Source organism: Pseudorasbora parva, chromosome 11, assembly GCF_024679245.1.
Source record: "Pseudorasbora parva isolate DD20220531a chromosome 11, ASM2467924v1, whole genome shotgun sequence".
Classification (NCBI taxonomy): domain Eukaryota; kingdom Metazoa; phylum Chordata; class Actinopteri; order Cypriniformes; family Gobionidae; genus Pseudorasbora; species Pseudorasbora parva.
Window position 1 is genome coordinate 2,792,116 of NC_090182.1, and position 72,089 is coordinate 2,864,204.

The 72,089-nt window shown below is 43.5% G+C and overlaps 3 protein-coding genes and 1 non-coding gene across 4 annotated transcripts in view; all 4 read right to left on the reverse strand.

Moving 5' to 3' along the window:
• Window positions 1-5,592: 5,592 nt before the first annotated feature.
• On the reverse strand, window positions 5,593-16,654 carry LOC137092154 (nuclear factor 7, brain-like). The gene is made up of 6 exons (XM_067456415.1): window positions 16,259-16,654; window positions 14,505-14,600; window positions 14,162-14,392; window positions 14,029-14,051; window positions 13,828-13,946; window positions 5,593-6,134 (listed from the first exon to the last, which is right to left on the reverse strand). Exons 1-6 carry the CDS (start codon window positions 16,652-16,654, stop codon window positions 5,593-5,595), a joined length of 1,407 nt encoding a protein of 468 aa, XP_067312516.1.
• A 13,905-nt stretch (window positions 16,655-30,559) lies between these two features.
• On the reverse strand, window positions 30,560-36,481 carry LOC137092155 (nuclear factor 7, ovary-like). The gene is made up of 6 exons (XM_067456416.1): window positions 36,086-36,481; window positions 32,621-32,716; window positions 32,280-32,510; window positions 32,147-32,169; window positions 31,946-32,064; window positions 30,560-31,104 (listed from the first exon to the last, which is right to left on the reverse strand). The coding sequence occupies exons 1-6, from the start codon at window positions 36,479-36,481 to the stop codon at window positions 30,560-30,562; spliced, it is 1,410 nt and encodes a 469-aa protein (XP_067312517.1).
• Window positions 36,482-55,754: 19,273 nt separating this feature from the next.
• On the reverse strand, window positions 55,755-55,948 carry LOC137093332 (small nucleolar RNA SNORA74). The gene has a single exon (XR_010908431.1). It is a non-coding gene; the product is annotated as a small nucleolar RNA SNORA74 (small nucleolar RNA).
• An 11,917-nt stretch (window positions 55,949-67,865) lies between these two features.
• Window positions 67,866-72,089, reverse strand: part of LOC137092156 (E3 ubiquitin-protein ligase TRIM35-like) — a 13,419-nt gene continuing 9,195 nt past the window's right edge. The window contains exon 6 of the mRNA XM_067456417.1: window positions 67,866-68,410. Within this exon, the coding sequence (XP_067312518.1) occupies window positions 67,866-68,410 (545 nt within the window). The remainder of the gene's footprint in view (window positions 68,411-72,089) is intronic.

Sequence of the window (72,089 nt, forward strand, 5' to 3'; positions counted from 1 at the left end):
TCTCGGTACGCTTGTTTGGTCCGCTTTTGGTGCGCACCCGAGTGCGATCGCTGCTTTCACACCTGACCAAACGAACCGCACCAAAGAGGGAAACGAACTCTAGTACGATTCAGCCGAACTAAAGGAGGCAGGTGTGGAAGCTCCATTAGAAGCTCGATAAATACGGGCCCTGGACTAGTCCTTGGTTCACTAATTGTGCTCATCTGATCCTCATGTGATCTGGTTCATTTATATTGTGCTACCTTCCCTTGTGTCCTTGCTTTATAACCATTATAACATCTATAAAGACACCCTTCATGAATAAAACTTGCCTTGCTGGTTCATTGCTTTTGTGTGTGTTTTTGTGATGTTTGAAATCCTCGAGCTCCCTGTCAGTCAGCGCTAGATTTAGTTTTCCTTGTCTGAGAATTTCCTTTTTGATTTATTCTTATTTTTCTTTGTTCCTGCATTTTTACCCTTGCCTCGTTCTAGTCTTTATTTTGTGTTCTCCCTAACCTTACACTGTATTCCCCAACAGAACTTTTTAACCCAATAAAATTGAAGAGCTGTACTCAAAGCTGCAATATTGTTCAGGCACCCTAAAAGTTTTAAGTTCACTCAAGTAGTTTCCCAGTTATTGATTATTTACACAAGATTAGCTCTGAGTTTATGAGTAGAACTGACCCCCTAACTCATTTCGTTCAAGAGTGGATTGAAATTACGTCTGACGTAATAATGACGAGCAACTTCATTGGAGGTTCATATCAACATGGCAAATTCAAATAACCTAATAACCTACACAAACCAACATAAAAAAAGAGACATTCCAATGAATGGTGAATGAACTAGTATATGATCGATTGTGGCGGATGTAAATACACTTTGACATTGTACGACTAGTTGTTTGCAAGGACTGCTGCGCGCACCCGGATGTAGGCAGGCAACAACATCAAGGAGATCCACCATCAACAACATCAGCCTGCATGCAAACCGTAGAGCCTGCACACAAAGGTAAGAACAGGCCCTAATGTACTTAGTTTATTCATTTGTTTGCCGTCGTCCAGGCAGACCACAGCTGAAGTGTAGGCTTTGTGAGAGAGGCCTTTTGCGGCTAGCTGTATGTTTTAACGAGTTAGCTAAAGTTTATTGTCTCAGCTGTCAGCCTGTTGTTGGACTACGTTACTTTAGTGCAGCGTTTCCCATCCCATTCATCTCACACCTGATGACGCATATTTAATATGGGTTGTAACTTGAAAATAATGCTTTATGTATCTGTCGATGGACACACGTGCTGACTCCTCAGTGATACAACAGCAATAATAAAAGAAAAAAACGTGGGCAAAACGGTCTCTCTTTATAAACTGTGTTCAATGCATGCGAGTGCTGCCGTATGGCCAGTCATTTTACCGTCATAACCCCTACATTCGCCAGAAGACGCGAATGAGGACTCGCGCGCGCGCTGTGAGAACATTTCTCAAATATAGCGCGCAAATATTCAGTTCTTTTTCAAGTCTTGCGCTTGAACGGACAAACTCACACAAGAATAGTGGTGGAAATTTTGATTCTTTTAAGAGAGTCGTTCATTTTCAGTTCGTTCACCAAAATGATTCGTTCAGATTCGTTCATTGATTCGTTCAGTAACATTTTTTTTTAAAATATTGACCGCAGGTGACGAAAAAGAGTGTTTTATGTGTAATGTCTTAAGTCAACGAACGTATTTACTTACAAAAAAACTGATTTGGCTTTATTAAAATGTGCATAATCTACTCATTAAATAAAATAAGTCTAAATAAGTGGTTCAGATGACCAAAGCATGTTTTATTGCATGATTAACATTTAACTGTTTGGTCAGACATTTAGACATTCATATATCTGGGATTATGGTAAACATGGGGTTCTAAACATGAGGTTTGTCTATAACTGTCTGTGCTTTGCATCCGCTTTCTGCTGATTGCCGAACGAGACACGCATGCTAAATGACCGAGGTAGCCTAGTTCGTTCACGAACTAGATCTCTCTCTCTCTCTCTCTCTCTCTCTCTCTCTCTCTCTCTCTCTCTCTCTCTCTCTCTCTCTCTCAGAGCTGGTTCATTTCGTTCACGAACGAGAAGTACCAGTTCGTTCACGAACGAGATCTCTCTCTCGTTCAGACTCAAGACAGCAACTCAGTCAGTGAAGTTCGTTCAGTAGCTCAGAATGCTATTTACTGACGTGACACACAAGATCTTTTAAACCATAGGCTACTGTCACATTTTTTATTTGTTTTACAGTTTTTAGAGAAGTGCATGACATGACTCAAACGTAATGAAGAAAACGGTTCAAACATAAAATAAAATACAAACACATTTTACTTTACTCTGTAGTAATCATTTAACCATCAACCTGCATTATTAAACTGTTTTCATTACAGTGGTAAAGTGTAACGTTACATTTCTTTCTTTGCTGCAAATATGCCACCTACACGAGCCGAGCTGTTCGCAGTATCCTTCAACAACTGGTTCATTTCGTTCACGAACGAACGACATGTAGCCTACCAATTCGTTCACGAACGACATTTCTCGTTCAGAGTCAGACTCAAAGCCTCTCGCTCAGTAAAGGGCGTATTCGTTCACTGAATTCAACAAATCACATGCTCCGTCACATCTCATACTCGAACGCTATTGGCTTGAGGTTTTATCATTCTTTGACAGCATGAAACAGTCGACAGAGCTGCGCATGCGCTCGCTGCTAATAGCGCCACGCTGCGGTGGAGGGAGGAATTTCAGTGAACGAGAAACATGAGTCAATAGACTACGTGAACGAGAATGATTCGTTTACCTAAAAGATTCATTCAAAAAGAACGATTCGCACTTCACATCACGCACTGCGCGTAGGGCACCAAGTGCTTGGGGGGCACCAAAAAATCTGGGTCGTGAAAAAATCATCACAATAGGCTACTAGTATAAATAACAAATATTTCTAAAAGCATGTTAATATACAAAAGCAATACAAAAGTAATATAGGCCTAGACCAAATTAGTCGAGAAAAAGGTGAATCTCTGTGCCAGTCTCCCTCTGGTGCGTGGTCCAACGGGGTCCGGGGAAATTGTGAAACTTGGGCTGTTAAAGATGCAGTTTGTTTGAGTAGGAAAGGAAGGCCAATCGTTGGGGTCCTCATCGTCATATCTGAATGACAAATAAAGCTAATTTTCCCCGTACGTTACAGATGTGCCGTGTGCATATAGCTATTAGTGCAGAACGTTCCCTATTGTAATTTCTTCGCTTCAATACAATGACTATCTGCCTCAGTCTGAACTTTAGAAAAACTCTGCACCTGAACGTGATGTGATTTTGCCAAATTAGACCGCACGGGATTAGTATTATCTAGGGACCTCTGTGATTTAGAAATAACTCCCCCACATCTGAGTTTTGCGCGGCGCATTCGCACGGGATAAGCAAAGCCTGTGATTTTACTCGAATTTACTGACTTCTCCTTGATTTACTGACTTCTTCTTGATATGATGTCAAGACTTCGTTATAGATATAGCTGTATGAAATCATAAACAGGCATCGATATCGTTTTGATTATTTTACAGTAGCCTAATAAATAAACATAATTTCGTTCAGTTAGCGAACAGACGTCATGAACTGAGCTCAGACCGGCGGCAGGAGTCAGATTTCATTCATCACGAGTGAGAAGTTGACAATATACGGCGGAAGATTCAGTTTCAAAACTAAATGTAAAAGCGCCTATTTAAACAAGCTTGTCATTGTACTGTACTGTACTGTTCTGTTTTTCATTAATAACAGTATTGATGTTAATATTAAACACACCATTCAATCAGATTAATCCCAAATTGATGCTCATTCTAAAGTGAAAGTGTAATCCCTGCGGCTGCACGGGAATTCATACCGGTGCGCATTATGAATGCAGACTTTATTCTTCATGAAAGATAAAGATAGAAATTCTCACAGGAAGAAAAAAAAGCTTGCAAAAATGATATACGATCCGCCTAATCCTGGCCAAATCACAGAGATGTCGATTCGCACGGGACTACTATTATCACAGGACCTCGGTGTTCGGCGAAATATGGTTGGTAATTTGCGGGGGGAATTTTTACTTTACAAATTACAGACTTGGCCGATTCGCACGGGATTAAGATCACCGACATTCTCTGCAATTATTACAAATCACCAGAGGTCCCCAGATAATACTAGTCCCGTGCGAATGGGGGCTTTAGATAAATATTTTTCGTTGTTGTACTATAGCACGCAGTCATTTTCAAGAGGTTCGGCCAAGGGCGACATCTGTTGGTGAAACTGCAAATAGAAAAAAAAAAACCACAATCTCAGTGTTTGTATATTTTCATATTCACAGAGATGTCAAATTATTAGGGCTGGGAAAAGATTAATCTCGATTAATCGCATCCAAAATAAAAGTGTGTGTCTACATGATATATGTGTGTGTACTGTGTATAATTATCATTAGGGCACCCACATGGCTAGCGCCGGCCCTGACAAGAAGTGTCATCATGTCCATCTTGATGAGTATCCAAGCAGACATAGTCTAAATATGGCTTAAGAGAACTGTATACAGTCGAGAAAGACGACACATATCCCTGTATTAGGTCTTAAAGGGGCAGTAGCCGTTACTGCTGTCTGTTTAATGTCAAACAAAAGATAAGGAATCACTCACTGCTCTTGATTGAATAGCTTTTGTAAGTTTAATAAGGATTAATGTTTAATTTAAACAGTTGTATATGCAGTTATCTTACATTTGATTCTTTATTCAATTTCTCAACCTAAAACTAATGTTAGACCCACCTGAAAAGCATTGTTTAGTTTATTAGTATCTTTGCTCAATAGTATTTATTTGTGCTGCTGCTTATATTTAAGTTATTTGTGTTTGTGTGAATGACACCTGTTCATTAATGTTGTCCTCAAAGCTTTGATTCGTCATGTGACTCATCTCCACTGTGATTGGCTGTTAGTGTATATCAAAGGTACATCACAGATATTAGCATTTCAATAGGTTGGTAATTTAACATTATTTAAGTCAATGAAATACAGTTATTTACTGTAAATTTAACTTAAATCTACAGTAGTTCTGGCGACCACAGCTACCGTTTGTTTTACCGTAAATGTTATGGGGATTTTTTTACAGTGAACTCTTAGGTCGACCTCTTGTATTAAGCCGTTGATTCAGGGAACAGTGATTATTTAACACACACTCCACTCCAAACGCCGTCTTCATTTCAAAAATACATTTAGTTTATTAAACACAGCCAAGCATTTCTAAATTCAGTTCATATTTCAAGAAATTAAAATCCAAGACAAAATAACAAAGTGCTCAAAAAACTGTACTCACCCTGCCCTAGATTATATATATATATATAATTATTTTTTTATTTTTTTTAAAATAAAAGTTGTAGTTTTCTGACCCATGCTTGAGACGGTTACACCACGGCTTAAAAATATAAAGAATCAAAAGACAAAGCAGTTTTTATAAAAACAGGTCCATAAGACAAATAAATGTATAACCATTCACTGCATTTTCTGCATTTTAAATTATGACAAATTATTTAAATTTTTATCTTGTCGCATCAATAACCCATTGATCTGGAAGCAGAATCAGATTTAACTGTGATTTTCTGCTGTAATAATCAGTTTAACTGGTAAGATCCTCAGAGGAGTTCTGCATTCATTACATAAGAATGGAAAGACAGTCTCAGTGAAGGACGTCCTGAATGTGAGTAAATGTGTGTTAGTTACAGGATCAGAGAATGACACTGTTCCTCTGTCAAAGTCCAGCTGAACTCTCACACGCTGAGGATTCACTTTAACAGGAAAGACAGTGAAGGGTTGATCTGGGGATTTAGAGCTGTATTTGCTGTTCCCGTACCACACACACCAGACATTAGACTTAATGAAATCCAGTCCCTTCCTCTGGTTTGATGCTGTGGTTATTCCAAAACTCCAGTCCGTATTGTCACCGACCTCCACATCCCAGCAGTGTGTTCCTGAGTTAAAGCCCTCAGATCCCAGGACACATGCATACCTGTCAAACCTCTCTGGATTATCAGGAAGTGTTTTATCTACACGACTGAGCGACACACTGGTCAGATCAGACGAGAGTGTGAGATGAGGATTTGCTGTGTTTGGATCAAGAGTCAACGGAGCTGTAAAGAGAAGAACATCAGATTACAGGATGAAATATGATCAGAAATGTAAATATAAAACACATATAAAGACTTTCTATAAATCCTGCTATCATGACAATGGTCTGTCAGTTTCTGTCAGAATGGATTGAGGCTTCAGGTTTAATATCATATTCAATAAACACTATTGTATCCTAACACATGTTGGGTATAACGGGGCTAAAGGCTCTTTGATTTTAGTTTTCCTCTAAACCATTAGATGACACAAAAACTTGCCTCAGCACTTTCCAAAACATGCGCTTTTCGAGATGCTCGTGGAGATTCGTCTGATCTTTGAGGCGATCTCAGGCAGCAGCGCAAAGTTGATCCTGCGCTCATTTGATCTAATATTTGATGATTTTAAAAAGATTTAAGTAGCAAATACAAGGCGCTATAATTATTATAATTTAATATTATTATTATTGTTAATGTTGTCAGTTTTGTTCAAGGTAATTAAAGCATCAGTTTTTCAGTAATGGTGGAATATGTAAAAGTATGGTATTTGGGGTAAAGGCACCAGATTTAACATGATAATAAACAGCTGCTGACTTTTCCATTTGTTGACATGACGGTTAGATTCAGATGATAATTTTCATATATAAAGCTGTGTGTCCACCTTAGAGATAATCACCATATTTATAATGAAACCATCATATTTAAAAACCATCATATTATAATGAAATATAAGTTCCCATTCAGTCGGTCACTCTCGACGCCACGTCGGAGTACCGACGAATAGGAATCTCGCTTGCGAGAGCCAATCTACTTCGAGTCTAACTAAACGAGCCAATGCACATTGGCATGCAATGATTGCACCAGGTGCTCATGCCCCGCCACGCGGGTATAAATGAGACACAGGTGATTGCATCAAATTATCCTTTTGCTTCGGAGCCGAGTGGTATGCCAGATATCACTCCTCACTTCGCAGTTCGACTGAGAAAGAGCCTACCTTTTGGAAGAGATCTCTTCGGTCGGTGTTGGTGTGACAACACAGCAGCGGGTCGTGTGTTCTTCGGATCTTCTCTCTTCGTTGTCCATAAGAGCAACCACAAGGGCTGTTTTCACAGCTGGTACGGTGCGCTAGGTGGAGAGCGCTAAAAAGCCGTTCTCACGGCTGTTGAAAGCGTCCTGTGAGAGAGAGCGCGCACGACAGGCTGCACTATATTCCTGTCTGTGTCGCCGCGGCCCCACCCCCTGCGTGTTTCAGCACCAAGGAGAGCATCATTCTAAAAGAGCAACACAGAGAGAGCTTGCGTCTTTTTAAAGATGACATTCTATCTGTGTGTTTCTGGGTGCGGTGGGTTCATTTCACCGCGGGATGGTCATCAGCGCTGTATCTCGTGTTTGGGCGTGCAGCACGCTGAGGCAGCGCTGATGGATGACTCATGTTCTTGCTGCGGGAACATGACCATCTCGGAGTTGCGGTCGCGGCTCCGTCTTGCAAAAGGCGGAGCCCCCGTGCCTCTGCCGCGATCTAACCCTCCACAGAGGGTTACTTCCGGTAGTAGCGCGGCTGATTTGAGGGTGACGGTGAGCGCGCTTCCTCCAGGGAACCAACCCGCGGGGAATCCTCACTCCTCCCGCGCTCCGCAGCCAGTAGAGCTGCCGTTGGAACGAGGTGGGCCGTCCTCGAGATGCGCACCACCCGTATCCTTCGGGGGTCTCCGCGATGACGAAATGTCCATCGCTGCATCGGAGGGAGGGTCAGAGTTGTCTGGAGATGACGTGTCGGCGCAGGGGGCTCCTTCGGGAAGACCCGCTGTGCCCGATACCGATCCGGAGATGATGGCCATGCTTTCCCGGGCCGCCGAGAGGGTCGGGCTCGTGTGGAACCCTCCACCATGTCCCGAGCCGTCGAGGTTGGACGATTGGTTTCTCGGGGTGGCCCGTGCTGGTTCTCAGCGCCCCACCCCGGTTCCTTTCTTCCCGGAGGTGCACGAGGAGCTCACTAGGTCGTGGACGGCACCTTTTACTGCCCGAAACCGGCCCAGTGGGTCCTCCTCCCTCACCACCCTTGATGGCGGACCTGCAAAGGGTTACACGCAGGTTCCTCCCGTGGAACGGGCCGTTGCTATGCAACTGTGCCCTAACTCCACATCAAGGGGGAACCCGTGTCTCCCCTCCCGGGCCTGTAGGTACTCCTCCGATCTGATCGGGAAGGCCTACCAGGCTTGTGGAGAGGCAGGTTCCGCCCTACACGCTATGGCGTTGTTGCAGGTTCATCAGGCCCAGGCACTGAAGGACCTGCACGAGGGTGGTCACGATCCCGCGGTTCTACAAGAGCTGAGGGCGGCGACGGACCTTGCGCTTCGTGCGACGAAGGTTACGGCGCGTGCCGTGGGACGTGCGATGTCCACTATGGTGGTCCAGGAGCGCCATCTCTGGCTGTGTCTGGCGGACATGAGGGATACCGACAAGATCAGGTTCCTTAATGCCCCCGTGTCCCAGACTGGCCTCTTCGGCGACGCGGTGCAGAACTTCGCCCAGCAGTTCTCGGCCGCACAGAAGCAGACTGAGGCCATCAGTCACATCATGCCGCGGCGGTCAGCTGCTGCCTCCACCCCGCCGCCGGCAGCGCCTCAGCCAGCTCGTCGCCGAGGGCGGCCGTCTGCGTCTGCCTCCGCTCCCGCGTCGCAGCAGCAGCCTCCACCATCGTGGAGCCGGGCGCAAGCCGGCCGTCCCGCCCGTCCAGGCAGCCCCGAAGAGGGGCAAAGGCAAGGGGAAGCGGTCCTGAGACGGGCGACCCGGAGATGAGGAGGACTGCTCTCCAGGAGACGGTGACTGCACCGCTCCTTCCCCCGGAGGAGGGCCGGGTGGAGAATCTTGTGTTCCGTTTTGTTTCTGTTCCGCCGCTGGGCTCAGCCCCAGCGGTACCCAAATTTTCAATAAAAGAGCAGTTTCCTTCATCTCCGGGTCCCCAGGGGGCTCGGAGAGTTGTGGCCGGTCAAACGCCGGACCACTCTCATACTCCTCATGTGTCGCCAGTGGGCAGCAGCGGACGACGCACGGACACCCCACAAACTCTGTGCGGACCCTCTGCCCAGCCGTGGAATCAGGTAGGTGTCGCACGGCACACTCACACCTCTCTGCGGGCCGCCTCCACGAGACAGGTGCCTGTATTCCACCTCGCTGCCCCTCGGTGGGTACGCCGGTGGTCCCGATGATCCCGCTTGTTCGGTCTCTGCGAGCCTGGTTAGAGCTTCCCAGTCCGTCTCGCTGGCTCATTCGGACCATCAGGCTCGGCTATGCGATTCAGTTCGCCCGGCGTCCCCCCAGGTTCACGGGCGTCCGCTTCACTTCGGTGAAAGCTGCAGACGTCCGTGTCCTGCGTGCGGAAATCGCAGTCCTACTGGCGAAGGACGCGATAGAGCCGGTCCCTCCAGCCGATATGAGGACAGGCTTCTACAGCCCATACTTCATTGTACCCAAGAAAACCGGTGGGTTACGGCCAATCTTGGACCTGCGAGTACTGAACCGGAGCCTTCACAAGCTACCGTTCAAGATGCTCACGCAGAAACGCATTTTCGAGTGCATCCGTCCCCAATATTGGTTTGCAGCGATCGACCTGAAGGACGCGTACTTTCATGTCTCGATTCTCCCCCGACACAGGCCGTTCCTGCACTTTGCGTTCGAGGGGCGAGCATATCAGTACAAAGTCCTACCCTTCGGGCTGGCCCTGTCCCCCCGTGTCTTTACGAAAGTCACGGAGGGGGCCCTTGTGCCCATGAGAGAACAGGGCGTTCGCATCCTAAACTATCTCGCATCCTAAACTATCTCGAGCAGTTGTGCGAACACAGGGACTTGGTGCTCAGACACCTCAGCCAGTTGGGTCTTCAGGTCAACTGGGAAAAGAGCAAACTCGCCCCCGTGCAGAGGATCTCTTTTCTCGGTATGGAGTTGGATTCGGTCAAGCGGACTGCGCGTCTCACGAAGGAGCGCGTCCAGTCGATGCTGAACTGCCTGAACACGTTTCAGGGCAGGATGGCGGTTCCACTGAAACATTTTCAGAGGCTCCTGGGGCATATGGCGGCTGCGGCGGCAGTAACACCGCTCGGCCTGCTTCATATGAGACCGCTTCAGCATTGGCTTCACGGCCGAGTCCCAAGATGGGCGTGGACACGCGGCACGTATCGGGTGAGCATCACTCCGTCCTGCCGCAAAACCTTCAGCCCGTGGTCAGATCCCGGGTTCCTTCGGGCCGGAGTGCCGTTGGAACAGGTATCCAGGCATGCTGTGGTCTTCACGGATGCCTCGTCCATGGGCTGGGGTGCCACGTACAACGGGCATGCAGTGTCAGGGGTTTGGACGGGCCCGCACCTGCAGTGGCATATCAATTGCCTCGAGTTGCTAGCAGTACATCGTGCACTGAGCCGACTCAAGGGCCGGTTACGGGGCAAAGATGTACTGGTCCGTACGGACAACACGGCGACCGTTGCGTACATCAACCGTCAAGGTGGTCTACGCTCACGTCGCATGTCGCAACTCGCCCGCCATCTCCTCCTCTGGAGTCAGAAGTGTCTGAGGTCGCTTCGGGCCATTCATGTCCCTGGGGTGCGCAACCGGGCGGCCGACGAGCTGTCACGAGCTGCGCTTCCGGGAGAATGGCGGCTCCACCCCCAGGTGGTCCGGCTGATCTGGGTTCAGTTCGGGGTTGCACAGGTCGACCTGTTCGCCTCCCCAGAAACGTCCCACTGCCAGTGGTTTTATTCGCTGACCGAGGGCACACTCGACACGGATGCACTTGCGCACAGCTGGCCCCAGGGCCTACGCAAATATGCGTTTCCCCCAGTGAGCCTACTTGCACAGACACTGTGCAAGGTCAGGGAGGACAAGGAGCAGGTCCTGTTGGTGGCCCCGTATTGGCCCCACCGGACTTGGTTCCCAGAACTCATGCTCCTCGCGACAGCCCCTCCTTGGCCGATTCCTCTGAGGAAGGATCTTCTAACTCAGAGACGGGGCACCCTCTGGCACCCGCGTCCAGACCTCTGGAAACTTCATGTCTGGTCCCTGGACGGGACGCGGAGGTTCTAGGTGACTTACCTCAAGAGGTAGTTAACACCATCACTTCAGCTAGAGCACCGTCTACGAGACGGGCCTATGCCTTGAAGTGGAACCTGTTCGTCGATTGGTGTTCTCTCCGCCGGGAGGACCCCCGAAGATGTTCGATCGCGTCAGTGCTTTCCTTCCTGCAGCAGGGGTTGGAGCGGAGGCTGTCGCCCTCCACCCTCAAGGTTTACGTTGCTGCTATTTCTGCCCATCATGACCATGTAGAGGGTAAGTCGGTGGGGAAGCACGACCTGGTCGGCAGGTTCCTTAGGGGGGCGAGACAGTTAAATCCTCCTCGTCCTCCCTCCATACCCTCTTGGGATCTTGCTCTGGTGCTCCGAGCACTGCAGAATGCCCCATTTGAGCCTTTGCAGTCAGCAGAGCTGAAGATTCTGTCCATGAAAACTTTGCTGTTGGCTGCATTGGCCTCCATCAAGAGGGTAGGGGACCTGCAGGCATTTTCGGTCGACGAATCGTGCCTGGAGTTCGGGCCGGGTGACACCCACGTGGTACTGAGACCCCGGCCTGGCTACGTGCCCAAGGTTCCCACCACTCCCTTCAGGGACCAGGTGGTGAACCTGCAAGCGCTGCCCCTGGAGGAGGCAGACCCAGCCCTAGCTTTGCTCTGTCCCGTCCGCGCTCTGCGGATCTACGTGGACAGAACCCAAAGCTTCAGGACCTCAGATCAGCTCTTTGTCTGTCACGGAGGCCAGCAGAAGGGAAAGGCTGTCTCCAAGCAGAGGATGGCCCACTGGATAGTGGATGCCATCACCTTGGCTTATCAGGCACAAGGCGTGCCCTGCCCGCTCAGGCTGCGAGCACACTCTACTAGAAGTGTTGCATCCTCCTGGGCGCTGGCACGTGGCGCCTCGCTGTCAGACATCTGTAGAGCTGCGGGCTGGGCGACACCTAACACGTTCGCTAGGTTTTATAGCCTACGTGTAGAGCCGGTCTCCTCCTGTGTTCTCACCTCAAACGGGTAGAAGCACTGAGAGGCCCGGCTCTTGTCGGCTTGCTGCGCCTCGGCGCTTAATTCTCCAGAAGCAAACTCTGTGAGTCCTCCACCGCCCTCGGTGCCGGGCGTGGCGGAGCGTCCGGCATCAGGCCCCTTACCGCTGAATCCTGGAGAACCGGTAATTGGCTGGGGCCATGTGAGTGACCCTACGGGGATCCCACACTTCTTCCACGGTTGCTCCTCTCGGAAGCCCGTGTCTTTCCCTTGGGAGAGCCCTCCTTTTAGGGATGGAGCCCCCCTCACGGCGGCGGGCTACGGCTCAGCTCGGTCCCCACATAACTCCCGTGGTATGATGTGGTTCCGCAGCGGCCTCCCATTGGGCACGCTTTCCCAGTGTTATCCAATAGTCACTGAGCGGGTCATGCGGAACAGCAGTGATGGACTTCTCGGTGTGAGCCCCGTCTCATCAGGTAAGAGAGCTCAGGAGGCTCACACAGGGCACTGGAAGGGGGCAGAGTCTATGGCGCTTTGGTAGGGATTCCTATTCGTCGGTACTCCGACGTGGCGTCGAGAGTGACCGACTGAATGGGAACGTCTCGGTTACGTATGTAACCCTCGTTCCCTGAAGGAGGGAACGGAGACGCCATGTCCCGTCGCCATGTCCTCTGTCCCTGCCGGGGCGCCAGTCTACCTACTCGGCTCCTCAGCAAAAAAGATAATTTGATGCAATCACCTGTGTCTCATTTATACCCGCGTGGCGGGGCATGAGCACCTGGTGCAATCATTGCATGCCAATGTGCATTGGCTCGTTTAGTTAGACTCGAAGTAGATTGGCTCTCGCAAGCGAGATTCCTATTCGTCGGTACTCCGACGTGGCGTCTCCGTTCCCTCCTTCAGGGAACGAGGGTTACATACGTAACCGAGACGTTATTGTTATTACTGTAAATATATATTAAATTATTATGGGATCTCCTTCAACGCTTTCTGAATCTTTACTTATTTAAATTATTTTGTTTCTATATTTTTCAGATATATTTCTATATTAACATATTTAATTACAGCATATTTATTATTTAAAAAATAATTATTTTATTCATCAAAATAAACTGAAAATAGTTCAAACTTTGCTTAAGTGATTGTTTTGAACAGGTATTAACTTAGACATTATTAAAAACATATTATTTTAGCTAAAGTATTTGTATTAATACTGTGCCTTTTGCCCCATGTGTGGCCCTCTTCACCTCATACATTTGACATATTTTTTAATAAAATAAACCACTTTTATGATTTATTTTTACACAAAATCTGTTGCTCCATAAATGTTCAACACAAACCTGTATATCTTTCTGTATATTATACACTATAGGAAAGCGATCATAAATCCTGCTATCATGACAATGGTCTGTCAGTTTCTGTCAGAATGGATTGAGGCTTCAGGTTTAATATCATATTCAATAAACACTATTGTATCCTAATACATAAGCAGAGACCATGAGGAACAGACTTCTGTAGTCATTATGAGTTCACTGTATGATCTGATGATCTTCTGAAATACAGTTCAGATTCACTCAGAAACTCGAGTGATTATTAAATATATTTCTATCAGATGTTAATGCTGTGTGTGTTTCTATCTGAAGGATGTTTTGCGCTGGTGTCAGATCTGCTGAGACTCACTGTGTTGGACAGTTTCCAGCATCTTCTTCCAGACTCTGGACCGCAGGTTACCCAGATAACGGGACACATCAATCAAAGCTCCAGAACTCATCCGTGGATCCGGCTGTGGGATCTGGACTCTGGAGGAACATTCAGGAGTCAGAACTGCAGTGAATTTGAGTTCAGATCCACTGAGAGAAGAGATACGAGCAGCTCACTCACCTTTCCATTGAGGCGTTAAAGTTCTGGAAAATATAGAGTTTGAAAACATGTTAATATCTTATCAAACACTCTCATTGTCAGTGAGTCTCAAGTTGTTTTATGCTCAAAGAATGAAGCCAGATTGATTGGTCACCTTTAGAAACGAGACGTCATTGGCTTTCATCATCTCCTCCATGTCTCTGATTGTGTGTGAAAGAGCTGAGATGTGTGTGTTCATCTCCTCCAGCTTCTCCTTCATCCCCAGCTTCTTCTGCTCCTCTTCCTCCCTCAGTGCAGTGATTGTAGCTTCTTCTTCGTCTCTGAGAAACTGATGAAGCTTCTCAAACTCTTCTTTAATCTGACGCTCTGTGTGCTCAGCTTGAGTCTGAAATCACATCACATTCACTTCAGTCAGCTCTGTGTGAACACACACTCCACTAATGTCAATAATAAACTGTTTGTGAATGTTGAGTTTTTAACTCTTTACACATCCTCACCTCGATGTGTTTGATTGTTTTATCACACTCTCCTTTCATTTCTTCTCCATGTTTGAGCTTGTTTTGTAAGGACGTCAGCGCTGTATTAAATTCCTCCTACAGGTTAAGATGAAAATCTGTGAAACTGATGAAGCTTTAAGAGGTTTAAACATTGTGTGTCTGGATGTTTTTATTGTTATATTAATATTTTTATATTGAATGTGTTAATCTCAGAAGCATTTGTGCCTGAAAATGGCAGGACAAATATCTTTAAATGATTTAACTGCAAATTATGAACATCAAGAAATCACCAAACAAATGTGTTTTTTTGCAATGGCCAATTCTTAATTATTATATCCCTGCAGTTGAAAATGTGTGGTTGTACAAATGCAAATACAGGAAGTGAAAGTACACTATACTGCCATAAGTTTAGGGACGCCTGCCTTTACTTGCACATGAAATTTAATGCCATCCCATTGTTAATCCGTAGGGTTTAATATGGAGTCGGCCCACCCTTTGCAGCTCTAACAGCTTCAGCTCTTCTGGGAAGGCTTTCCTCAAGGTTTAGGAGTGTGTTTATGGGGATTTTTGCCCATTCTTCAAGAAGCTCATTTGTGAGGTCAGGCACTGATGTTGGACGAGAAGGCCTGGCTCTCAGTCTCCGCTCTAATTCATCCCAAAGCTGTTCTATCGGGTTGAGCTCAGGACTCTGTGCAGGCCAGTCAAGTTCCTCCACACCAAACTCCTCATCCATGTCTTTATGGACCGACGCTTTGAGCACTGGAGCGCAGTCATGTTGGGACAGGAAGGGGCCGTCCCCAAACTCTTCCCACAAAGTTGGGAGCATAAAATTGTCAAAAATGTCTTGGTATGCTGAAGCATTAAGAGTTCCTTTCACTGGAACTAAGGGGCCAAGCCCAACCCCTGAAAAACAACCCCACACCATAATCCCCCTCCACCAAACTTTACACTTATCATAATGCAGTCAGGCAAGTCCTGTTCTCCTGGCGACCACCAAACCCAGACTCGTCCATGTGATTGTCAGACTGAAGCGTGATTGGTCGCTCAGAGAACACGTCTCACTGCTCTAGAGTCCAGTGGCGGCTGCTTTACTCCACTGCATCCCACGCTTTGCATTGCTCTTGGTGATGTACGGCTTGGATGAGCTGCTCGGCCATGGAAACCCATTTCATGAAGCTCTCTACGCTGTTCTTGAGCTCATCTGAAGGACACAGAAGTTTGGATGTCTGGAGCTGTTGACTCTTCATAAAGTTGGTGACTTCTACAGACTGTGACCTTCAGCATGTGCTGACCCCGCTCTGGGATTTTTCATGGCTGAGTTGCTGTTGTTCCCAATCACTTCCACTTTGTTATAATCCCACTAACAGTTGAGCGTGGAATATTTAGTAGTGAGGAAATGTCAGGAATGGACTTATTGCACAGGTGTCAGCCTATCACGGCCCCACGCTTGAGTTCACTGAGCTCCTGAGAGCGACCCATTCTTACACTAATGTGTGTAGAAGCGTCTGCAGGCCTAGTGCTTGATTTCATAACCCATGACATCTATTTTTTCCAAAAATGTTTTGTACCAATGCTGTTACATTCAAGATTTGAACATTAGAGCATTCAAAGCTTAGTGGATAATTTTATATCAGTAGTAAGTCGTGGAGATTTAGTCTGAGCAAAAGTAAATAGGCTACTATTCTATTCTATACAAAAATATTACTGTGTGTTTTTCACTGTATTTAGCATGAAATTAGAGATATTTGTCTTACCTTGTAAGATGAAACCACTTCACTGATGGGTCTGAATGTGTGTTTGGTGTGTTTCTCTGAGTCTCTGCACACGACACACACAGGCTGTTTGTCCTCCAGACAGAAGAGTTTGAGTTTCTCACTGTGTAAACTGCAGATCTCCTCAGACTCTGATGAACGCCTCTCATTTCTCTCCTTTATCAATGATTCACACAACTTTTTAAACTCTAGATTAACTGGAGGATCTTCTTTTGAGGATCTTCTCCTGCAGACGGGACACTCCTGAGTGTCCTGAGTTTTCCAGAACTGTTGTAGACACTCTTTACAAATACTGTGACTACAGGACAGAAAAACAGGAACCTTGAAGATTTCAAGGCAAACAGGACAAGTAGGATCTTCAGCAGATTTTGAATCCATTTCCTCGTCTTGTAAAAGATCCAGTAATCTACAATTATCTTTCACTTTCTAAAATTTGAAAAGTAAATAACGATTACAATAAAAATCTAATTTAGAAATACACAAAAATCCTAATGCAAATCGTCGTCCTCTGTTCTTCACAACACCGACTCGTTTTAGCTTTCAGTAAAAATGAAAGGTAGAAATAAAAAGTCTAGTCACTTCCTGATAATGGTTTTATTAGAGGGTGGAATCTCTGGCGAACTTTTGGACCTTCTGGGGCCGGTTACATAAACCACTAAAACTAATCACAAGCTAGTCATCTTTTCTTTCTTTAAGACTGTTCATAACACTAAGTAAATCATATAAAAATGTACATTGGCATAATTTGATAGTCTTATAGTATGAGACATTAGCAGTTCATCAAAGGACTGTCTCATCCTCCAGCTGTAGTGCTCATGATCTCCACTAGGGGGCTCTCCTCCAGACTCTTGTGCTGTCTTATCATGGACTACATTACCCATAAACCCCTGCCTGGACTCATTATGCTTGATTATATTCAGCTGTCTCATTACCTTGTTAAATCTGCCTATGATTTCAACATTTCTATTTCACATTTAAAACGCATATTGAGAAAATTATTGATAAACGTAGGAAAGTACAACATTTTATGCAATGTTTGGTGGGTAAGGATTGGGGGCCTGAGAGGATGGCAATGAGAAGTATGTATAATGGACTAATACGTTCAGCACTTGATTATGGATGTATAATATATCAATCTGCTTCTGTGAGCGTGCTGAAGGAATTGGACAGGATTCAACATAAGGCATTAAGGTTATTAACAGGGGCTATCAGGTCGACTCCTACTGCAGCATTGCAGATTGAAACGGGAAATGCCCTGAGATCTTAGGAGAATGCAATTATTCTCAAATATTAAATTATTGGGTCAGTATACAAGGACATGATACAGATCATCCAGTAAAAGATCGTTTAAATCCATGGTGGGAAAAAGAAAAGTTTGAAAACAAGACTTTTGGATGGATGAAGTGATGAAAGAAATGGAAACCCTTGTGAAAAAAAAAGTGCACTTTAGTGTACTTTTATAAAGTGTACTTATTACACAGATAATATACTTATACTAAATACACTTAATTGTGCAATTAAATGCAATGTTTTCGGTGTACTTAACACACATTATATGTAATTGATTTCAAATTTATCACATATTAAGTTGAAATAAAATACAATAAGTTGCAATTAAGAGTGATTTTTTGGAACAACTTAAGTGGTACTTAAATACAACTTTATATGTACTTTCATAATCGCTTCTAGTGTATTAAAATTGTAATTAAAGTGCACTGCTCAATGTACTGACATCCATTCTACTTAAAAACAAGCAATTAATATGAACTAAAATATACCTTAACGTAATTTACATGTACACTCTAATATAATGAAATACATTTACATTTTTCAAATAATACAGCTGCAATTTCGTATAATAAGCACATCCAAATTTAAATCCTCTACATTTATTGACAAAACAATCTGTAAAACAAATATACAAAAAAAACTTTTTTTTGATGCCCAAGAAAAACCCAAAAAACTACTTACACAAACACAAATTCATTTAGAAAGAGTCTGGAGGACAATGAGGATTATATGCAATTATATGTAATTATATGCATTATTATATATCTCCCTCATTCAAAGGTACCTAAATCTACCCGTCACAGAAAAGTACCTCACACAACAGATGAATAAATACAAACAAATGGAAAGAAAAGAATCGTTTCATGTACAACACTAAGGGTAACGTTTAATTAGTTAACTACTTAATTTAACATGAACTTAGAATTAATAATAATATAAACATTTATTTATCTTAGTTAATGTTAATTTTAACATTTACTAATTAGGGGTGTAACGGCACATGTATTCATACCGAACCGGTTCGGTACAGGACTTCCGGTACAGTGCACGTGTGTACCGAGCGGTACGAATGCAATCTTTAACAGTTAACAGACGGCTTGTTTAATGAGTGGAACACACTTCAATACAAGTTTCCATAAGAACATATGTATTCTGTCAATTTTATCATTAAATTCAAGTGATGCCATATTGATGCTCTTTAAAGGGTCATGAACCCCCCCTGCTGCAGCGGTGTTTTTTCACACCTTCGATTTGAAAAAGCTTGTTAAAAGGGGAGTGGTCGACTGTGAAAAGGTGGGATGGTATTGTGTGGAAAGAGGGAATGGTTTGCATAAATAGGGGAGTGTCAGTAGGTGCATTAAGATTAGCGATACCAACAGCAGCAGTTACAGCGGTTCTGAGACATGTTCTTGGTTCACGATGGCATTACCACAGTGAGATTAAATGAGGGATGAGTACAGCGAATGAGAGAGCTATGAGTGGCGTGCAGCAGAGATCGCAAATCATTCAGCTCTTCAAACCAGCATAATTCAGTGAGAAATGAAAATAAAGGTTATTCTGCATGACGAAATATTTTGCAAACGTGATAAAACTATATTTGTCCAAATATGCACGCTGTTTGGCAAGATGAACAACGCGCCGACGTGATAAGAGAACGTGAACCACCCATGCGATGTGACAGAGATGTGTAATTCTAGATCGGGGTAAAAGCGAAGGGGTTTGAGGCTAGTCTCGACCGTGCATCTGAAGCAGAGCGACGCGCGCTGGGTTGCCGTGACGATCCGCGCTGTCTATCACTCGGCAGCTAAATCTATATCTGCCCAAATATGCAGCACACTGTTTCACTAAGAGCCCGAACACATGCGGTTTAGTGCATGGCTGTGACCACAAATAAAACGGAGAGGACGTGGCTTTTGTTCATTAGCCTACAGATTACAGATTGGTTATTTTGCACTTCTGACATAGATAGTCCACGCTTGGAGGTTCGGCGTGCGATTGCTCAAGTTAATTTTACTTTACCGAGCCTTTGTAGCAAAGGCTTCCACAGACGGCGCCGGTTACAGCTCGCTCGGCGCCCTTTACGTTATTTCGTATCAGCACAACGCCTAGCTTTCCTCCGTGACTTTTCCGCACGCTGCTTCCAAAACTTCCCCACCATGTCTCTACAATAATGATGGAAGACGAGCCTGACGAAGTGACTGTCTCATGCATATTAACTAAATTATCTTGTATGCATACTACAGTGCAGGGATTGGACTGAATGAGCTTTATGTCATGAATATATACCGAGAATCGCTCGGAGCGGTCGACGTCAGCATGTGCCCAGCAGCCCATACTTGGGCAGAAAAGGCCGCGCCGACGTCAGCATTTGTGACGTTGCTCCGACTAAGCTTTTCAAACCGGAAGACAGAAATCGCTCTGAAAAATGCAAAAATAACTATTTTCACATATGAATACCATTAATGAGTACCCTTAGTGTTTTCAATCATGTGCAGCCTATACATATCTGTTTACATCTCAAAAAAAGTGTTTTGGGGTTTCATGACCCTTTAATGTGACATGACAGATTGCTGTAAAGACACATCAGTTCAAGCAGCACCGCGGCACGAGTGAATGCGATCACCTTGTCATAGTCAAAGAATAAACATGAATTAACATCAGAAGGTATGTTAAGGATACATTACAACTTACTAAAACGTATCACATTGTGTAATCGTTCAGTGTTTCAACAGCAGAAAGACGTCGATAAAACACGAGAGAGATGAACTCTTTCACTAAATGTATGCATTATATTAGCCTATATATTCATCATATTCTACTTAACCTGAAAACCTGAAAAAAATCTAACCTATAATTAGATTTATAAGTTAATGCAAAAACGGTCTTATGAGAAGTTTACACGTTTGCATACAATGCGAGTGCAAGTAAGCCTCCCTATATAGTCTACACTATACAGCCTTCTTTGTCGTTTGATTAATCAGAAACAACAAGGCAATTATATATTACATTCTGAATCAAATTATAATCTTTGTGTGCCCTTTGTTAGAGTTAAGCTTGGTAAAACGTCCTTCAGATAAGTCGCAGCCTCAGATTGGAATTTGCTCCAGACTGAGTTGAAGCTAAAAGATCTGGTGACATTTAGTCATTTTAAAATTTGACTACATCATTTTGAGAGTAAATGAATGGTGTGTAATTGTTTTTGACTGGTTGTATGTTTTATGTTTTTTATGTGACTTTTTATGTATAACTGTACATGCAAACACAGCTGCCTATCTTGGCCAGGACAGGACATTTTAATCTCAGTGAGTTTTTCTCCTGGTTAAATAAAGGTAATAATAATAATAATTAGTAGAGATATTTTTTATATTATATTTTTAATTCTTTAAGAAACCTTTAGTTTAGGACAATTACAATTTGTTCAGTAAACCAATAAAAAAAAAAGAAGCATTTTTATATTTAGTGTTCCTCCCCGAACTGTCAGCTTTGTGTACGGTTACACCCCTATTATTAATGCAATCTTAAAATCAAAAGCTGTATATGTTAATTATTTAATGCATTGTTAACTTGCATGAACAATGACTATAAATTTAATTAACTAGCTTTGAACTATAATTTATTAAGCAAGGTCAACAACTATTAATAAACACTGTAAAAAATTAAATAAAATAAATAAATAAAAAGAAATCACTGTTAGATCATGTTGGTCAATACATTAAATAACGTTAACAAATTAGATCTTATTGTAAAGTGTTACTGAACTTATAAGCTCTTAAACCTTTACTAGCACCAAAATTAGGACCAAAAGGTTTATTCTAAAATCTTATTCCAGCATTAGTAAAAGAAAAAGAAAAAAAGAAAAAAAAACTGAAGAACTCCAAAGGCACACAAAATTGTTTGTCACCAACTCTTTTCAAGTTGTTTGGAAAGTGCTGTTTATGTCAGTGTCCCAGAAGCTCTCCATCAGTAGGAAACTGGCGCACCATCTCTCCACAGTAGATGTGAATGGACATGTTCCAAAGAGGCAGGAAAGAAAAAAATATATACCTTGAGGAAAGAAAAAGAAAACGCAAAGAAAAAACTTGTTTATAAAACAGATCTATCCATTATTATAATTGGCTCAATTAAATTAAAACGATAGATGTACAGTTTATATTCACACAGCAGTATCTGTATGAAAAAAAGAAGAAAAAAAAGAAATAGCCATAAGAGGGATCATAAAAATGAGCATGTTGTCTCTTTTTTATCTAGTACTGCCCTGATGAAGCAGTTTATTCTGCACGGTGTGTGTACGCTTTTGACCACACCTGCATCCCCTATGTGATGAATTACCTCAGTCGTCAGGGTAGAATGATTGGAGAGGTTCCTTCACGTATCCCACTGAGCACATCATCTTCACTGACACTGGACTTTAAAAATAGAGAACATTTTAATAATGGCGATCACATTCCGATTTAATAAATTATTATAATGCAATCTTAGATACATGAATATGAATAATACAATCTTAGATACATAGGAAACATGATTAATGTTAATTCACCTCCCGAGTCCATAGTGCGTCTATCCTATCTGCGATTAAACTAAATAACTACACTGTAATAGAGAGCTACCATGTTACGGTGAAAATGTAAAATCAAGAGAGCTTATATCAAGATATACTTACTTGACTCGTTATTTGTAGCATATAACGTCTCGTCATCTGTAATGATCCAAACGGTTCGCTCCTCTGTTGTCTGTTCTCTTCAGCTTCATTTTCCTCACGCATCGAGATGACGCAATCATGGTGGACCGCGCATTTTTCAAAATCATGACGTAGTATTTTTGGCGCATGTGCATTGAAATATTAAGTATAAATATAAAATAAGATATTTCGTGCATTAAATGTTGATTATAAATCACTTATTAATTATCCATTTCTGTTCAGGTTGTTCTAACACACTGTGTAGTTGGACTGTATTTCAGAGAACTTGACTCATTCACCTAACTAAAAGTCAATCATGTTTACAGTGAGTCTGATTAAAATGAAATGTAGCCTATTTTAACTGAATTTTAATGCAAATTAATTTGGTTTAGATTTGTTCAACTTTTTCTTGCAATTAATGCAATTAAATGTGTGTTTAATCACCATACAACAACATAATATTGAAAGTAGGTTATTCTGTACACAGATGTAAAGTAGCCTACAGTACATTAGACAACTCCTCTCATAAAGATTGACAATGTCAAATTATGTAGAAAACTGACACTTGTAGTTGAGTTCATAGGAGCTAGTTATAACATTTCAACAGTATGTTGTACTGGAGTGTAAGCCAGTGAAATTTTGAAGAAAAATACATTAACCAATGTAAATTTGGACAACTCATTTAAAAAAAAAAAAAATCATTTATTTTCCATGTGCTTTGTCATTAGTAAAATAAGTGCACTTTATGAAACAAACTCATAATTAAAATGGTTTAAGTAAATTTAGGTGTAGACATTATTACAAGGTGCATTTTTAAAAAGCGCACTTAAGTGTGTTTATAAATAGTCATACAAGTGTACTTTCTTTAAGTGAAAATTAAATAGATATTATTACAAAGCGCACTTATTAAAAGTGCACTAAAGTGGGTTTATAAATATTGTCATGAAAGTGTACTTTTTTAAAGTACAAATTAATTAGATATTACAAAGTGAATTTTAAAAAAGTGTACTTAAGTGTGTTTAGAAATATTGTCATTAAAGTGTATTCTCTTTAAGTACACTTAAGTGGCACTTAATTTTAATTATATCATTATCTACAAGTGCAGTTTTTAAAAAAATATACTTTAAATATATTAAGTGCACAAAAAATACACTTTCAATACAATTAAGCACACTACTTTTTCACAAGGGGAGCGCACTGGCATACAGCGGAATATCTAGCGCAGCATCACACCAGTCTGCGTCGCTGTTACGGCTGGCTCATATGCCGCAACATAAAAGAGGCAAACACTAAATGGTTGAAACAAACCAATTTATTGATAAAACAAGAAAACAGTTATTTAACAAACAAAAGAAAACCAACGTCTAGGGGGAGAAAGAAAAACACACGTGTGGTAACCAAAATATTTCTCTGACACATAAAATCAATAAAGAAGGTTCTATTAAGAAAATGACAAACAGGAGAAACATGGCGAGAGAGAGCGAGAACAACTCTTGAGCACCCAGACCTTATATCCCAAATGCCATAATAGAGGGTTGATTACTGATATAATACACCTGTCGCCCAACTAACATCTGCACTGTCTAGCAGAGCCAGCAGGGGGCAACAGGCGGGCGTAACACCTCCCCCACAAAAAACATTCCTCTAGGAATGTCCAAAAAACCCGTTCTCCACCCGTTGTCCTTCACTCCACTTGGTTCCGGCTTCCTGGGCCCTAGGAAACAGGATAGAAAGAGGAGAAAGAAAAGGGGAACAAACTACCGAACATACACTCACGCTCTGGGGGCATCAGCAATAAAAAAAAAATTGGCACTGGCACAAGTGTTTAATATCAAGGAAAAGAAACTCTGTGAGTCAAAATAAATTCATCAGCCAACACAGCCGCATTAGCTAAGGTCAGGGCTTTTTTTTCATTCAAATAAATAGACACAGACCCTGGAACACAGTTTTTAAATTCTTCTACCAGAATTAACTCTCTCAACTGGTTAAAAGTTTCTATTCCCTTAGACTGACACCATCTTGTGAACATAATCTCTTTTTCCCGAGCGAATTCAACACAAGTTTGGTTTTCAAGTTTTGTGTAGCCCCGAAATCGTTGGCGATACGCCTCGGGCACCAACTCATACGCTCTTAAAATAGCAGTTTTGACTTGTTTAAAATCTGCACTCTCTTCATCAGAAAGAGAAGCAAACACTTCCTAAGCCTTCCCTTTCAACACACACTGTAGAAGTAAAGTCCAAACTTCTTCTGGCCATTTTAGAGAAGAAGCAACTCTTTCAAAATAAGCAAAATACTTATCTACGTCACGTTCACAGAATGGAGGCACCATCTTAATATTTCGACCAACATCAAAAGAAGGCCGCACAACCGGAATAGATTTAGAAGCTTCAGCTTTCTTAACTTCCAGTTCGAGCTCTAGATTCCTCACCTCGTACTGCCTTTGTTCACGTTCACTCTCACGTGCATACTCTAATTTTCTCAACTCAACCTGAGCACGCTCACGATCCTGTTCAAGCTCCAATTGTTTTAACTGAAGTCGTCTTTCCCATTCCTTATCTTTTAATGCTTGAGTACCTTCAAACGATAGTCTCTCCGTCTCAAACTGTGTTTGTTTCTCTCTTGACATTACATCTCTCCCTACTCTTGGAGATAGTACCTTACCAAAAGTCTCATCTCCCATACCAAGAATTCCTTTGGCTATCAACTGGCTTTTAACAGCCCTTAACAAATCTTCTTTGCGCTTCTTGTCATTACTAGTCAAAACAATAGCATGACTCTCTGCAAGTTCTAAAAGTTGTTCTTTGGTGCACCTATCTAGAAACTTTTCAGAAAGCTCCACATTCAATTCCTCATTTGAAGTCATTTTGAACCAGCATAAACTTACGCAATTAAATTAGCTGATAAGTGTACCACAATAAATCCAAATAATCTCAATAAACCTCCTTTAAAAAAAAAAATGTACCTAGTGCCAGAAAACAGCCTAGACTGAAATGATTATTCAATATCACCCATATTGAGATAACATTTCATACAGCCTAGCACAATAATCCACTAAATAACACCAGAAACATAAGATGAATGAACCACATTTAGCTTTTATCATTCAACTTAATCTCCACAGGCCCCAAAGTCACTGTTTCAATAAACATTCTAGTGCTTTAATGTGGAAAAACGATCCTGGTTTATAATATGAATTTATACAACCCGCATTACCCGCGATGCAGTGTTACTTTACCATTAGTGAACAATCGGTCGTCCTCAATAGGCTACAACAGCGATTTCCCGATTCACTAATTATCTGTAACCTGCGGTTGTCCCTAACACAACAATTGTGTAAACAAAACCGAGTTTCGCATAATACCAACACGCAACAAGCAACATGCTCTCTTTATAAAAATTTTTAACGATAAACAGGGAGAAAAATAGAGTACTCACCAGGATTTCCATTGGCCTTACATCTCCGATATACCTGCTTGTTGAAACTATCCTAACTAGTCTTCAAAGGACTGCCGGGCTCGAGGCGACTTTAAACGCTAAGCCTCGTAACAGCTGTTCTCCAAATGAGCTCAGCTGCGCGAGAAGCGTACCCCCACCCAGGATTTCCTTCCAAAACTCCAAACAAAATACAAAGAAATCAACAAAACAACAAATAGTGTTTCGAGGGAAGGACCGCTCATGCGCAGCCCAGCTGAAACACTCTAACTAACCGGAGTGCAAGCCAATCCTCAAGAAATCCTGAAGAGACAATACAAATACTCCCTCAAACAAACGCTCAAAATCCAGGGACGAGCCCCCATTTTTATGTTACGGCTGGCTCATATGCCGCAACATAAAAGAGGCAAACACTAAATGGTTGAAACAATAAACCAATTTATTGATAAAACAAGAAAACAGTTATTTAACAAACAAAAGAAAACCAACGTCTAGGGGGAGAAAGAAAAACACACGTGTGGTAACCAAAATATTTCTCTGACACATAAAATCAATAAAGAAGGTTCTATTAAGAAAATGACATAAACAGGAGAAACATGGCGAGAGAGAGCGAGAGCAACTCTTGAGCACCCAGACCTTATATCCCAAATGCCATAATAGAGGGTTGATTACTGATATAATACACCTGTCGCCCAACTAACATCTGCACTGTCTAGCAGAGCCAGCAGGGGGCAACAGGCGGGCGTAACAGTCGCTCACATGCTCTGATGAAAAGGTGGTCAGTGTCCTAAGCGTGGCGGTCGAGTGCGAATGCCGTGTGATTTTCGAATCTGAAACCAGTGCATTTCATTTGAAATGTGAGTGTCACGATATCATGTGGAGTCACTTTGTCGCCAGTACCCCGATGTGGGCAGGGTTGCACTGAAGTGACGCCCCCTGACTAGAGCCATGATTTTCTCTAAATAGAACAAATTGATTATACATTATCAACCTACAGCATACTTTCACAAGGAAGAAAAAGGAAAAAATCTGTCTGTCCTGTCTGTGGTGCGGCTCTTTTTTTGCTGTGGCTGATCTAAAAAAAAAGTTTTGTAGTAAAACTACTTTAAGTAGTTAAGTTACATTCAAGCTACCCTTATGAAAAAGTAGCTACACTCCTTTCAAAAAGTAGCTAGCTATATTGAAACTACTTTATTCTTCTTCTTTTTTTACAATGAGATTTTTGTTACAAATACCTGAATAACTCTTAATGAAGAATGTTGTAATATTTGGGGTTCCAAGCAACATAATGCAATGTAATTATGATTTCACAGAGTATGGGGTGAATTCGGGTTTATTTGAACACTTTTTCCCAGTCATTTCAATGGAAAAACTGTCAGAATTATTGCAAAAATTCTGAAATATAGCCTATATCTCAAACTGGCCGTCAAAGTGCAAAATGGCTACAAATTTAACATCAGTGCAAGAACAAAATGTATGCAACTTAAATGAGATCCTCAGGAGTCAGGATTAGGCTAAAGATGCGCAGGTTACTCACAGCACATGCAGTGATGAAGCGCGAACAGAACCGCTCTGAGACTCCAGTCATGAGCTGCTCGCGTGCGCATTGCTTGACTATTTATTTTCGTTACGAATTGTTTCGTTAAAAAATGGACATTTAAGTCCACATGTCATGAAACCAAAAAACTCTGCTTCTAATCACAGGTCGAGAGCTGTCATTCCAACCAACTTCGTGATGCAGTTTGCAAACGTTTGTTGGAACAATGTTTCGGGAAACACCGACTCGGTTAACGTTAATGATGGAACTTGCGACCATAGTTAGCTAGCGACGCTTTCGCGCTTCGCTCATTGCTCATTTTCGTCAGAACTCAAAACGGACTGTAGCTTTTGGTCGCGCTACACTTATTTATTTGCACATTTATCTTGAACCCCCTCACCGAAAGCATCACTAATCGATTACGAGTGGCTCATCAGGTAGATCTATAGATAAACGTATCTTTCAGGCATTTGACCGACAGGGTTGACACTTCAGCGTGAGAAATCAGGGGTGTGGCGTGTGAAACCAATCAAATGCGTGTGTCTCACGGCCAATGCGTGAGAGTTGGCAGCTCTGCATTCATGTTTGACAGCTGCTGCTTTAAGTCAAAAAACTAAAAGTTAAACAAAAGACAAAAATATTCAGACAAATTAATACACTTTTTTTCTGATTTCATCATTTTGAGTGGAAATGTTATGTGATAGCCTAGCTAGGCCTAATTAACAAACAAGAGATATTAGCAAAGCCATTTTCATCAGATTAGGCATATTGATAATGAATGTGTATATATTGTAATTTAATATAATTCTACTTGTAACCTTCAGTAAATAAAAAATAAAAAACTCAGCCTGTATTGGGCATAAGATTATGAATGTGTTCCTATTGTGAATTAATTTAATAAACTTAAACTTTAATAAACAGTATATTAACGTGTCTAAGAACATTATTCATAAAACATATAAATATCAGTATGTTAATATGTAAACCATGTTTATTTTATTTACTGACGAAAACTATATCAGTCAAAGCTCAGCGTTATGAGGGGAAGAGACAGGGCAAGATAAAAACAGAGAAAGAGAGATGTGGAGATAAAGACAAATAATCTACTGCTCAGTGACATGGTTTTATATTTTGGCCTTCAGAACATCTTAAAATGCTCATATGTAGATCATTTGGGATATCAGGTTATAAACCTGTCAACATTATCGGGTACGATTAATGCATGTAGGCTACAATATGGCCATGCAATAAGGTATTAATATTAGCTTTATACGTAACAGCCAATATCCTACGCACTGTAAAAAAATTATGACAACATATGTTTTTACATTGTTTTAACTCATCAAAATAAGTTAAGAAATGTTAAACTATTTTTTATTAGTTAAACAAGATGTAACTCATTTTTTAAAGTCAGTTTAACATAAGATGAAATAGCTTAAACATCCAATTGTACTGCAAAAGTTCAAAATTTGCCTTATTTTACAATGTTAGTATGAATGCTAGTAAGCGTTATTAGCGCAATTTGGACCCTAAACTAAAGTGTGAATATTTTTTCCCATAGGCTACGCTCACTGTGTGCTAACCCCCTAAAATGACAATCCTATAAACGTCCCTGATATGAACAGCCATCAGCAGGGGCACTAATGCGATCACTTATATACTGCTACGTGCTACAAAAAAACAAAAACTGTGATTGGTCCCCGGATTTCAGGAATCAAATCGCGGCAGAATGGCTAGCAGAAAACGTAAGGAGAAAGGTGGATGGGAAGAAGTTAAAGAAGAACCCAAGTACAGTGTAGTACATAGTACACCATAGTACAGTGTCTGCTGCGCACGGCTAGGGGCGAATGGCCGGATGATGGGCCTATTTGGGAGAAAGTCCAGGGCTGTTTTTTAGCCCCAGTCCGTCCCTGTCCAGCTGTGTTGTTTGGTTAAATGATGGTGATGTTCAAGCAGTCTCACGGTATAAAAACAGAGCTCAACAAAATCAACAGAAAACCGTACCGATCTGAGTCTCTTTCATGCCGTAACGCTTATTCAGATCTGCTTCTCCTTCTCCCAAACGTTTACATATTAACATGTAAAAGTAGACACAAATTATTTTATACATTTCTCACGTCTGTGCTTCAAGTATTGTGAGACGGCAGAACATCCTTGTTTTCTTTATTTAACAAAAAGAAAGACTTTTTCTCGTATTGTACTAAAAAATAAAATAAAAATTGTACTACGCACGGTTTAAACCAATTAACGGTGAGCTTTTAGGCGAGTAAGCTTCCGTATTATACATTGAATAACTGTGATCTAAACTTACATTTACACTAAAATACCATTAAATTTACAGTTTTTGGAAGTGAAAAAGTCATTGTGTAATTTAAAGATAAAAAAACGTAAACTGATATTCCCAGAATTGCCTGCAGCACTTCACATTTGATGTATTTTCACTGAAATTACTCTTTTTTCTTAGTTTTTTTCTAACCAGTTATGTTCATTAGGGTTTAATGTTACATTTAATGTTGTTAAATTAATGTTTATTGCATTTTTAAAGTGTCATGGGCCGGTGTTTAGTGTTTGTGTGAATGACACTGGGCACCTTTGATATATTAGCGTTATCCTCCTGAGCTTTGATTCGTCATGTGACTCTCATCTCCACTGTGATTGGTTGTCAGTGTATATCAAAGGTACATCACAGATATTAGCATTTCAATAGGTTGGTAATTCAACATTATTTCAGTGAATGAAATACAGTTATTTACTGTAAATTTAACTTACATCTTTAAAACCTTAAATGTTGCTACCGTATTTCTTACGGTGAAGTTCTGGCGACCACAGCTGCCGTTTGTTTTACTGTAAATGTTATGGGGATTTTTTACAGTGAACTCTTAGGTTGGCCTCTTGTATTGAGCCGTTGATTCAGGGAACAGTGATTATTTAACACACACTCCACTCCAAACGCCGTGTTCATTTCAAAAATACATTTAGTTTATTAAACACAGCCAAGCATTTCTAAATTCAGTTCATATTTCAAGAAATTAAAATCCAAGCCAAAATAACAAAGTGCTCAAAAAACTAATCACCCTGCCCCAGATTATTTTTTAAACTTTTTTAATTTATGAAAGTTGTAGTTTTCTGACCCATGCTTGAGACGGTCACACCACAGGACAATTCTGAGATTGGGCTCAAAACTGTAAAGAATCAAAAGACAAAGCAGTTTTTATAACAACAGGTCCATGTAAGACAAATAAATGTTTAACGATTTACTGCATTTTAAATTATGACAATACTAATTATATAATTTTTTATCATATCACATCAATAACCCATTGATCTGGAAGCAGAATCAGATTTAACTGTGATTTTCTGCTGTAATAATCAGTTTAACTGGTAAGATCCTCAGAGGGGAAGTTCTGCAGCGATTATATAAGATTGGAAAGACAGTCTCAGTGAAGGACGTCCTGAATGTGAGTAAATGTGTGTTAGTTACAGGATCAGAGAATGACACTTTTCCTCTGTCATAGTCCAGCTGAACTCTCACACGCTGAGGATTCACTTTAACAGGAAAGGCAGTGAAGGGTTTATCTGGGGATTGAGAGAAGTATTCGCTGTCCCAGTACCCCACACACCAGACATTAGACTTAAAGAAATCCTCTCCCTTCCTCTGGTTTGATGCTGTGGTTATTCCAAGACTCCAGTCTGTATTGTCACCGACCTCCACATCCCAGCAGTGTGTTCCTGAGTTAAAGCCCTCAGATCCCAGGACACACAGACACCAGTCAAACCTCTCTGGATTATCAGGAAGTGTTTCATCTTCATCACTGTCCGACACACTGGTCAGATCAGACGAGAGTGTGAGACGAGGATGTGCTGTGTTTGGATCAAGAGTCAACGGAGCTGCAAAGAGAAGAACATCAGATTACAGGATGAAATATGATCAGAAATGTAAATATAAAACACATATAAAGACTTTCTATTAATCCTGCTATCATGACAAATATTATTATTATTAATATAAAAGTTGTTATTACTGTAAATATATATTAAATTATTATGGGATCTCCTTCAGTGCTTTCAGAATCTTTTCTTATTTAAATGATTTTGTTTCTATATTTTTCAGATATATTTCTATAGACAGCATATTTATTAATCAAAAATGTATTATTTTATTCATCAAAATAAACATAAACATGTTCAAACTTTGCTAAAGTGATTGTTTTGAACAGGTATTAAATAAAACACATTATTTTAGCTAAAGTATTTGTATTAATACTGTGCCTTTTGGCCCATGTGTGGCCCTCGTCACCTCATACATTTTAAATGTTTTTAATAAAGTAAACCACTTTTATGATTTATTTTCACACAAAATCTGTTTCTCCATAAATGTTCAATACAAACCTGTATATTTTTCTGTATATCATACACTAAAGGAAAGAGATCATAAATCCTGCTATCATGACAATGGTCTGTCAGTTTCTGTCAGAATGGATTGAGGCTTCAGGTTTAATATCATATTCAATAAACACTATTGTATCCTAATACATAAGCAGAGACCATGAGGAACAGACTTCTGTAGTCATTATGAGTTCACTGTATGATCTGATGATCTTCTGAAATACAGTTCAGATTCACTCAGAAACTCGAGTGATTATTAAATATATTTCTATCAGATGTTAATGTTGTGTGTGTTTCTATCTGAAGGATGTTTTGCGCTGGTGTCAGATCTGCTGAGACTCACTGTGTTGGACAGTTTCCAGCATCTTCTTCCAGACTCTGGACCGCAGGTTACCCAGATAACGGGACACATCAATCAAAGCTCCAGAACTCATCCGTGGATCCGGCTGTGGGATCTGGACTCTGGAGGAACATTCAGGAGTCAGAACTGCAGTGAATTTGAGTTCAGATCCACTGAGAGAAGAGATACGAGCAGCTCACTCACCTTTCCATTGAGGCGTTAAAGTTCTGGAAAATATAGAGTTTGAAAACATGTTAATATCTTATCAAACACTCTCATTGTCAGTGAGGCTCAAGTTGTTTTATGCTCAAAGAATGAAGCCAGATTGATTGGTCACCTTTAGAAACGAGACGTCATTGGCTTTCATCATCTCCTCCATGTCTCTGATTGTGTGTGAAAGAGCTGAGATGTGTGTGTTCATCTCCTCCAGCTTCTCCTTCATCCTCTGCTTCTTCTGCTCCTCTTCCTCCCTCAGTGCAGTGATTGTAGCTTCTTCTTCGTCTCTGAGAAACTGATGAAGCTTCTCAAACTCTTCTTCAATCTGACGCTCTGTGTGCTCAGCTTGAGACTGAAATCACATCACATTCACTTCAGTCAGCTCTGTGTGTACACACACTCCACTAACGTCAATAATAAACTGTGTGTGTGTTGAGTGTTTAACACTTTACACATCCTCACCTCGATGTGTTGGATTTTTTTATCACACTTTCCTTTCATTTCTTCTCCATGTTTGAGCTTGTTTTGTAAGGACGTCAGCGCTGTATTAAATTCCTCCTACAGGTTAAGATGAAAATCTGTGAAACTGATGAAGCTTTAAGAGGTTTAAACATTGTGTGTTTGGATGTTTTTATTGTTATATTAATATTTTTATGCTGAATGTGTTAATCTCAGAAGCATTTGTGCCTGAAAATGGCAGGACATATATCTTTAAATGATTTAACTGCAAATGATGAACATCAAGAAATCACCAAACAAATGTGTTTTTTGCAATGGCCAATTCTTAATTATTATATCTATACAGTTGTAAATGTGTGGTTGTACAAATGCAAATACAGGAACTGAAAGTACACTATATTGCCAAAAGTTTAGTGACGCCTGCCTTTACATGAACTTTAATGACACCCCATTGTTAATCCGTAGGGTTTAATATGGAGTCGGCCCACCCTTTGCAGCTCTAAGAGCTTCAGCTCTTCTGGGAAGGCTTTCCTCAAGGTTTAGGAGTGTGTTTATGGGGATTTTTGCCCATTCTTCTAGAAGCTCATTTGTGGGGTCAGGCACTGATGTTTGACGAGAAGGCCTGGCTCTCAGTCTCCGCTCTAATTCATCCCGAAGCTGTTCTATCGGGTTGAGCTCAGGACTCTGTGCAGGCCAGTCAAGTTCCTCCACACCAAACTCCTCATCCATGTCTTTATGGACCGACGCTTTGTGCACTGGAGCGCAGTCATGCTGGGACAGGAAGGGGCCGTCCCCAAACTCTTCCCACAAATTCGGGCATGAAATTGTCTTGATATGCTGAAGCATTAAGAATTCCTTTCACTGGAACTAAGAGGCCAAGCCCAACCCCTGAAAAACAACCCCACACCATAACCCCCCTCCACCAAACTTTACACTTGACACAATGCAGTCAGGCGAGTCCTGTTCTCCTGGCGATCACCAAACCCAGACTCGTCCATGGGATTGTCAGACTGAAGCGTGATTGGTCGCTCAGAGAACACGTCTCACTTCTCGTCCAGTGGCGGCTGCTTTACTTCACTGCATACTACGCTTTGCATTGGTCTTGGTGATGTAAGACTTGGATGAGCTGCTCGGCCATGGAAACCCATTCCATGAAGCTCTTTACGCTGTTCTTGAGCTCATCTGAAGGCCACAGAAGTCTGGAGGTCTGGAGCTGTTGACTCTGGAGGGGCGTCCCAATACTTTTGGCAATATAGTGCATGTTAGTATCAAACACTTTTGGTGTGTCTTGTAATAAATCATATATTGTTATTGAAAAAAATATTAATAACCCATAACATATCTATATTTTTCCAAACATGTTTTGTGCCGAACATCAGAGCAGTCGAAGCTTAGTGGAGAATTTTATATCAGTAGTGTAGGATCCCCTATGAAACAGGCCTTGTTCCAAAACCAGGCATCACATTCCAGACCTCCCAAGGGCTTATCCTACTCCACCATTAGCAAACCATAAAAATTAATAATTTGCATTTGGAGGGAAACAACACCTTTTATCACCACCAATCTGCTTTATCTCAAACCAATACAACAACAGTGATCATGTGACTTGTTTTTCCCCTTTGTTCCACGGATTATCATCTAGCAGAACTAAACCCCCCCCCCCCCCCTGAAACCTCAGACATAAATTCAGGGTCTTGCCACCACAGAGACCCGCTAAAAGCTTTTCTGAGACCCAAAATCACTCTAGACATGATACTGACATCCCTCCTTTCTCTAACAGCACATTCCAGAGACCCTTTTTGAAACTCACACGAAGATCTCGTACCAATCAGACACAAAGACTAAAACCCTGAGATTCAATAACATGAAGTAATTCCCAATCGAAATTCGTCATACACTATATGTATTATGTATGTGTACATAGCCTGTGTGTTTTATATTGTCAAACCGTTGGGTATACCTATTCGGGCATGTTTGTCTTCGTCCGGGTCGTAACAAGGAACGACCATATTAGGCCACAAATGTATACCAAAGTATGATGTGTATTCTCCTATAACCTGTGTTGTTTGGCTAAATGACCAACGTTTACCACATATAAATATTTAGTATCTCCTACCCCAGCCATGAGAAATATATGCTATTTGATATCGGTGTAACGGATAAAAGATTTCCATCCTCATGATGCAAGGTAAACATGAGTAAAATGTACTAGAGTTACGCTATGGAAGTTAGATCCTTAAAACATTTAAACAAACTCATGAAGAATATCAACACGTGTTTGAGATGATGTCACATTATAATGATATGTACGAACAGGAGACAGGGGCGGGAGAAACGCCCACCACAATGTCCGATTGGCCTGAGAAACTTTCGGGGATGGACTCCAAGACATGTTTAAAACCAAGGATCAATCATGAATGCTTTGCTTCTTGTCTTCAACTTGTTGTTCAACAAGTTTACCGCGTGCCTTGCAGCAACCCAGGCTGCTCTAACCCGCGCTGGCCTTGTCACCTATCTGCCTACATGGGCCGCCACACTCAGAGCTACCAAGAGCTCTTCCAGAAACTTCATTCCACTCTGTAGTAAACCTCGCTGACGAAACTTCCTCCCGGAAACGCACCCAGCCGGTACTCCCTGGGACGCAGTGTAAGCCCGTCGCATAGCAACGCTGACGCTCGTTCCAGTGACCAGGAAACGGCACGTGTGGCTTCATCAGGCGAAGCCACTCATCCACTGAATGAACTCAAACGCCTTCCCTCGCAAACAACGTTATCGGCTGGTCAACCAATCAACACCGCAGCAACCTCATCCAGAGGAAGAACGCACCCCAGGAACAAGCAAACGCAAGTACAATACTTCATTGTGGTTGAGCTGGTGAAACTCTGTCTAGCAGACAAGCTACGATTAAGTTGCTAGAGTGTTGATTCTCGCAGGTGACGGCTGGGAAAGTGTATAACATGCCATATCTCTTTTCAGTATGAAAGTATATTCTTGTGTGTGTCAGTAGTTTAGTGTTGTGTGTATTAGACTAGATAAATAAATCTTGTTTTCAGTTTTCATCTATACAGGTCTCTTGTGCTTTGTGTCCGTAAGTTACTGCCTCAAACTGTATGACCCTTGTTACCTAAGCTCACAAACAGTGAACGTAAAAGTTAATGATATTATTGCCGTTGGCCACGGGTAGTATCATGAGTCGAAATTGATAAAATACGGTAAATTCAACATATCGGCGGACGAATAGTTGACAGAGCAGTAAATATTAATTTTGAATTATTGTTTATATAAGGTCGGTTTCCTTTCACTGTAATTCAATACCCCCTTTTATTTGATTCGAATCAATTCCTACAGTAGTAAGTCGTGGAGATTTAGTCTGAGCAAAAGTAAATAGGCTACTAATGTATTCTACGCACAAATAGTACTGTGTGTTTATCACTGTATTTAGCATGAAATGAGGGACATTTGTCTTACCTTGTAAGATGAAACCACTTCACTGATGGGTCTGAATGTGTGTTTGGCGTGTTTCTCTGAGTCTCTGCACACTAAACACACAGGCTGTTTGTCCTCCAGACAGAAGAGTTTGAGTTTCTCACTGTGTAAACTGCAGATCTCCTCAGACTCTGATGAACGCCTCTCATTTCTCTCCTTTATCAATGATTCACACAAGTTTTTTAACTCTAGATTAACTGGAGGATCACCTCTTGAGGATCTTCTCTTGCAGACGGGACACTTCTGAGTTTCCTGAGTTTTCCAGAACTGTTGCAGACACTCTTTACAAATACTGTGAGTACAGGACAGAAAAACAGGAACCTTGAAGATTTCAAGGCAAATAGGACAAGTAGGATCTTCAGCAGATTTTGAATCCATTTCCTCGTCTTGTAAAGGTTAATCTACAATTTACTTTAAATTTCTAAAGTTTGCTTTGAAAAGTTAACAATTACAATAAAAATCTAATTCAGAGATATACAACAATCCTAATAAAATGTGTCCTTCTCTGTTCTTCACTGACTCGTTTTAGTTTTCAGTAAAAATGAAAGGGAGAAATAATAAGACCAGTCACTTCCTGATAGGTTTTGTAAGAGGGAGTTTCTGGGGTTACATAAACCACTAAAACTAGTCTTACAAGTTAGTCATCTTTTGTTCTTTAAGACTGTTCTTAACTTTAAGTCAGTTACATAAAATTGTACATTGGCAACTCCAGCTGTAGTGCTCATGATCTCCACTGGGGGGCTCTCCTCCTGACTCGTGTCTTATCATGGACTACATTACCCATGACCCACTGCCTGGACTCATTATGATTATATTCAGCTGTCTGTCTCATTCCCTTGTTAAAGCTTGGAACATACTCAGCAACAACAAAGAAATTTATTCGTTTTCTCGAGGTGGCGAGAACAAGAACATGGTTTGTTCCATAATTTACGAGAAAAGAAGGTGCCGATCATCTGCGTTTCTCTGCATTAACCCCGACCGCTTTAAATGTCTGACCAATCACACAATAGTTCTTGGACGCCTGCAAGAAAAGGGTTCTGCTCAGACGATGTGTCGAGAACAAGCTGAGAAAACTCCCAAACCATGACGTCGTTTTGTTCTCGCAGCTCTGGGAGCGAGAACTGTTTTTCTCTATTCTTGTGGAGTATGTTGTAGTCTTAACTCTGCCTATGCTTTCAACATTTCTCTTTCATACCCTGTGGAGAAATCATGTGTGTCCACTCACAGGTGTCGTGCTGTGAACTCTGACACTATTGAGGATTGTTGTGTTTAATGAGCTCGCCTCTTCTAACTTGTGTTATGAAAGTTCACCTTCGCACTTGTGTGTGGAAGAGCTACTCTCTTCTTTAACCTCTGCATGCTCCAATATCTTAGACTCTATTGCTCCTCTGAAGACCAGGGGCCGTATTCACAAAACATTTGATCTTACCACTAAGAGTTCTCCTAAATGGCAATAAAAGTTCTTATTTACGAGTTCTCTTAAAACCCATTCACAAAGCTGATGAGAGCAACTTTTACTAAAGAATAGAGAGAAGTCTTAAGCTAAGAGTAAAGGCTGCAACATACTTCGCAAGAACAGAGAAAAAAGTTCTCTCTCCCAGAGCTGCAATAACAAAAGGACGTCATGGTTTGGGAGTTTTCGCAGCTTGTTCTCGACACATCGTCTGAGCAGAACCTTTTTCTAGCTGGTGTCCGAACTATTGTGTGATTGGTCAGACATTTAAAGTGGGCGTGGTTAAAGCGGAGAAACGCAGATGATCGGCACCTACTTTTCTCGTGAATGTACTGGCCAGAATGAACTTTGTTCTTGTTCTTGCCACCTTGAGAAAATGAACAAATTTCTTTGTTCTTGCAAGGTATGTTCCAAGCTTAAGGGTGGGGTTGATGCCCCTGATGTAGCTCTAACAGTCTCCGGGCTGCCTCACGGCCACTGACTGGATGGTCAAATACTTGTTGAATAGTATCTGTGAACACTTTTAGATCAGAGCAGATGGGGGACTGCTGTCTCCAGAGATTTGAGGCCCAATCCAGTGCACGATCACACAACAAGGAGATAATGTATGCAATCTTAGCCCTCTCAGAAGCAAACATGGCTGGTTGGAGTTCGAAGATGAGTGACACTTGAGTAAGGAAACCCTTGCAGGCACCAGGCCTCCCATCGTAGTGCTGAGGGGTTGGAATCTTTGGTCCTTGGGGCATTGTGGCAGTTAATGGTGGGGTCTCTGGTGCTGGTAGTACCACAGGTTCTCGAGGAAAGTTTACCTGTAGTTGTTGCAGTGACTCCCCAATCTGGTTCACAGCCTCTGTCAATCTCTGGAGCTGTGTCTCATGTGTTCCAAGCAAAACTCCCTGTTTGCTAATGACTCCATGAATCTGTTCAGTATCTGCCAGGTCCATATCTTGTTTGGCTCAGTCTTGCTGTCAGGTCCGGATTCGAACCCAGACTGTGTTGCTGGAAACCCAAGGATCTAACCACTGCGCTATTGGGTGGTGAGGATCTGTTTGGCAGATAATAACAGGACGCAGTTATAAAAGTAAATAGAACAAGTCTTTACTTAGTATTCTTGAGACAACACAAAGGATCCAGCCTCAGAGCTAAGTAGAGGAAGGCCCAAATCCACACTGGATTTTGCAGGTAACAGAGTCCAAAAACATAAAACAAAGATTACCAGAGACGTTGATCAAAAGGGTCTAAGCAAAGTCTTTAGGGGTAGTCTGAATGAGTAAACACAAAGGCATAGGCTAGACAAGAGAACTTCAAGACTGAGCAAAGGTACAAGCAAATGCAAGTCTTTAAATATACAATTGTTAACCCTCTAACAAGCTAGGCACAGGTGATTTCATTGAACTGATAATGAACAGTGAACTAGGAAGATGTGGAAGGTCTTGTGCTCTCAGTTTCAATCTGCTGGACAGACCGTGGTGTGACACAAATAGGATCTTCAACAGATTGTGAATCCATTTCCTCGTCTTGTAAAGGTTAATCTACAATTTACTTTAAATTTCTAAACTTTGCTTTGAAAAGTTAACAATTACAATAAAAATCTAATTCAGAAATACACAAAAATCCTAATAAAATGTGTCCTTCTCTGTTATTCACTGACTCGTTTTAGTTTTCAGTAAAAATTAAAGGGAGAAATAATAAGACCAGTCACTTCCTGATAGGTTTTGTAAGAGGGAGTTTCTGGGGTTACATAAACCACTAAAACTAGTCTTACAAGTTAGTCATCTTTTTTCCTTTAAGACTGTTCATAACTTTAAGTCAGTTACATAAAATTGTACATTAGCAACTCCAGCTGTAGTGCTCATGATCTCCACTGGGGGGCTCTCCTCCTGACTCGTGTCTTATCATGGACTACATTACCCATAACCCACTGCCTGGACTCATTATGATTATATTCAGCTGTTTGTCTCATTCCCTTGTTAACCCTTGAAATACTCTGCAAGAACAAAGAAATTAGTTCGTTTTCTTGAGGTGGCGAGAACAAGAACAAAGTTCGTTCCATAATTTACGAGAAAAGAATGTGCCGATCGTCTGTGTTTCTCGGCATTAACCCCGTCCACTTTAAATGTCCTGGGAGTGAGAACTTTTTTTGCTGTTCTTGTGGAGTATGTTGTAGCCTGAAAGCTTAGTTCTTTCAAAAAATATATGTGCTCATTAATGTATATTTACTTCTTTCAAGTAATAAAGTATTCTTGTAAGTTTATAATATGCCATTAAAAAACATACGGGTGAGGTGTTCGAATGCCGGTCGCCATGTTGCCTAGTGTTGTAGTACTCGAGATCGGTCTTGGTCTCGAGACCACTTTTTAAAGGTCTTGGTCTCGTCTCGGTATCGACCGCATTTTTACTCGGTCTCGTCTCGGTCTCGGGTGAAGATGACTCGGGATTTTGTCTCAAGACCGGTCAAGACCACAGCTGAAGGCAAATAAGGAGCAGAGAACTCCACCCTGCGCGCACTCTCTCTGTATTCAAAATAAGCACATACGCTCTCTCTCATACTTCACATATTAATCGAAATCAAAAGTTCAGAAAACTGAATCTATGTTGAACGTTGCGCGTTCGGACTTCGGACAACTGTTTTGAAGTACCGCTCGGTGTGAATTGCGCTCAAAAAATGTTTGACCAGCTAAACAGCTGACATAAATCATACATTAAATAAACAGGAAACAATTTCTATCCAGTTATGAAGTGTTTTCTGTGTGACAAACCTTCCGCGATGTTCTAACAGCCGTGATTCACACACAACGGGTCTGCTAATGTCCGATTCACGACCAAATGACTCATTTGAACCGAATCATTCTAACGACGGTAATAAGAACTGATCTGTTCAACAATGAACTGAACGAATCAGTTTAATCATTTACTCAGAAATGAGAACACAAGTGCGCTTACCCAATTTAGCAAGAGTGGAGAGTAAGAATTATTAGTTTTAACTATCTACAGTATTTCAGCTTATGTATGTTGAATGTGTAGTAAAATAAATAGTCTACAATCATTTAGTTTAGACTGGAGTGAGGTGAAAACAGAACAAAGTTGTTTTTTTAGCTAACTGATCATTTTATTAAATTGTATATGGCAGAAAATGTGGCTATTTGTTAACTGTTAATGCTATTTCTAATATTGATATGATTATATACCAAAACAATTCAACCTGTTGGAACAAAAGAAACATCAAGATAAGAGATCATACATAATATTATTATCTTATGTGAGATATAACATAAGATAATAAAAAAATTATTGTTTCGTTGCATTTTTATTTTAAATTGTGTGTGTGTGTGTGTGTGTGTGTGTGTGTGTGTGTGTGTGTGTGTGTGCGTGTGTGTGTAGGTCTATCAGCCACCACCAAAGACCATTTTTGACCCAGGAAAAACCCTGCACATTTGAGATATTTGTTAAATCAAACTGAAGTTAATCAAAAAATGCAAGTACAGGATTTCTTTTCCTTGTTGTTGCACAATAAAGCTGCACAATAACATTTTCAAATTGTAAATGAAAAATATGTACATATATAAAATAATTTGCTTAAGCAGCATACTAATGCATATCTGTATGATACATATTCCACCTCCTGTTATTCACATTCATTTAAGACATAATGGACTGTGTCTGAGATTAATACCTCATCCAGATTAGCATTTTTAGGGAACTTTGAGTTTTAAAATGGGAGTGAGCGCTTTTCACAAAACAAATCTCTAGAAGAAATATAGAAGAAAAAGATTAATTCCCACAAAGCTGCAATGCCTTTTGATTATTTGATCAAAACTTCTCTCATGGTACACTTACACACCCACACATACGAGAGAAGTGCCAATCATATGCATATTCCACATTTTATCATAAGTGTGGGGACTTCCACTGGTCTTGGTCTTGACTCGGTCTCGGCCTGTCTTGGTCTTGGTCTTGACTCGGTCTCGGCCCTTCAAAGTCTTGGTCTTGTCTTGGTCTCGGCCCTTCAAAGTCTTGGTCTTGTCTTGGTCTCGGTTTAGGTGGTCTTGACTACAACACTAATGTTGCCCCTCCATCTTGAAAGTACATTAGCCAAAGAGGGACATACCCATAAATTCAAGCTTCGCCTTTCACGTTTTAACACTCGATGGCACCATGTCGAATGTGAAGAGGGGGATTGCCGTGTTAATCTTGGACTAAATCGGCCACCATAGGAGTTAAAACGAAATCAGAATTGAGAGGAACAAAAACTAATATTCACTGGATGTCAGAAGAGACATGGTCCCTAATGTCGCTCTCTCTAGAGGTTTTTTGACACATTCTAAGGGGAATACTGGGTCAGTTAGCAAACACGGGGCAGCAGTGGCTCAGTGGTTCATGTAGGTTGTCTACAAACCAGAAGGTTGGTGGTTCAATCCCCGGTTCCACCTGACATACGTGTCTGACCAAGTGTCGAAGTGTCCATGAGCAAGACACCTAACCCCAGCTGCTTCGACAAGCTGGATGGCGCCTTACATGGCTGACGTCGCCGTCGGTGTATGAATGGGTGAATGTGAGGCAAAAATGTAAAGCACTTTGGATAAAAGCGCTATATAAATGCAGTCCATTCAACACAGCGTTTTATCTTGTGTTTCCATACGCAGTACGAGGAACCTCTCGATAGGGAACGTACTCAGTTACTTTTCGTCGAGTCTGCGCCAGACATGGGCCAGGGCATCCCTGCGTTTGGAGAAAAATATTGGGCAGTGAATATTGTCTTCTGAGGCGAAGAGATCTACTTCTGCTGGTGAATCTGAAGGTGAATCGTTTGTGGGTGAAGAGACCATTCCCCTGGGGGAATGGGTCCTCTGGATAACATATCCCGACCCAGATTCAGAATACCTGGCAAGTGAGCTGCCCTTAGGGAGCTCAGGTTGTGCTCTTGCGCATCGGGAGGGAGTGATAGGGGTCTGGCCGAGGAGGGGTCTGGCCATCTTCTCTTTCTCTCTGTGGCAAGGATGGCTTCAGTGGCTCAAGGTTCAACACAAGCTTGGGTCGAGGTCCCTGGCATTCGGGCTGTCTGCTGTGGTTCGTAGAGCGAGAACGGTGGCGCCTTGTGGAAGCTGAGCGAGGCCGAGAAGATGGCGGAGCCAGCTTAGTGGGCTGAGCCCTATCTTGACGGCCTGAAGAAGAGCTGGAGCGCTTAGGCAAGAAGTGTCTCATGGCCTGCGATACCTTTTGTGCTTCAGTGAAACGTTCCGCGAATCCTACCACAGATGGGCCGAAGAGACCCGTGGTAGAGATAGAGGCGTCCAGGAAGGATGCTTTATCCGTGTCCTTCATCTTGAACAAGTTCAGCCAAAGGTGCCGCTCTAAGACCGTCAGGTTCGCCATATTCTTCCCTGCTTGCGCGGTCCTTCAAATTTTCAGAGTCGGGGACAGACTCGTCCAAGGAGCGGAGAAGTCTGGCCTGGAACACTTGAAAGACAGCCATGGTATGAAGAGCCAAAGCAGTCTGGCCGGCGGAGGCGTTAGCTCGGCCAGCGAGAGCTGAGGTGGTGCGGCAGAGCTTGGAAGGGTTCTGCGCCCTGGCAGAGACACGAGAGGTGCGCGGTGACAGCCTCTGCGGGGGGGACTCATAGCCTTTTTCCTTCGTGCCGTCAATGGTTGAGAGCACTGGGGAACAGGAGGAATTCGCGCAAGCAGAGTAGGGCCATTTCCATGACTTGGCAAGCTCGTCATGTACCTCAGGGAAGAAAGGCACAGGCTTTTGAGGAGAATAGAGGTGGCGGCTTTTGAGGTACCACTCGTCCAGTCTGCTGCACGCTGGCTCTTGGGGCTGGGACCACTCGAGCCCAAGGTCTCCCACGGCCTTTGAGAGCATGCGGATCAGCTTCGCGTCAATGCTGGTCTTGAAGCTCGTGGTCTGCGTCGAAGCAGGGGCTCTGAGAGGCAGCCGCCTCTGGAGAGCGTGAGCTGCGCGTGATCCCGTCCGAGGCACATCACTCAGATGATGTGACGGTCGCTGTTGAAGAGAGGGGCTCTGCACGAGCCGCAGGAAATGCGAGGCATTTGTAACAACACCTCGCGCTCTTTTAGAAATAGAGTGAAAAAAGGATATAGTGCCGGATGGCGTAAAATTATATAAAGGCAAGGTCTATTTCACCTGAGAGCTAGGAAAAAAGAACACGTCAGTGTTGTTGTTGGTCAGCATAAGCGAGGAGTTAATTTGATTGAGAGAGAGAGAATTTGGTTACCGTGGAAGAAAACGGCCGCTTGTTCATTGCACGCTGTCTGGTACGACGCGGAGTCTGTGACTTCTGATGCGACGCACTTCAATGATCGGCTGGAAACGAGACAAGTTCAAAGGCTGTTCCTTTCATCCTGGAGCCTGATGAGGTCCCTCTAAACTCTCCATTCACGCCAAATTGTTTGTCGAGAAGGTCGAAGTATGAATCTGCCGACGCGGACTTTCAGGGAGTTGTGACCAGTGTCGTCATAAATTGCACGATTTCATCTTTCATGTTTTTTTTGATAATGGAACTATTACAAACTGACATGTCACCTTTGTTTTTGTGTCTTCTTAACTGAAATCCCTATTGTTTGGAGTTTTTGAAGGAATAAATTCCTCTGTTAAAATGAAATGAAATTGTGTCTTTATGGGAAAATATATATAAAGTATAATTGTGTTTTGGCAGTTGTCTGGCGCCTGAAATTTTGGGAATTAAGTTATTAAATTGAGGTAATGGCGGCCACCACCATTATAGAGTGGCGCCCAAACAGGGAAATGAAATGAAATGACATGAAATGAAATGACTTGAATGTTAGAAGAAAGAAAACCTGTGATTTGAATTTTTTTTTTTTTCTCAATTGATCTTTACTTGTTAAAAGTGTCTGAATTACTTGGGTAAAATGGTGTTCTCTCCAAAGTGTAACAGTAATTGAGTGAGACACATTTTTGAATACATATTGTTTTTTTTGTTTTTTTATTTATCTACTGGTTTGACGGGAAAAACCCTGACTTGACCATTTCTGAAGAGAAAGTGTTTCGTTTTATACTGAAAATACTGACACACACTTATTTTTGCTGATTTTTTTTCTTTTCACAACACTTGTATTCAAACAAACACCACAAATATGGCGTCTACCCCTCCTTCCCCATCTACATTTGTAGAAATTGAGCCTCCACCAGACATCTCAACTCCAGTATGGCCACCTGTATTGCAACCTCGGATACCTCTGGTACCACCACCTTCATGTGCTCCTGTCTTTTACACCACTCCCACTCCACTCAGCCCATTTCATTTCAGAACCCATGTGCACATGACCACTCCTGCTCTGGTTGGCAGCACTCCTGTGCAAACTCTCACCTGGGCACCACAAGTGGATAACATGCAACTTTGCACCTCATCGGAAGGTGAGACTCCTTTGTCAGTGGACCAACATGACCTTCCAAATGCTTTACCAACTCCTGGAAGGAAAATGCAACAATTTACAACTCAGGTGGAAGGGAACTGGGATAGCTTGTTTGATTTGATAAAGAAACAAGGGCAAACTGTGTCTGAACTTACTCAGGAAGTTAAAGCTGCTGCTTCTCACCACAAGAGTAAGATGGATGATCTTGCTGCAAAAGTGGAGGATAACAAGAATCAAGTGTTCACCCTGTTTACTACTGCTAAGCAACCAGGGGAGTCTGAAACACATAAGTTGAGTAAAGCAATGAAATTAATGATAACAGGGGAACTCCAAAAGGTGGAATCTACCTTGGTGTCTGAAGTACGTTTCATCGTTGATCAGCTCCGGTCAGAGTTTCAGCAGGACAACCAAGCTGTTCAACATTTGTTCCAAACAAGCCATAATCAGATCACTGTAAAACTACAACAATGTGTTGCACAAATGGAAAAATGTCTCACGAGTTTAAAAGAGGTAAAAAGTGAAGTGGAGAAAGGATTACGCATTGTCAAGAAGGACCGTGTGGATCAACAACACTTAAGTATGTTGGCCCCACCAGTTCCCAGAACCCCACCTTCTTCCCTGCCATCTGAAATTACTCCAGTGATTCCTCTAACTTCTTCACCATCTGTGGTTAAAAGTGATCACATTAAATTCACTTTCCCCACATTTGGAAGGACTTCAGATGATGCAGACCCCTTACTGTATCTCACCAAATGTCATGACTTCTTGGCCTTACATCCCCTCGTGATACAGACATCCTGGCTACCTTTCGTACTGTCTCATACGGAACAGCTCGTGACTAGTGGGAGGTCAGACGTTCTAGCATAAACACCTGGAGTGAGTTCGAGACTGAATTTCTGTCTGCTTTCCTGGCTGAAGATTATGAGGACGAACTGGCTGAACGGGTTCTTACAAGAATTTAAGGTGAGAAGGAATGCATTAGATACTTCGCATTTTATTAAAGAGCTCTCTGCAAAAGATGGAAGACGGACTTAACAGAGGATGAGATGGTAAAAAATAATACTTATAAATATAAAGCCTGACCTGGCCAGCCAACTGCATAGTTGAGTAAAAACTGTGGAGGAGCTTGTCAAACTGGGTCATCAGTTAGAAAAAGATTATGAACAACAGCTGTGGTATGAAGGTTGAGTGGGTTCCAGCTATCCACCCCTGACACAAAAACAACCAGATAATTGATCTGTTGAGAAAGTTCCAGTTCAGTGTTGGAAATGTAGGGGACAGCATCCACCTGGCAAGTGTCCACACACTGTATTTCCAACGTCATCTGGACCACCATATTCCACCCACAGTAAACATTATAATCAGTCCAAGTCAAGCGGTCAACCTTCGAACAGCTCTGTTGTTGCAACAAGAATGCACACATCACCATCAGCATCCAAGAGAACCTCTTCTTCTCCAAGTTCTAATGAACAAGTGGTGGTTCCTCAACAATTAGTTGTCCCCATCCGTATAGAAACATGGTTAGGAAAAGCCGTTATGGATACTGGTGCAAGCTTCACACTCATTCATGAAAGTCTTATGAGAGCACTTGTATCACCAGACCAGCTTCACCCCTGGTCCCGTGGTCCTCTTTATGTGGCAAATGGAGAGGCAGAGATTCCATTAGGATGGATGAATATTACGATACATCTGCATGACAAAGCTTTTGTGTTACCTGCTGCTATACTTTCTTCCCAAGCCCTAGCCTACGCTGTAGTTTTGGGGCTGGACTTTATTTTCTTCAGTGGGCTGCAAATCAATGTCATTGATCAGAAGTATTCTTTCAAGCTTGACCCAATGAAAGAGTACCCCTTTCAACCAGGAAATCCCAGTGTGCCGATTTCAACCCTACCAAAAGAACAACGAGCACGTAAGCAAAGCCCACAAACTCTTTCCTTGTTGACTTCTGTCCCCCCTCCATCATCTCCACTGCTAGTTCATCATCTTGACAATATAGATGAAAAAACACTGATAAAAAATGCTGTGGAAGCTGCACATTTACCTTTTGAGGGGAAGCAACAATTACTACAAATCCTGGATGGCCAACCTCGGGTGTGTACTCTTCGGACTGGACGTACTGAGGTTCTCCAACACTATATCTACACCAACAACCAAGTACCTATCAAACAACGACCATACCGATTGTCTCCTATCAAGCAACTGGTACTGGATGAGCAGCTTGAGGAGATGTTGACAGAGGGAATTGTAGAGCCATCTCACTCTGGTTGGTCCTCACCGGTGGTCCTAGTTCCAAAAAAGATGGAAAGTTAAGATTTTGTGTAGATTACCGAAGGGTAAATGCTTTAACAGAAAAGGATGCGTATCCTTTGCCAAACATTACAGAAATTCTTGAATCCCTGTCTGGAGCAGCAATCTTTACCACTATTGACCTCAATAGAGGATACTGGCAGGTGACCATGGATCCCGACAGTAAGGACAAGACTGCCTTCATTACTCCTGCAGGCCTATATTACTTTAACGTTATGCCATTTGGTCTCAAAAATGCCCCTGCAACTTTTCAGAGGCTCATGGAGACAGTTCTGGGAGAATTACGGAGGAAAAGATGCTTTGTGTAAATAGATGATATCATCATTTACTCTCCTTCAGTCACTCAGCATTTCCACGATCTCCAGGCTGTGCTTCAGAAACTAGAAACTGCTGGACTGACCATTAACTTGACAAAAAGCAAGTTTTGTCTTCAAGAAATCACTTTCCTAGGACATGTTGTAAACATCAATGGTATTTCAGCTGACCATCGTAAAACTGTAGCCATTCATTCCTACCCTGTGCGCAAGAACTTAAAGGGTCATGAAACCCCCCTGCTGCAGCGGTGTTTTTTCACACTGTACTCGTTGGGAGTAGAACGAGCACTTTCTCTCCCGGTGTGAATTTGCGTATTTTAGTACCCCTGTTATATGACCGGCTCTGGCGGTCCTGGGCTTGTAACAAATTCTCCCTAGATAGCCGCCCCAATGTGTGGAGTTTTGTTCGCAAGTCCATGACGTACTGAATTTCGTTTTTGGCCAACGAAGGCCCCTCCTCCCAAGTTTCTCGTAGGACGTCCAGCACCCCCCGTGGCTGTCGACCGTAGAGAAGCTCGAAGGGGGAAAACCCCGTGGAGGCTTGCGGGACCTCGCGCACAGCAAATAAGAGGGGTTCTAACCACCGTTCCCAATTTTTGGCGTCTTCCTGTACGAATTTACGGATCATGGATTTAAGAGTGCGATTAAATCGTTCGACCAAGCCATCTGTTTGTGGGTGATAGACGCTGGTTCGAATGGATTTAATGCCCAATAATCCGTGACATAAACGCCGTGCCTTGATCAGTGAGGATTTCTTTCGGAATCCCCACCCGGGAGATTAAACGAAACAGAGCCACTGCTTCCGGATATCGTGTTGCGTAGTCCACGATAACTAGCGCAAAACGATGTCCGCGTGCGGATCGCTCTAATGGCCCGATGAGGTCCATCGCAATTCTCTCGAAGGGGACCTGCATTAATGGTAGGGGGCGCAATGGCGCTTTTGGGGCGGCCAGTGGGTTCACCAACTGACATTCAGGACAAGACGCGCACCACCTGCGCACATTGTCATGAATGCCTGGCCAAAAAAATCGGGTCATTAAACGATTCAGCGTGGCCGCCTGTCCCAGGTGGCCCGCCATCGGGTTAGAGTGAGCCGCCTAGAAAAGCATTTCCCGGCGGCTCTTTGGTACTAACAACTGGGTTGTATCCACTTTTGTCTGAGCGTCTTGGGTCACTCGATACAACCTATCCTTAATTATGGCAAAATAAGGATACGTGACGGGCAATGCGGGTTGCAGGGACTGACCGTCGATAGTGCGGACCTGTTGAAAAGCATGTTTTAGAGTCTCATCTTGAGACTGCTCCAGAGGGAAGTCATCGCGGTCCGAGAGAATCAGTCTCTCAACCCCGCTCGGTTCCTCTGAAGCAGTTCCCAAGGGTCCCGTATCAGTCTCGCCAACCTGCACTCGCACCGCCCCGTTCCTAGCCTTGTTTCCCCAAGCGGCATCCGCGCATAACGACCCCAATAACGCCGAAAAGGCGGGCCAATTCGTCCCCAGAATTAGCGGATGATGGAGGTGAGGACTAACCGCCACCTCAACACTATGCTTTTTCCCCCTAAACTGTATCGTGACTGGGACAACCGGATATTCCACCACATCCCCGTGCACACCTTAACCATGCGGCTTGTATCCAATGCCCCAGGCTGCATCAGGCTTTGATGGATCGAGGTTTGGTTACATCCTGAATCCACCAAGGCCTGATATGTACCCCCCTTGATACTTACAGGAATTTGGTACTCTCCTGCTTGATCGGGGGTGGTCCGCTGGACGTCCGGGATCCGGATCATTGTTCCGATGTCCATCATCGGACATCGGTCCACAAAATGATCCGGATCGCCGCACCGCCAGCAGGCCAGCCCAGGCCTACCCGCCGCCCCGGCGGCGGGGAGTGGGTTGGAGGATGAGTGCGGAAAGGGGGCGGAACCAAAGCCATTGTCACCACCAGCCCCCAGCGGCCCCGCCCCCCTGGGCGGGACCCGCGAACTCCCAGACGGTCCAAGGCCCATCCCACCCCGGCCTCTGGGGGGGACGCGAGGAGGGCCTGGAGGGCGGGACCTGGGGAGAGGGACAGGTCGAGAGAGAGAGAGAGAGGGGGGAGAGAGAGAGGGAGAAGTTAATGGGGGTTCGCCGACCCCCGGGCACGCCACCAGGTGGTCCTCCGCCAAATTGATGGCCGTCTCCAGCGACGTGGGCCGGTGGCACTGGACCCACTCGGCGGTCTTCCTGGGGAGCCGAGTGATAAACTGCTCCAGCACCACCAGATCGACAACATGGTCCACGTCGCTGCCGCCGGCCAGAAGCCATCTGCGGCACTCGTCCCGGAGCTGTTGGGCCAATGCGAAGGGTCGACCGGACTCACCCCACTCCAGGGAGCGGAAACGCTGGCGGTGTTGTTCTGGGGTCCGGCCGACCCGCTGAAGTATGGCCCTCTTCAGGTCGTCGTAGTCCAGGAGGTTCGCGACCGGTAGATGTTGCGCGGCCGCCTGGGCTTCGCCGGACAGAAGGGGGATGAGGCGCACCGGCCACTGTGCCCGGGGCCACCCGCAGGCCTCCGCGGCCTTCTGGAATAGATCCACGAAGGCCTCCGGGGTCGTCTTCCGGCCCCATCTTCTGTAGGGGCACGTGCACCTGTGCGCTGGCCCGCCCAGCGGCCTCGGCGCGAACCTCCCGGTCCATCCAGCTCCGGAACCGCTCGCGGTCCTCTTGCTGGCCTTGGACGATTGCCTCGAAGCGGTGCTCCTGTTCGGTCCGAAGGTCCAGCAATGCCTTATGGTGTTCCTGGTGGAGGACCGCGAGGGAGTTGATGATCTCCGCAAATGGCGAGGCGGAGGGCGTTGTCATGGCGGCGGCTCTGTCCTGCGCCTCATCCCGGGTTTCGGCACCAGTGTAGCAAGTTCGATATAGTGAGGAAGGAAGAGGACACGGGGGTCGGCAGGACTGTTGATGCTCTTTATTTTCTCAATAACTCAAATCACAACGTGCACACTTCAGCGTGTGTCTGTTTCTCATATGCTCAGTTTCGCTTCCGGGTCACGCACTTCCGGGTTCCGGATAACTCAGTGGGTCGCATCAACAGTCCGACTCTCTCTCTCCCTGGTCTCCGGATCCGCTGGTGTTTTATCCCGTCTCCGCGCTCATTACTAGAACAAGAGACAGGTGTTATTAATCTGCGTCCAACCCACTCACTTACCGCTCGTCCCGCGGCCCTCTCTCCCGCTGCAGACCTCGCTGAACCACGCCCCCCTTGCCACACACACCTTCGATTTGAAAAGGCTTGTTAAAAGGGGAGTGGTGGACTGTGAAAAGGTGGGATGGTATTGTGTGGAAAGAGGGAATGTTTGCATAAATAGGGGAGTGTCAGTAGGTGATAGCAGCAGTTACAGCGTTTCTGAGACATGTTCTTGGTTCACGTTGGCATAGTTTACCACAGTGAGATTAAATGAGGGATGAGTACAGCGAATGAGAGAGCTATGAGTGGCGTGCAGCAGAGATCGCAAATCATTCAGCTCTTCAAACCAGCATAATTCAGTGAGAAATGAAAATAAATGTTATTCTGCATGACAAAATATTTTGCAAACGTGATAAAACTATATTTGTCCAAATATGCACGCTGTTTGGCAAGATGAACAACGCGCCGACGTGATAAGAGAACGTGAACCACCCAACATGCGATGCGACAGAGATGTGTAATTCTAGATCGGGGTAAAATTGAAGGGGTTTGAGGCTATAGTCTCGACCGCGCATCTGAAGCACAGAGCGACGCGCGCTGGGTTGCCGTGACGATCCGCGCTGTCTATCACTTGGCAGCTAAATCTATATCTGCCCAAATATGCAGCACACTGTTTCACTAAGAGCCCGAACACATGCGGTTTAGTGCATGGCTGTGACCACAAATAAAACGGAGAGGACATGGCTTTTGTTCATACAGATGGGTTAATTTGCACTCCTGACAAAAATTAGATAGTCATCGCTTGCAGGTTTGGCGTGCGATTGCTCAAGTTAATTTTACTTTACCGAGCCTTTGTAGCAAAGGCTTCCACAGACGGCGCCGGTTACAGCTCGCTCGGCGCCCTTTACGTTACTTCGTATCAGCACAACGCCTAGCTTTCCTCCGTGACTTTTCCACACGCTGCTTCCAAAACTTCCCTAACATATCTCTACAATAATGATGGAAGACAAGCCTGACGAAGTGACTGTCTCATGCATAATAACTGAATTATCTTTTATGCATACTACAGCGCAGGGATTGGACTGAATGAGCTTTATGTCATGAATATATATCGAGAATCCCTCGGAGCGGTCGACGTCAGCATGTGCCCAGCAGCCCATACATGGACTGAAAAGGCCGCGCCGACGTCAGCATTTGTGACGTTGCTCCGACTAAGCTTTTCAAACCGGAAGACAGAAATCGCTCTGAAAAATGCAAAAATAACTATTTTCACATATGAATACCATTAATGAGTACCCTTAGTGTTTTCAATGATGTGCAGCCTATACATATCTGTTTACATCTCAAAAAAAGTGTTTTGGGGTTTCATGACCCTTTAAAAAGAAGTTCAGCAGTTTCTTGGGGTAGCAGGGTGGTATCACCGATTTGTTCCAAACTTTTCCAGGATTGCTGAACCCCTCAACGCGCTGAAAAAAAGGGACATTGTTTTCAGTGGACAACACCGTGTCAACAAGCTTTCAACCAATTGAAGTCTTGCCTCACCTCACCCCCCATCCTTGGCCATCCTGATCTTGACCGCCCATTCATGGTATACACTGATGCCAGTGACACTGGTTTGGGTGCCATTTTGGCACAACGGAGGGATGCTGGTAGAGAGGAAGTTATCGTTTATGCAAGCAGAACCTTAACAGGAGCCGAAGTCAACTACACTGCAACGGAGAAGAAGTGCCTTGCAGTCGTCTGGGCCCTGGAAAAGTGGCAACACTACTTAGAGCACAAACTTTTCACAGTTGTCACTGACCATTCTGCACTGCAGTGGGTAATGAACTCGACCAAGACCGCCAGTCGCCTCATCCGTTGGGTACTGCGATTGCAGAAATTTGATTTTATCATTGAGTACAGAAAGGGAAAGCTAAATGTAGCTCCTGATGCTCTATCCAGGTCTTCTGTTGCATCCACATGTAACCTGTAGTACACTAGCGAAATACAACACAAAGATCCAGAAGTTACAAAAATATTGAAAGCAGTTGCAGAATATTGTACAAGTCTGATGGATCAGTATGAAGTTTTGGAAGACAAACTGTATCAGAAAACATACCTGTCAAATAACCAACTGCATTATCGAATCTACATTCCAACCAGTCTCCGATTCTGCCTAATGAAGCATTATCACTTCACTCCCATGAGTGGCCATGGAGGGATCTACAAAACTTACAAACGGCTCCAAGAAGTAGTGTTTTGGCCTGGTATGTGGACTGATGTAAAACAGCATGTGAAAACCTGTGTAAAATGTCAAACAGTGAAACATGATAATCAAAAACCTGCTGGAAAAATACAGCCAACCACAACCAACCATCCAAATCAAATGTTAGGAGTTGACATTAAGGGACCATTACCCAGGAGTGTAAACCAAAATGAATACCTGCTTGTGTTTGTTGACTATTATTCCAGATAGGTAGAGGTGTTCCCCATTCGTAAAGCCACTGCACAGAATATTGCCTCCATTTTTAGAAAAGAAATTCTGACACGGTGGGGCGTACCAGATTTCATCCTGTCAGACAGAGGTGTGTTCAGTTTGTCTCAGCTATATTCAGAGTTATGTGAAAACTGGAGTATTACCCCAAAACTAACCACTGCTTACCATCCACAAACCAACATGACGGAGAGAATGAATCAAACTCTAAAGAACATGATGGCAGCTTCTGTGGATGAAAATCACAGAAGGTGGGACCAGTTCTTGCCAGAATTCCGATTCGCCATGAATTCAGCTGTTCAAGAGACCAATGGTCTATCTCCAGCAGAACTTCAGCTCGGCAGGAAACTCCAAAGTCTGATGGACAAAATACTCCATGGAGCTAACCTAACTCCAGATGCTGCCTCATATGACGTGGTTCATCATCTGCAGGCTCAAGCCAAAGAACACAGCAAGAAAGCCAAGATGAGACAACTAAGAAATTATAACCAAAATAGGAGAGAGCTGACATTCAAACGCAAGGATCGTGTATGGTTAAGTAACTTCCCACACTCTAGCGCCCAGCGTAAGTTTACTGCAAAACTAGCACAGAAGTGGAAAGGTCCTTACCGTATTACCAACCAGCTCGGTCCTTTGAACTACCAAACAGTTCTGGAAGACACCGAGGAGGATGTGCGTACCGCTCACGTCTGCAATTTGAAAATGTGCAATCCAACAGCTGAGGAGTTGGAGTTGCAAGAAAGGAAAAAACTCCTGGATCTATTTCAAGAAGCTTCTGATGAGGAAGATTTCTTAGGATTTTAATTTGGAGTTTTCCTTAAAACAACCAGGGGTTGTTTTCTTCCAGGGGGGAAGAGTGTAACAGAATTGCAAATAGGAATTTACTTTTACTGTCAGTTTAAAACGAATAGGGTGGAGTAAATTAATTAGCGGAAATAAGTATATAAAGGCAAGGTCTATTTCACCTGAAAGCTAGGAAAAAAGAACACCTCAGTGTTGTTGTTGGTCAGCATAAGCGAGGAGTTAATTTGATTGAGAGAGAGAGAATTTGGTTACCGTGGAAGAAAACGGCCGCTTGTTCATCGCACGCTGTCAGGTACGACGCAGAGTCTGTGACTTCTGATGCGACGCACTTCAATGATCGGCTGGAAACGAGACAAGTTCAAAGGCTGTCCCTTTCATCCTGGAGCCTGATGAGGTCCCTCTAAACTCTCCATTTACGGCAAATTGTATTGCGAGAAGGTGGAAGTACGAATCTGCCGACGCAGACTTTCAGGGAGTTGTGACCAGTGTCGTCATCAATTGCACGATTTCATCTTTCATGTTTTGTTTTTTTGATAATGGAATTATCACAAACTGACATGTCACCTTTGTTTTTGTGTCTTCTTACCTGAAATCCCTATTGTTTGGAGTTTTTGAAGGAATAAATTCCTCTGTGAAAATGAAATGAAATTGTGTCTTTATGGGAAAATATATATATAAAGTATAATTGTGTTTTGGCAATTTAGTAAAAACTGTCTGGCGCCTGAAATTTTGGGATATAAGTTATTAAATTGAGGTTATGGCGGCCACCACCATTACAACGAGGAACCTCTCGATAGGGAACCCCAATATATTGGGTTTTCATAATTTGCACGTCAGTTATTTTGTCTGGTGCAAAGTAAAAAGCATCAAGTGAAAAATAAATAAAAACGACCTTAAATTGTCCTTAAATGTAGTGAACTGTTTTAAACCCGTCCATTGAGATCTAATTATCCGATCAGAAATGCTGACAAAACCCATTACAGTCAAATACACAAGACTTACAAAGAGTAACAACTCAGCCTTTATTTCAAGTTGAAATCATTTACAAATACAAAGTGCACAGAAAAACAAACAAAATGTTGGACCTGTAACTAGTAAATGTGCCCTAAAGGTCCCCGGGATCGCTGTAGATCATGCGTTCACATAAATAAACACCAAGCACTGATCATTTAAATAGCCATCCTCTTTATAAAAGAGAAAAAGGGTTCAGGAACAGATCTTCACACACCTTTCCTACAATGAGAGAAAGCACTGTCAAACACACATTATGACATTAGCAGTGAATAAAGAGAAGTGTAGTAGGCTTTTCCTGCAGAGATGGGAGGAAAAGACAGATCAGGCAACATGAAAAGGCACACGACCCGCTTTACCTCCCTAATGTGACTGCTATATTGGTGTATTGGGACAGAGTTGATCATGAAGCGGAGGTGTTGAAATTAAAGCCGCATTAGTGACGTCAGCCAAACAGAAGCACTTTAACCCTCTGGTGCGGTTCAGCATTTGCATTTTTGTAAAGTCCAACTGTCAAAGTAAGTCTATGGGATTTTTTCCAAGTTTAAATTAACATTTTTAGGAAACCGCAGACCGGATCAGTCTGAAGATCTGAGTTTGGTGTAGAGAGCTTGAAGAGTCTAGGCAGTAGGAGCATTTAGAAATTTTAGTCCAAGAATAATAAGCTTAAATAGTACAGAAGATCAAAGTCAACTTTGTCAAACCAACAATGTCATGTGACTGAGTGTGGGCCCTCAGACTAGGGCCGGCTCATGTGGAGAGCACAGTCCACTCTCAGAGGGCCCGGCACGGCCAGTGCTGCTCAGGAGTCACTAAAACAGCCAAACCTGAGGAGCACAGACGGCCGCGCCGTACTGTCCCAGCAGAGTAACACTAGCTCAGGCACGGGCTGGCCTGCACAGCTGACTACCGCTGGGTCCACAAACACACACAGAAGACACACACTCACCTCAAAACACACGGCACACACACTCACCTCAGAGATACAGCAGCTCTGGCTTCATCTGGGGTCAACGCCGCATTCAGACACCTAAAATAAACACCAATATACACATTAAAGTGTAATGTAATGAATATATTTTACTCATTACATATTGCTCCAAGAACACATTAATATGCAAATTAGAGACGATGTTGGATGCATTTAATGGGAAAACCCATATATGACCAATTTACCCACATAATGCATGAAGTAAAATTGTATTTTAATACATAATATTGTATCTTTCATAATATAGTTGAGAATCATCTTTGTTTTTAACCAAACTCAATATAAAAAACACAAACTTGATTGGTGAATAAGAAAAAAAAAGTCTACACGGTTTATTTATTAAACTACCGAGTGCCGGTGTCCACTTACATAGAATAACATGAATAAAATAAATCTTTTAAAATATTTCCATTAGTTTCTAATGCTTTAAACAATGTAATGACGTGAAAAATATACTTAAGTCAAAAGACTTGGAGATTAAACCTTTTTCCTGCTTTAAAGTACTGAGGAAAAACCACGTGCTACGGAATCCCGCGCGCTCCCGCTAGCAGCACACGCATTTTGAAGCGTCATCGACTAAACTGTCCCTCGTCACTTATGTAACCCTACATATTGTACTCAATTCGCTGTTTTAGTCAGATTTACCTTCTTGTAGCAATCTGCCTTCCTCATCTTCATGAGTTCTGTCTCTCTTCCACCGCAACATCGCAGAATGAGGGAACGCACTGAAGAACGCGTCGCCATTTATAGCGCTGCTCCACACCACCACCGAAGAAGAGCGAGCGTGACGTTACGCGGTGACGTCTGATTCGCGAACGAATCGCTCGCTCTAATGAACTGATTCATTCGAATCGATTCGCAAATTCAAAGCTTTTTAAAAAAAAAAATATTTTATGACACAGATCCGTTTCTAAGCACTCATAGTCCCTGCATCAACACTAGCAATCGTTGATAAACATTTGGAGAATTAATTAGCAGTCGAAAAGTAACTATTTGACGTCTTGCCTGCAGCATTCACTGACTTTTTGATTTATTTACTATTTCTAAATCCACCTATATTCTGGGAAACATTCCTGCATGTAAAGTGCTGACTGACAAAAAGTTCGCTATTAGCCTAATGAAATGTCAAACACTGACTCTAGATCAGTATTCACTCTGTCCAGCTGCAGCAGGACGGATTGGCAATCTGTGCGTTCTGGAAAAGTCCAAAATGGCCGTCCAACCGAGGGCCGTCGGGAAAAAAAAAGAAGTCTAATAAATAACACAAGCTGCAGCCCCCCTAAAAAATATGTGATTAACCTTTCAAACATATGAGAGTGGTGGGAGGCTTCGGCTCGTCTTTTAGTCTGTCTGTGTGTTCTTCGCAGCGGCGCCGAGCAGAGCGCACGTCATAAACAGAGGTGTGTGTGTGTGTGTGTGTGTGTGTGTGAATCTGAGCCTCATTGGTTTGTCACCGCAATGTCAAAATATTTGAGAAAACCAATAAAATCAGAGAAGGCTTTATGTTCACACAGAAACTGCTGAGCATTTTAGCAGAGCAACTCGACGACGTCAAATGAGAAATGTAAGCGACTAAACTAGACATTTATGTTTGACAGCTGCTGCTTTAAGTTAAAAAAAACTAAAAGTTAAACAAAAGACAAAAATATTCAGGCAAATTAATACACTTTTTTTCTAATTTCATCATTTTGAGTGGAAATGTTATGTGATAGCCTAGCTAGGCCTAATTAACAAACAAGAAATATTAGCAAAGCCATTTTCATCAGATTAGGCATATTGATAATGAATGTGTATATATTGTAAATTAATATAATTCTATTTGTAACCTTCAGTAAATAAAAAATAAAAAACCTCAGCCTGTATTGGGCATAAGATTATGAATGTGTTCCTATTGTGAATTAATTTAATAAACTTAAACTTTAATAAACAGTATATTAACGTGTCTAAGAACATTATTCATAAAACATATAAATATCAGTATGTTAATATGTAAACCATATGTTTATTTTATTCACTGACGAAAATAGAAAAACTATATCAGTCAAAGCTCAGCGTTATGAGGGGAAGAGACAGGGCAAGATAAAAACAGAGAAAGAGAGAGATGTGGAGATAAAGACAAATAATCTACTGCTCAGTGACATGGTTTTATATTTTGGCCTTCAGAACATCTTAAAATGCTCATATGTAGATCATTTGGGATATCAGGTTATAAACCTGTCAACATTATCGGGTACCATTAATGCATGTAGGCTACAATATGGCCATGCAATAAGGTATTAATATTAGCTTTATACGTAACAGCCAATATCCTATGCACTGTAAAAAAATTATGACAACATATGTTTTTACATTGTTTTAACTCATCAAAATAAGTTAAGAAATGTTAAACTATTTTTTATTAGTTAAACAAGATTTAACTCATTTTTTAAAGTCAGTTTAACATAAGATGAAATAGCTTAAACATCCAATTGTACTGCAAAAGTTCAAAATTTGCCTTATTTTACAATGTTAGTATGAATGCTAGTAAGCTAGTTATTAGCGCAATTTGGACCCTAAACTAAAGTGTGAACATTTTTTCCCATAGGCTACGATCACTGTGTGCTAACCCCCTAAAATGACAATCCTATAAACGTCCCTGATATGAACAGCCATCAGCAGGGGCACTAATGCGATCACTTATATACTGCTACGTGCTACAAAAAAACAAAAACTGTGATTGGTCCCCGGATTTCAGGAATCAAATCGCAGCAGAATGGCTAGCAGAAAACGTAAGGAGAAAGGTGGATGGGAAGAAGTTAAAGAAGAACCCAAGTACAGTGTAGTACATAGTACACCATAGTACAGTGTCTGCTGCGCACGGCTAGGGGCGAATGGCCGGATGTGGGCCTATTTGGGAGAAAGTCCAGGGCTGTTTTTTAGCCCCAGTCCGTCCCTGTCCAGCTGTGTTGTTTGGTTAAATGATGGTGATGTTCAAGCAGTCTCACGGTATAAAAACAGAGCTCAACAAAATCAACAGAAAACCGTACCGATCTGAGTCTCTTTCATGCCGTAACGCTTATTCAGATCTGCTTCTCCTTCTCCCAAACGTTTACATATTAACATGTAAAAGTAGACACAAATTATTTTATAATATTTTCACGTCTGTGCTTCAAGTATTGTGAGACGGCAGAACATCCTTGTTTTCTTTATTTAACAAAAAGAAACACTTCCCTTTCGGGGAACTCGAGCTGCGTCGAAACGCTGTGAGAACGCCTCTGCGTTAATGCGTCGTGAAGCGCCTGTAGAACCATTCCATCGGAAAAAAGATCGATCGTCGGCGTGATGACGTCATCGACCGGAAGCTATAAAGTGTCCGTGAAAACAAACAGGAACTAGCTTCTGAGCCTTCAGCAAGCGATCTGTGTGAACCTGTCTGTCTATTTGGTGTTTTTGTCTGTCTATTTGCAAGAGTTTTTCCACCCTTTTGTTAAATATTCCTATATTTACAAAAAAAGAGAAAATAAATAGATAGAGAAATGGCGAGTGAAAGCAGTCAGTTCAAGAGGTGTGTTTATCCCTGCCCACGCTACATCACGGGTGGGGATACACACTCTCTTTGTGTTGCCTGCTTGGGAGCGCAGCATGCCCAGGCAGCCCTCGAGGGGGCTGCTTGCGAGCACTGTGAAAGACTACCGCTGAGAACGCTGCGCTCCCGCCGGGCACTCTTCGAGGAGGGTGCCTCGGCTCGTGTTCCCCGCGGCTCTGGTCCCGCTACTGCCGAGCCAGAGCGGAGGCTGCAGTCGTGGGGTTCACAATTGGATGTTGCAGAGGGGTTTGAGACGGGCGCTGCCTTATCTCTGCCCTCACCTGCACCATCCAGCGGCTCTTCTCGGGGCTTGGAAGCACGCATTGCGGTTTCTTCCCCCCCGAGAGAGTCGCCGGTGCTCCAACTATCCAGCTCCGAGGAGGTGGACGTTGAGAGCATCGTGACTGAAGATTCGCCACTTCAGTCCCCTGCGAGTGAGGAGCTCGTTGAGGTTTTGACGCGAGCTGTGGCCAGATTAAATATTGACTGGCCCGTTGAAAGATCAGAGGCAGGAAGAAAGAGATCTAGCAAGTTAGATGAAAGATTCCTGCCCGCTCGCGCTTCAGAACCTCAGCGACGGGGCCTGCCATTCTTCCATGATTTGCACACCGAGGTGGCAAAGTCATGGAAGAGACCGGCGTCATACCGTGTGTTCAGCCCTCAGACTTCGGTCTATAGCAACATCTTGGGGCTGAAGCACTACGGTTATGGGGCGATGCCAAAGGTAGAAGAGACGCTAGCGAGCCATCTCTCGCCTTCCTCGGCATCGTCCCTGAAGGCCCCGACTTTGCCCACCAGACCATTAAAAACAACGTCGGCACTGGTGGGCAAAGCGTACTCGGCGGCAGGTCAGGCTGCTGCATGCCTACATACAATGGCAATAATGCAGGCTTATCAGGCTGACCTGCTTAGGGACCTAGATGGACGTGATGAAGTGGGGGGTGATTTAATCAATGAGCTCAGAACGTCAGCAGATCTTGCTCTCCGGGCCACCAAGGAGACGGCCAGATGTGTGGGCCGCTCTATGGCAGCTTTGGTGGCTACGGAGAGGCATCTGTGGCTCAACCCCACTGAAATCAAGGAGAGGGAGAAAAGCTTCCTGCTCGACGCGCCGCTGTCTCCTGGCGGCCTCTTCGGTGACGCAGTACACACTGTCACCGAGAGGTTCCAGGAGTCAAAGAAACAAGCTGCGGCGCTAAAGCAGTTTATCCCTCTCCGGGTCCAGGTCCCTGGGGCTGCCGCCGATACCAGGCAGCCCAAGCCGAGTACGAGCTCTGCTCACAGGGCGCAGCAGAAACAGAGCGTCGCCACCCGAACTCCCCCTCAGCGTGGGGACGAGGGGCGGCGCTCTCAGGCGAGGTCTTCGAGGGGCAGGACTGATCTGAGGACAGTCCTGATCGCCAAGAAGGCCTCGTCGAAGCGTTCCTGACGCCAGAAGCGTCAGGACGCTGAGGGTGGTTCCCCCCGTAGGGAAACAGTGCTTACCCCTGCCTACGGTACCCGTTTCCCTGCGGCACCCTCTGGGGGCTGCCAACCCCGCCGCAATGCCGGGGCGCAGTCGGTCTCCGCGGGCCACCCGAGGGTGGTCCGCGCCCCCTTCGGTGGGCCCCCGAGCAGTCAAGTCAGTCGTTCCCTGCCGGTCCGCCGCTTCAGGGCACTGTGCTTGTTGCTCAAAATACACCAGAGGCCAGCCTCGAGAGGCTGGTTCCCTTAGTAGATTTTCTAGACGAGTGGAAACGTCTATCAAATATATCTCATTGGGTCCTGCAGATAATAGAGAAGGGGTACGCCATTCAATTCAGAAGTCGGCCACCTCCTTTCAGCTGTGTCCTACCTACAGAGGTGGGCCCGGAGCAGGCTCTGGTAATGGCACAGGAAGTAGAGACACTCCTGCAAAAAGGGGCTATAGAGAGGGTTCCCCCTCCCAGCAGGGAGTCTGGCTTTTACAGCCGTTACTTCATCGTGCCGAAGAAGGATGGGGGCTTACGCCCGATATTAGATCTGCGACTATTAAATCGCTCGGTGGCCAAGGTCAAATTCAAGATGCTTACACTCAGACAGATTGTAGCGCAGATCAAGTCGGAGGATTGGTTTGTCACCATAGACCTCAAAGATGCGTATTTTCATGTCTCCATCCTTCCACATCACAGGAAGTTCCTGAGGTTTGCCTTCGGGGGAGAGGCATACCAATATCAATTACTTCTCTTCGGTCTAGCACTGTCACCCCGCACGTTCACCAAGTGTGTGGATGCAGCTCTGGCGCCGTTGCGTCTGCAGGGCATCCGCATACTGAACTATATCGACGACTGGCTGATTCTAGCGAATACAGAGCAGATGGCGGTTCAGCATCGAGATGCTGTTCTCGCCCATATGTCGAAGCTGGGGTTGAGGCTGAACGCCAAGAAGAGTGTGCTTTCTCCGGCTCAGAGAACCACTTTTCTAGGTGTGAACTGGGATTCGGTAATTATGCGGGCGCAATTATCGCCAACACGCATAACATCGATCCTGGCAGCAGTCAAAGAACAGAAGCTAGGCCGGGCCGTCACTGTGAAACAGTTCCAGAAACTGTTAGGTCTCATGGCAGCAGCGTCCAACGTGATACCTTTTGGCCTACTGTACATGAGGCCACTGCAGTGGTGGCTCAAAACAAAAGGGTTCTCCCTGAGGGGAAATCCGCTCCGCACGATCAAAGTCACGCGGCGATGCCTACGGGCTCTGGTCATGTGGAAAAACCCGGGGTTTTTATCTCAGGGTCCCGTGTTGGGGGCTCATGTTCGTCGCGTAACGCTAACGACAGACGCCTCTCTCACGGGCTGGGGGGCGACCATGAGTGGTCGCTCGTCCCAGGGTCTATGGCAGGAACATCAGCGGCACTGGCACATAAATCGGCTAGAGATGCTCGCAGTGTTTCTTGCATTGAAACAGTTCCTGCCCGACCTCAGGGGCCACCATGTGTTAGTCAGGTCAGACAACACATCGGTGGTCGCCTACATAAATCACCAGGGGGGTCTGAGGTCCCGTCCGTTGGACAAATTGGCACATCGGATCCTCCTGTGGGCCCAGGGGAAATTGCTGTCAATCAGGGCAGTATATATCCCCGGGGTCCCCGGGGAATGGAGACTACGCCCAGATGTGGTGGAGCTCCTATGGAAGGTTTATGGGAAAGCGGAAATAGACCTATTTGCTTCGGCGGAGAACTCCCACTGCCCGCAGTGGTTTTCTCTGACCCATCCAGCCCCGCTGGGGTTGGATGCCATGGTACAGGAGTGGCCGAGGCTACCCCTGTACGCCTTCCCCCCGATTGTCCTGCTTCCAGGAGTTCTGGAGAGGGTACGCCGGGACGGGGCCCAGGTACTTCTAGTGGCTCCGTACTGGCCGACCCGAGTATGGTTTTCGGACCTGATATCTCTCCTGGAAGGCTCTCCGATGGAGATTCCGACCAGGAGGGATCTACTCTCTCAGGCGGGCGGGAGATTCCTGCACCCACGCCCGGAGATGTGGAAACTGTGGGCCTGGCCTCTGAGGGGGCTAGGCTCATAGAGGAAGGTCTCTCGGCCGAGGTCGTAGAGACCATCCTTCACTCCAGAGCTCCGTCCACGAGGAAACTGTACGCTCTGAAATGGAAACTTTTCTCAGCATGGTGCAGAGAACGCCAGTGGGACCCAGTTAACTGCCCGGTTGGTACAGTGCTGGAGTTTCTGCAGGCAAGGTTCTCGGCAGGGTTGACACCCTCCACAATAAAGGTGTACGTGGCGGCCTTGGGTGCCTTCCACGTCCCTTTGGGTGGAGTGTCTTTGGGAAGACACCCTCTGATTACACGTTTCCTCCGTGGCACTTTAAGGTTGAGGCCTGTGATGCACTCGAGGGTCCCAGCATGGGACTTAGCCATTGTTTTACGGGGCTTGTCCGAGCCTCCATTCGAACCCTTGGAGGAGGTTTCGGATAAGTTCCTTACCCTCAAGACGGTATTCCTTTTGGCTATTTCATCTCTCAAAAGAATAGGAGATATTCAGTCCCTGTCTGTAGGGCCCTCATGTTTAGAGTTTGCGCCTGGGATGGTGAAAGCATTTCTGCATCCCAGGCCGGGTTATGTCCCCAAGGTTCCTACGAGCCCACGGGGCCCCATCACTCTTCAGGCGTTCTGTCCTCCTCCTTTCACGACGTCAGACCAGGAAAGATTGAATCTGCTGTGCCCTGTTAGGGCGCTAGATACTTATGTCCACAGAGCTGCCCTGTGGAGGAAAACTGATCAGCTGCTTGTCTGTTTCGGGCCCCCTAAGAAAGGGGCCCCAGTATCTAAGCAGAGAATGAGCAAGTGGGTGGTCGAGGCCATCTCACTTGCTTATGAGGCAGCCGGGCAGCCGTCTCCACTGGCTGTCCGGGCGCATTCTACCAGGGGTAGGGCTGCTTCTAAAGCACTGTTGTCGGGGGCTTCCCTCCATGACATCTGTAACGCGGCCGGTTGGTCGTCTCCATTAACTTTCGTCAGGTTCTACGAACTAGACCTGGCATCTACTGTTGGGGCACAGGTACTCTCGTAACCGTGTGCGCTTCGGCTTCACACATACGAGACACTTGGTCCTATGGCGATGTGGGTATAAGCGTTCTCACAGCGTTTCGACGCAGCTCGAGTTCCCCGAAAGGGAACGTCTCAGGTTACGTATGTACGCTGCATCGCTTTGCCATACTACCGGCGTGTCCGTGATCACTTACTTCAGGCTTTATCAGAAGTTAGTTCCTGTTTGTTTTCACGGAAGCTTTATAGCTTCCGGTCGATGACGTCATCACGCCGACGATCGATCTTTTTTCCGATGGAATGGTTCTACAGGCGCTTCACGACGCATTAACGCAGAGGCGTTCTCACAGCGTTTCGACGCAGCGTCTCGTTCCCTCAGGGAACTAGGGTTACATACGTAACCTGAGACGTTTTTGTCGTATTGTACTAAAAAATAAAATAAAAATTGTACTACGCACGGTTTAAAAACCAATTAACGGTGAGCTTTTAGGTGAGTAAGCTTCCGTATTATACATTGAATAACTGTGATCTAAACTTACATTTACAGTAAAATACCATTAAATTTACAGTTTTTAGAAGTGAAAAAGTCATTGTGTAATTTACAGTTAAAAACCGTAAACTGATATTCCCAGAATTGCTTGCATGACACTTCACGTTTGATGTATTTTCATTGAAATAACTCTTTTTTTCTTAGTTTTTTTCTAACCAGTTATGTTCATTAGGGTTTTATGTTACATTTAATGTTGTTAAATTAATGTTTATTGCATTTTTAAAGTGTCATGGGTTTAGTGTTTGTGTGAATGACACTGGGCACCTTTGATATATTAGCGTTATCCTCCTGAGCTTTGATTCGTCATGTGACTCTCATCTCCACTGTGATTGGTTGTCAGTGTATATCAAAGGTACATCACAGATATTAGCATTTCAATAGGTTGGCAATTCAACATTATTTCAGTCAATGAAATACAGTTATTTACTGTAAATTTATCTTAAATCTGTAAAACCTAAAATGTTGCTAGTTTATTTGTTACGGTGAAGTTCTGGTGACCACAGCTGCCGTTTGTTTTACCGTAAATGTTATGGGAATTTTTTTACAGTGAACTCTTAGGTCGGCCTCTTGTATTGAGCCGTTGATTCAGGGAACAGTGATTATTTAACACACACTCCACTCCAAACGCCGTCTTCATTTCAAAAATACATTTAGTTTATTAAACACAGCCTAGAGCATTTCTAAATTCAGTTCATATTTCAAGAAATTAAAATCCAAGCCAAAATAACAAAGTGCTCAAAAAACTGTACTCACCCAGCCCCAGATTATTTTTATGCTTTTCTTTTTTAATTTATGAAAGTTGTAGTTTACTGACCCATGCTTGAGACGGTAACACCACAGGACAATTCTGAGATAGGGCTCAAAAATGTAAAGAATCAAAAGACAAAGCAGTTTTTATAACAACAGGTCCATGTAAGACAAATAAATGTTTAACCATTCACTGCATTTTAAATTATGACAATACTACACTGATAAAAACAACTTGTAAGATTTACTTGATAAAATCTTTGTAACAATTTGCACTCAGTTTTTCTAAGTAAAATTTACTGCTGCGATATCAAGTACAACTTACTTGCCAATATCAAGTAAAATGTACTTAACTATAAATGTAACATTTGCAAAGACATTAAGTAAATGTTACTTAATTATATTTAACTTAGCATGTTGTATTTATTAAAGGTAATCAAGTAAATTTTATAAATCTGTATTATTTACTCTTATGAAGTAATTAAGTAGATTTTATAATGTTTGTCTATTTGACATTTTGAATTACTTAGTTGAATTAATTTATATTACTCACTATTATTATGTAAATGTTGCTATTTTAAACCAAATAAATGTAATAATTTTCTCTGCATCAAATACATTTATCACAAATCACACATAAATACAATAAAGTTGAACAGTTTATTATGTCAAAATTTACAATTAACCATTAAATCAGTAATGTTCACATCAACTGATTAAGTAGTTAAGGTACATTCATTATAATTTACAATAACTGTAGAATTAACCATGTATGGTTCAACTAAACATCAGCAGCCAACAGTGGCATAACTAACATTAAAGGGTTAGTTCAGCCAAATATGAAATGTATCACATTTGAGTCCAAAAATAACAAAAAATACGACTTTATTCAGCATTGTCTTCTCTTCCGTGTTTGTGTTCAATCCTCAAATAAAGATTCAAACGGTGAAGAGAAGCCAATGCTGAATAAAGTCGTAGTTTTTGTTATTTTTGGACCCAAATGTATTTTGGATGCTTCAAGAGACTCTAATTAACCCACTGATGTCTCATATGGACTACTTTGATTATGTTTTTATTCCCTTTCTGGACATGGACAGTATAGTGTGCATACACTTGCATACGCTCTCGGACTAAATATTAAATATCTTAAACTGTGTGTGAAGATGAACGGAGGTCTTACGGGTGTGGAGCGACATTAGGGAAAGGAGTTAATGACAGATATTTCATTTTAGACTGAACTGAACTAACTTAACCCTTTAATGACGAGCACATGCATAGTCCAGCTGAAACAGAATGGTCACTTTTCCTTAATGCTCATTCATCGACTGGATCCTCTCGATCAGCTCCATGGACGACCATCTTAAGGATATGTTCAGCGGCAACACTTCGACTGTCCTCCTGCATACAGTTTGTAAGAAAGAAAGAACACAATTCCATTTAAGAAATAGAATTACATTTATAACATTACATTTTATTTTCATTAAAAAGGTGACCGGACCTTCATGTTGTTAGCTCACTAAAATAGAATTGCTGACATTCATGCACTTGTTGCTAACGTTATACATCAATGCTTATTTGGTATCAGAGTTCACCTGCCATCCAAACTTTCCTTCTTTAGTGCAGAGTGCAGACTAACTTATGCTTTGATAAAATAATTGCTGTGAAATTTTCAGTGGATATAAAAACAACTTAGACACTTTTAAAAAATGCTAACATTAGCTAGAGGACACACACACAGGCAGCCAGCACTTAATCACGGCCAGCTAACATTAAATTATTTTGAAGTTAACCAGACAGGGTGACTTTTTCTACAAGAACGTGGCTAACTACATTTAATCCCCTCTATCTTTGACTAAACACCAGTCTCAACTTTATAGAAGTGGATAATGCTTTAGCTTTAGCTACCGTTATTGTGATTAAAACTCACTTTTAGTCAATTTTAAACCGTAACGTCTATGCAATAATCAAACCATCAAAACGAAGTACATCGTTATCACAAATCTAAAATAGAAAGGTCAGAACTTACCGAGAATAAGTCAGCCATGTAAAAGCAACATCCCAAACCGACCGTCTCTGCCACTGAACCGGGATCTTTTTGAGCAACAACAAAAACGGGGCAGGCAGATTCAAACACACTTTACTTTTCAGATTAAAATTTACTTAGTATTTTTAGGTGAATGTGCTGTGACTATAAAACATTAAATACTATTTGTAAATATATGGTCAAATGTACTCTTTCTTCTCAGTTAATTTATTACATTAATAAATTGTGTAAATTTTACATGAGATATATAGTTCCAACTTAATCTTGATTTTACAATGTATAAATTACATGAATTAATGTAATAGATTTTACAATACCACAAAGTCATTTTTTTCAGTGTAATTATATTAATTTTTTCTTGTCTGACAGTGAAAATGCCATATCACATCAATAACCCATTGATCTGGAAGCAGAATCAGATTTAACTGTGATTTTCTGCTGTAATAATCAGTTTAACTGGTAAGATCCTCAGAGGGGAAGTTCTGCAGCAATTACATAAGAATGGAAAGACAGTCTCAGTGAAGGACGTCCTGAATGTGAGTAAATGTGTGTTAGTTACAGGATCAGAGAATGACACTGTTCCTCTGTCATAGTCCAGCTGAACTCTCACACACTGAAGCTTCACTTCAACAGCAAAGAAAGTATCAGGTTGATCTGGGGATTTTGAGAAGTATTCGCTGTCCACGTAACTCACAAACCAGACATTAGACTTGAAGAAATCCTCTCCCTTCCTCTGGTTTGATGCTGTGGTTATTCCAAGAGTCCAGTCTGTATTGTCACCAACCTCCACATCCCAGCAGTGTGTTCCTGAGTTAAAGCCCTCAGATCCCAGGATACATGAATACCTGTCAAACCTCTCTGGATTATCAGGAAGTGTTTTATCTTCATCACTGAACGACACACTGGTCAGATCAGACGAGAGTGTCAGATAAGGATCTGCTGTGTTTGGATCTAGAGTCAACGGAGCTGCAAAGAGAAGAACATTAGATTACAGGATGAAATATGATCAGAAATGTAAATATAAAACACATATAAAGACTTTCTATAAATCCTGCTATCATGACAATGGTCTCTCAGTTTTTGTCAGAATGGATTGAGGCTCATATTCAATAAACACTATTGTATCCTAATACATGTAGGGTATAACGGGGCTAAAGGCTCTTTGATTTTATTTTCCTCTAAACCATTAGATGACACAAAAACTTGCCTCAGCACTTTCCAAAAAATCCACTTTTCGAGATGCTCGTGGAGATTCGTCTGATCTTTGAGGCAATCTCAGGCAGCAGCGCAAAGTTGATCCTGCACTCATTTGATCAAATATTTGATATTTTTAAAAATGTTGTCAGAGCCGAACAGCCCTATATGCTCACTACGCAAGCTGCATAGGGCCCCGCAATTTGCTCAAGGCCCCGCCTTCCCCTCGTGTCAAAGCGCGTCAATCAATGTTAAACACTGAAGATAAAATTAAGCGGAATTATCCTTCTGGCCATGAAAAGAGGGAAAAACACCATGAGAGTGAATTGCAGGAACAGCAATCAGGTAAACTTGTGTTCTCTCCTCTCCAAGTTTGATGTCAGAAAAAAACATTAGGTTACACAAGTTAAGTTGATGTGCATCTCTTCTGTTGTTTTGCCAAGCTGGACAGGCAAGCTATGCATCTCTTGGTCTGTCTAGCTAGCTAATGCCAGCCGCTTTCAGGGCTGTGTTGTGTCTTTGTGCCTGAAAATTATTATTATTATTATTATTTTTGATAAACAGCAACAGTGTTTGTTTACTGCAGCTCGGAAAAGATCCGCGTCGCGCATGAACATGCGTTCATATGCGCGTGCAAGAAACGAAACGTGTATTTTCCAGCAGAAATATCCGTGTGGATACCAGACCGACAGAACAATATATGGGCATGATGGTCCTCCTCCTCATCATAAGTGCACATAGGCTACATACTTTTAAAACAAGACAATGATTATAGTCTTAGTCAATGTTTAGTTACAACTCTAAACTACTGCACAAATTATGCAAGATGGAAAGCAATGTATTGACAATTTGACATTGATTGACTATTGATTTATAGGCTATATTGACTGTAAAATGTTGATATTAATTAGCTGGACATACTGGTCAATATGGATGCACATCCCTCAGTAAATAATAACAATAAATCAAATATTGCTTTAACATGCATAATATAAAATGTCTCGGGTTATGTCTATAACCCTTGTTCCCTGAGAGGAAACGAGACACTGCGTCGTGAAACGACTCTTTTGGGGAACGCCCACAGCGTGACGCATCCGAAGCATGAATGAAACTAAGACCGATCCTGATTGGTGCTACGTCATGACGTAGTAAGTGACGGCATATCCGGAAGTATAAAGGGATGCCGCATCACAATAGCGCTAGCTTTTCGCGATGAAGCAAAGAACTCCCAGGCATGGAGAGGCGTGGCAAGGCGACGCAGTGTCTCATTCCCTCTCAGGGAACAAGGGTTATAGACATAACCCGAGACGTTCCCTTCTTGAGGGAACTCCCACTGCGTCATGAAACCACTCTTTTGGGGAACGAATACCCACTATGCCACAACGACCCATGCCTGCCCTAGTGTGAAGCTGGAACCCAGGCACACTTAGGACGAGAGCACCCTAGCGCCTGGCATCGCAGGAAGGTGCAGAATATAAAACCTAATGAAAGTGTGTGGGGTAGCCCAGCTGGCTGCCTCACAGATCTCCTGAAGCGGGACCCCCATTTGAAGGGCCCGAGAAGAGGCCATGCCCCTTGTGGAATGCGCCCTCAAGGCCAAAGGTGAAGGCAAGCCGCGCACCTGATAGGCCAAGGCAATAGCATGGACGATCCAATTACTGACCGTCTGCTTGGTCGCGGGCAGACCCCTCTTAGGAGTCCCGAAACACACTAACAGTTGGTCCGACCTTCTCCACTGCAAAAACCTCTGCAGATAAATCTGCAGTGCTCTGACCGGGCAGAGCAGATGAAGTCTCCCCTCTTCAGCCGACACATGAGGTGGAGGATGAAATGCCTGCAGGACCGTAGGCCGTGCCACACTAGATGGCACCTTAGGCACATAGCCTGCCCTAGGGTGCAAGATGGCCTTAACCCCACCGGGGGCAAACTCCAGGCAAGTCGGCGTTATAGCCAAGGCCTGGAGGTCCCCCACCCTCTTAAGCGAGGTGATTGCCAGGAGCAGCGCCACCTTAAAAGACAGAGCTCGATCTGTCGCCGACTCAAGTGGTTCAAAGGGGGCCTCAGCCAGCCCTTCAAGTACCACCGCCAGATCCCAGGTTAGAACTCTGGGGCGAGTTGCAGGCCTCATCCTCCAGGTACCACGGAGGAAACGTACAACCAAAGGGTGCCTCCCCAGAGGCCCATCACTTACAGGAGCGTGGAAAGCCGTAATGGCAGCCACGTATACCTTAAGTGTGGACGGGGTTAGCCCCGCAGTGAAGCGATCTTGGAGGAACTCCAGCACTGAAGCCACTGGGCAGTTAACTGGGTCCACCTCACGCTCCCTGCACCAAGTGGAAAATACATTCCACTTCAAGCCATACAACCTTCTCGTGGAAGGAGCCCTGGAACTGAGTATGGTCTCCACTAAACCTGCCGACAGGCCAGCCTCTAAGTACTGAGCCCCCTCAGGGGCCAGACCCAAACCTTCCACAGCTCTGGCTGGGGGTGAAATATTGTGCCCCCTGTCTGAGACAGCAGGTCCCTCCTCAAAGGGATCTGCCAAGGAGGACCTGCCAGCAGTGCTACGATGTCTGAGAACCATACTCGGGCCGGCCAGTACGGGGCTACTAGGAGTAGACTGATTCCGTCCTGCCGGACCCTCTCCAGAACTCCCAGGAGCAGAGCTATCGGGGGAAATGCATACAGACACAGCCTCTGCCATGTCTGTACCATGGCATCCAACCCCAGGGGGGCTGGATGCGTGAGGGAAAACCACAGTGGGCAGTGGGACGTCTCTCGAGACGCGAACAGATCCACTTCCACTGGGCCGAACCTCTCGCATATAGACCTCACCACCTCTGGGTGAAGTCTCCATTCCCCGGGCCTCAGACCCTGCCTCGACAGGATGTCCGCTCCCTGATTCCGGTCCCCGGGAATATACATCGCTCTGATAGACGATAGTTTCCCCTGGGACCATAGGAGGATCTGATGCGCCAATCTGCACAGAGGGCAAAACCTCAGACCCCCTGATGGTTCAGGGCTCCTGATGGAGCCCTGAACACAACCAACATCTCCAGGCAATTTATATGCCATGAAAGATGATGGTCCTGCCACAGACCCTGGGCAAAGCGGCCGTCCATGACCGCGCCCCAACCAGTGAGGGAGGCGTCTGTCGAAACGGATTTCCGGCGACATGATGCTCCCAACACTGGCCTTGGGAAAGAAACCAAGGTTTCTTCCATATTGATAGGGAACGAAGGCATCTGCGCGTAACCCTGATCATACGGAATGGATTCCCCTTCGGGGAAAACCCCTTGACTTTCAGCCACCACTGCAGGGGCCTCATGTACAGCAGGCCAAAAGGTATTACGTTGGAAACTGCTTTACAGTGATGTTGCGGCCTAGCTTTATGTTGGAGACCATCGCCCGTATGGACTTGATGCGCGCGGGAGACATATGTGCCCGCATC

Coding starts and splice junctions, on each gene's coding strand:
- LOC137092154 (XM_067456415.1), bottom strand. CDS start 16,654: ATGGATTCAAAATCTGCTGAAGATCCTACTTGTCCTGTTTGCCTTGAA. Junction 14,052..14,161: donor ATGACGTCTCGTTTCTAAAG/GTGACCAATCAA, acceptor TATATTTTCCAG/AACTTTAACGCCTCAATGGA. Junction 6,135..13,827: donor GCTGGAAACTGTCCAACACA/GTGAGTCTCAGC, acceptor TTCTCTTTACAG/CTCCGTTGACTCTTGATCCA.
- LOC137092155 (XM_067456416.1), bottom strand. CDS start 36,481: ATGGATTCAAAATCTGCTGAAGATCCTACTTGTCCTATTTGCCTTGAA. Junction 32,170..32,279: donor ATGACGTCTCGTTTCTAAAG/GTGACCAATCAA, acceptor TATATTTTCCAG/AACTTTAACGCCTCAATGGA. Junction 32,065..32,146: donor TTTAACGCCTCAATGGAAAG/GTGAGTGAGCTG, acceptor ATGTTCCTCCAG/AGTCCAGATCCCACAGCCGG.